At 37.1% G+C, this 72,089-nt stretch overlaps 3 protein-coding genes across 5 annotated transcripts in view; 1 reads left to right on the forward strand and 2 right to left on the reverse strand.

The window, feature by feature from the left end:
* The window catches only part of LOC108699284 (lecithin retinol acyltransferase), a 9,645-nt gene extending 6,541 nt beyond the window's left edge, over positions 1–3,104 (reverse strand). The window contains exon 1 of the mRNA XM_018231278.2: positions 2,487–3,104. Coding sequence (XP_018086767.1) covers positions 2,487–3,017 — 531 coding nt within the window. The 5' untranslated portion in view covers positions 3,018–3,104. The remainder of the gene's footprint in view (positions 1–2,486) is intronic.
* Positions 3,105–9,408: 6,304 nt separating this feature from the next.
* Positions 9,409–52,618, reverse strand: LOC108699289. 2 transcript variants are annotated; one of them, XM_041589404.1, is made up of 21 exons: positions 52,441–52,618; positions 46,525–46,822; positions 45,078–45,178; positions 41,915–41,984; positions 41,046–41,176; positions 39,080–39,168; positions 37,353–37,452; positions 34,578–34,621; positions 34,265–34,405; positions 32,246–32,442; positions 28,699–28,763; positions 26,668–26,774; positions 25,985–26,090; positions 23,968–24,067; positions 16,465–16,504; positions 16,080–16,131; positions 15,055–15,163; positions 13,849–13,932; positions 13,073–13,196; positions 11,463–11,553; positions 9,409–10,955 (listed from the first exon to the last, which is right to left on the reverse strand). In XM_041589404.1, exons 2-21 carry the CDS (start codon positions 46,730–46,732, stop codon positions 10,881–10,883), a joined length of 2,034 nt encoding a protein of 677 aa, XP_041445338.1. In that variant the 5' UTR covers positions 46,733–46,822; positions 52,441–52,618; the 3' UTR covers positions 9,409–10,880. The 2 variants fall into 2 exon arrangements, with proteins under 2 accessions (XP_041445338.1, XP_018086775.1); XM_018231286.2 differs by having other exon boundaries at positions 34,265–34,342; positions 52,441–52,617.
* Positions 52,619–69,313: 16,695 nt separating this feature from the next.
* Positions 69,314–72,089, forward strand: part of fgg.L (fibrinogen gamma chain L homeolog) — a 9,582-nt gene continuing 6,806 nt past the window's right edge. Inside the window, exons 1-5 of one of the 2 annotated variants that reach the window (XM_041563936.1) lie at positions 69,314–69,456; positions 70,544–70,591; positions 70,681–70,864; positions 71,098–71,188; positions 71,820–71,950. In XM_041563936.1, coding sequence (XP_041419870.1) covers positions 69,388–69,456; positions 70,544–70,591; positions 70,681–70,864; positions 71,098–71,188; positions 71,820–71,950 — 523 coding nt within the window. In that variant the 5' untranslated portion in view covers positions 69,314–69,387. 2 annotated transcript variants of the gene reach the window in all.

Below are 72,089 nucleotides of genomic sequence, written 5' to 3' on the forward strand. Positions count from 1 at the left end.
CAGAGTAGGCGCCCACCTAGGGTGCAGTCGTAGAGGGGCACACTTTTAAAGGGAAAGAATTTTTTTTTTAAATTTATTTTATAATTTATTTAATTTTGAAGGTTCTCCCATGCGCCCAGCAGAGTTCCGCTCCACTCCCCACCTCCCTCTTACCTGCCCTTTGCCCCCTGGATCTGATTGCACCTCTCTCCCTCCAGTTGAAAAAAGGAAAGCAGTCGAACGCGATGTCGAAGCCCTGGGGTCCGGATGCGCGTGGTGAAATCAAGTCCACAAGTCCGCATAGAGAGCAGAGCTGCGCTGGCCTGGCACTTTGGGTTGGTGTGCGCATTGAAGAGAACCAGCTCAGCCCAGGCAAGCGTTGACGGTGCGGCATACTAAGCAGCACAGAGTGGTGTGAGAAGTGACTGTGAGCAGCCAGAGAAGTACAGTGACACTTATCTGGGGCAATATATTTGGTGTTGCTGCTTAGACTTAGGGGGCAATGCATTGTTGGAACTTGGCACAACAGGTACAGATTTGGGGGGGCAATATGCTGGAGGCACAACAGGTACAGACTTGGGGGGAGCAATATGCTGGAGGCACAACAGGTACAGACTTGGGGGGAGCAATATGCTGGAGGCACAACAGGTACAGACTTGGGGGGAGCAATATTCTGGAGGCACAACAGGTACAGACTTGGGGGGAGCAATATGCTAGAGGCACAACAGGTACAGACTTGGGGGGGGGCAATATGCTGGAGGCACTACAGGTACAGACTTGGGGGGAGCAATATGCTAGAGGCACAACAGGTACAGACTTGGGGGCAATGTAGAGGTTTTCTTTATTAAAAAAACATAAGTGATTAGGTGGGAAATGGTCCTACAGAACGGGGGGGGGGGTTGGCACTAATAGAAGCACTTGCCTAGGGTGCCAAACTACCTTGGCCCGTCTCTGCTTGTACTGCCGAAGTAATGCTAGCAAAAAGTTGCCAGTGTTCGGAGACCAGGGCGCAACTTCACATATTAGTGAATTAGCGTCGTGGTAGCAAAAACCAAAAGATATGTAGTTAGCAAAATGCAAACAGAGCATGGTTGCTAAATTGTAATTGCATCAATACATGGGTAAAGAAGTCAGAATTTTTTTTAAAAAAAGTATCTTATTTTTGCAGTCGTATGTAAGGGGATGTGATTCACAGAAAAGAGTTCTGACTGCAGCTGTTGTGACTGGACAGAGACAACCAAAAAGGCTGGGGGGAGGCAGAATAAATGTTACCTGAACAGGTGAAATGGATGCCATCCAGTCCTACAAGAAGATTGGCACTTGCAGGTGGTGGGACCTTCACTAGTAGAAGAGTTGGACACATTGATAACCTTAAAGGAGTTTATAGAAGAGACTATAGGATGATACTTCTGGAGATAAATAACCTACAGACCTACTTACCACCAGAGGGCTTACTGTTGTCAGGAATATAGTGTTAAACTTCAACAGAAACTCACAGAGACAAACTACCATAGAGATACACTGTACTGCAGACAGATCATTATAGCGGCACTCAAAGAGCAAGCAACTTTGATATAATAGGTTATAGTATGGCTAAAAACTACACAGTGGAATAAAGGATTCCCAGAGCTACATATGATCTGTTGTTTGTGTATGTAAAGAGAGTGCCTTTTATTTACCCTAAAATTCTGCATATACAAGGGCCCTAATGTGCACAGAATGTATTAGTATTGATGAACATTTATACAGATATGAGATCCTTTATCTGGAAACCCATTATCCAGAAAGCTTCTAGTTATGGAAAGGAGGTCTCCCATAGACTCGACTTTAGCCAAATAATCCAAATGTTTAAAAATGATACTTGATCCAAACTAAGATATAATTAATCCTTATTGGAAGCAAAACCAGCCTGTTGGGTTTATTTAATGTTTACATGATTTTCTAGTATGAAGATCTAAATTATGGAAGAACATTCCCAAACATTCTGGAAAACAGGTCCCATACCTGTATACAGCCAAATGCTGATTTCACACTTTCCAGGGGACCAGAAAGAAAACCCCATGAATTCTGGGAAAATGTAAAATGGGGATATGTAAAATCAGGGATTTTCTGTATAAAAAGGGGGAAACTAACTAAAAACTAACTAATTAAAAATGTGGAAAAACTGACATTCACAGGGAAAATACAGTTTTTTAATGACGTCGATGCTATAACTTTTTATACGCAGTCTATCATTCATACTGTTTCCTGGTTGCTAGGACAAGTGTGACCATAGCAACCACATAGTTCAAATTTTAAGCTGTATAGCTTTATAACAAATGACTGTAAATGCTTAGAACATAGCATGTTTGACATTTACAGCTCGTCAGCTAAACAGTGTTAATAGTCACTGGGGTTTTGCATATAATCTCATTGAAATGTTAGCTGCCTATATCTGTATTTGCACTTTCGCTTCTATACAAAGGTATGGGATTCCTAGCAATGAAGACAAATGGAGACATATTCACCTTGTCGGTCTGAAAGCTGACAGGCATGCCATATCTGCAGTAAGTGACAAAGTGCTCACAGTTGTTCCACAGGAGGCTGTAAGGTGTAGCGCCAACCAGTTTCTCTGCCCTCTGAGCCACTTCTTCATTAGTCAGAGGTTTTGTGTTGAAGCTTCTGTCCATGTGGTTTACTAAGATATTTCCTCCATAGGCAAAATCCTGCACAGAGTCCACTCTAATGCTGGCTATCTTGGCCAGAACGCCCATGATAAGTCTTTTATTTGTTACTACTCTCCTTATTAAACATTGGTCGTCTGACAGAGCTGGAAGAATATCCGGCATCAAATGGGCCACTTTGTTATTCCCTAAATAGATTCCAAAATGAACAAACAGCGTCCTCGGGACCTCCAACAGGTCGCCTCTTTTAAAAAAGTGATCATCGTAATTTTTCGTCTGTCCCTGAACCTCCTCTATGCCAAATGGTTTAAAGTTAACAAACAAGGACAACTTATCCAAAAAAAAAAAAAGCAAGTCAAAGAGCGGGCTCTTCATTTCCCTCACCTTGATGGTGTCCTGTGCCTCAGTTAGGATTTCTGGAGAGTTGCTTTTTTTCTTTTTTTTTACTGGTAAATGGAAGAATATTTATAAGGATTGAGTCTTATAAAGTGACATCACAGCACAAAGGAGGTGATTGGCTGACAGGAATCTGCCTGTCCTCAGAATAAATAGTTTGTGTCATTGAAACAAACTCCCCCAGACATAAACACACGGCTCTGCTGTATCAATTCTTCAGTATCACTAAGCTGTCCCATAAAAGCACAAAGCAGGCACTCCCAGCCCACAACGAGTATTTTCCACAGACTATAACAGAGCGATTCATGAAGGCAGCTTTTGAAACATTCACTGGAAACAGACCTGGAAGGCTAGAATAACTGCATTTCACTTCCTTTTTATTAACGAGGATTTTATATTTCACATTCGTCATGCAGCAGCTACATGGGTTTGTTTTAGCATGAATAACCTTTAGCAGAACATTGCCATTTATATATATTTGTATTACAGTGAAACACCTAAAGCATATTGAACACATCGCCTGCATATTAATGCATCCTTTAGCTTTCTATAGAGAAAGTATTCCAGCCAGTACAGATTGCTCCTTTATATCCAGTTTCTCTGAGCAACTGATAGACATTGCCCCATGTATTACAATAGTAGCAACAGCAAAGTGAAAATAAAACAGTTAAAACACAAAAAAATAACGGTATACGTGAATTCAAAGCCTTCACCTTTTCTATCAAAAGCACTACTGTTTCTTGAAGATTCTGGCATTGAAACGAAATGCTATAAAAGGCTCCATTCATTTGGTGTTGTGTCATAGAAAACGGAGTGCCGAGATTGTTTGGGAAACCGGGATGATTGTTGTGAAATGGAAAGCACACCCAAACTAAACCAAGCCTAATGAGCTGCAGAAATATGTTCATGTGGCAACTGCAGTTTTTTTTAACTTAATGCTAAAAATATCAACTAAAAACGAAAACATCGGCATTAAAAAAAAAAAAAAGTTTTGAATGGGTCAGTTTTTGTTAAGTTGATTAGGCAAATGGAGCTTAATGCTTTCTTCATTTTATTTTCTACTTTTAATTAAAGGTGATGTAAACCCAAAAATAAAAATTTGTCTAATGAAAGAAAATGTGTTTCTAAGCAACTTTCCAATATACAATGAAGAAAATGTTTGTGCTTTTAAAGTTATTGGCAAAGGTAAGTGCAACTGAAAGCAGTATTTGTCTATACATTTCTGCACTGCTGGTTCCAACAGGGTGTCCTCTCTGAAATGTCAGATCCATCAGTAGTGAGAAGAGCAAGGGACATACACATATTGCTTTTAAAGGGGTTGTTCACCTTAAGATAACTTTTAGTATGTTATAGAATGGCCAATCCTAAGCAACTTTTCAATCTGTCTTAATTATTTACTTGTCATAGTTTTTTTTAATTGTGTTTATTTCTTCTGACTCTCACTGACCCCATCTGAAAAACAAAAGCTCTGCAAAGCTACACATTTATTGTTCATGTTACTTTTTGCTTATCTTTCTATTCAGGTCCTCACCTATTCATATTCCAGTCTCTTATTGAAATTAACGCATGGTTGCTAGGGTCAATTAAACCCTAGCAGCAAGACTAGCTGAAATTACAAACTTGAAAGCTGCTGAATAAAAAGCGAAATAACTCAAAAGCCACAAATAACTAAAAATGAAAATCAACTGCAAATCTCAGAATACATCAAATTAAAAGTCAACTCAAAGGTGAAGAACCCCTTTAATAGCAATTACATTTATATATAGTCTACATATTGCCTACCCTTCAAATCACTATACGTTAAATTGCTTAGGTAGGGCATATCAGACATTGCCCATAAATCCATTTTAAAGTTTTATTGAAAGTATGGTGGATCAAAATTATTCTTCAACTAGGACTTTCATTTTGGTTTTACAACCCCATTTGCAAAAAAGTTGGGACACGGTGTAAAATAAAACTACAAACAGAATGCAGTCATTTAAAATCCTACATTTAATTGCAAATAGTACAAAGACAAAATATAAAATGTTGAAAAAGTTAAAAAGTTTGTTTTCTGAAAAATACATGCTCACTTTGGGAGAGATTCACTAAAAGGCGAAGTGGCAGACGCTAGCAACTTTTCGCCAGAAATCGCACCCTCAGGGACATCGCCAATTTACTAACAGGTGTAGAGGACAATTCGCTAGCAAAGGAGACCATCGCTAACGTTCAGTGGCACCCTATCTCCAGGCGACTTTTCACTCTTGCGAACGGTTTTAACGCTGCAAATTCCCTAAGATGTAAATTTTACAGATCGTTACCTCTTTCGCCAGTTTCCTTAGCCACCTCAGACCAGGCGAACTGATAAAACGAAAATTCATTAAAGTTGTTAAAAACACTGGCGACTTTCACTTTTTTAAAGTGGGATTGTCTTCAAAAGTCCTAAATATTAAAGATTTTTTTTAAAAAAATTTGCAGACATTTGAGGGGCCATGCATGGCACATTTGTTTGAGGGTGGGCTCATGTGTAGGGCATTAGAGGATCTATTTTGTCTTTATTATACAACTTTGTATTTTAGTGAATTAGTGTAGTAGTAATGAATCTTTGTAACAGTAGGTCCACCATAAGCAAACAGATTATTTGGTAAATACATTTTTGAATTCTTCGAAATACGAATTTCGTGTCCCAGGTCACAAGACAGGATTTCATAGCATTTTCCATAAAAAAAAAATACCTACCATTGGGTTTATTTATGGCTATATCCCTCTTTTTTCCATAGTGGCTGGTGCACAGATCCTCTGAAAAGCAGAGAATCTTGCACTTAACAATGGAAACATATGAAGGAGGATTTGCATTACACTGTGAGCCTAAGGAGGGTGGGGAACTGGTCCCAGCAATCACAGAATATCAGGGTTTCCTTTCACTCTGTGGAATTAGGTATGTCTGTGGAAAAATAATACATTTATATGTATTTCTGGAAATTAATCTTGTATTTATGAACTTATCTTGTATTTATGTATTTTCTACATAACCACAAACGGAGTTCATGTCAAAAAAGGGAGGGGATTATATAGCAAGGGATTAAAAAATACAAAGATATCAGAGGGCACTTCAGATGTTCATCATTTGTATAAAACACTCAGCCGGATGCCTTGTACCGCTCTACAGTGCTGGCACTCCTTAGTAGCCCCATCATTTTTAAAATCCATTTTAGTGGGGTGCATTAAAACATCCCACAATTTGGAAGACATATGTAGGTCAAATATTTCAGTATATTGTGGGATAAAGCCAATAATAATGAATAAACAATAATAATTTTTGGTTCAAAAAAGGGGATTTAAAAAATAAATTAAAAAAAAAAGGGTGTGATGAGGTCCCTGACCCATGGACCAGCCCGCACATCACTAATGTATATATAAATGTATATAATAACTCTAGCAATTGACCCATTGCTGTTAACCATCAATATAAGTTATAGCCACACATTCAAATGTATGTTTACTCCCACTGCACAGCATAAGGATTCAGATTCAAGTTGAAACAGATGATATTTATAAAAGGCTACATTAAACCAAACATACTAATGGAAATAATTATATGCTTTATTAAAATGTTAATGCCTATATTATTTTGATTTCATTTCAATGCCAAAGTGCTGCATACTGTGAATTGAAATACAATATGTTTACCCTGTAACCAAATGTAAATATGATATGCATACATTCATAAAATGTACATTAACCATCAAGTGTTAGAACGTTTGACATGATTTAGGAGACATGAACATAGATACTTTTGCTTGAATGGATGTAAACCTACTACATTAGTGTTAAGCATTAGGATGCCAATAAAACGGATTCCCAAGACGATATTTGGGTATATGTACCTTATTCTGTAAACCCCTTCAAGTTAATTCTGTTAGCACAGATATTGATACCACCAGTCTATGCCTTTGAGGCGATAGGGTTACATTTTTCCTCACTGTCTGGAAAGTGTATTAACAAACTAGGATATTTGTAAAAGTTTCTTGGCCTTTGTCATTAGAATGGATTTGACTGCTTTCAGCTGTTGAACCCAATTCCCTTCTATAGGATATAAGAATTCAGTGAAAGAACAGAAATGTGAAAAGCAGAGTGATTTTATAACGCCCCTGAAAAACACAAGAGCATTGCATTCATTTTAACGCAGGTCTATGAGAAACATATGCTCCCATTACTCAATAAGATCCATTTAATTATTTATTTTTACAAGCACTAACCAATATTATGCTCAGAAAAGAAAAGTGCAGTAGTAAATCTATCCCTTAAGCACTGATTTCTTTTTTACAAGTCATGGTTGGCTGCAACTAGGAGTATGCAAAATCATGGTCAATTTATTTAAAACTGATTAAAAAAAAATGTCAAAGTACATTGAAAGTGAATCTTTATAAGTGTGGCAAGTGGAACAGGGGATGTGTGTGTGTAAATCACGAGATGTTGCCACAGAGATTATTTGTGACAAAAGACTTTTTCCGGCACAGCTGTGTGAGTTTTAATACGTGTTTTCGCCTTAAAACATTTAGTGAAGGGAAGACAGTGAAGTTTGATTTTTCAGCTTTGTTTTGAAGCCATAAAAGGAGTATATAACAAGGTAATATAGGCATATCTATATTTGTCATACATGAAAATGTATATTTGACATACATGAAAAGCCAAATTGCACTGAACCTGTGTAAAGCTTTTGTTTAACCTGCACAAAAAGGCCATTCTAAGCCATCAATATACATTAGAAAAACTTTATACATGTTTCTCCACAGAGTCAAAAAATTATAAAGATAACAAAAACATTATATCACTCTTATATTATTGTATACCAACCTGGTATGCCAACCTGTGAATAATTTGATAAATTGTTCATCCTTCAACAATTGAATACAATAAAGCTTGCAGCGGTATAGTAAAACAGTATCTCACAATCAATATATCAAAATATTAATGTGCAAGTGAATTGAAATACTTTCATTTAAAATCAGAATTAAACGATATTACTAAGCAAGATTAAATTGTTTTGGTGGTTGGGCACTGGAACACAAAATATGCTACTATCATTTTATAAAATGTTACAAAAGATATAAACTTGCGTGGTCTTAGTTTGAGGAGAACAGGGTGAAGCAGAAGGGTGAAACAAGGACAAAGAGAGGGTGGAAGAGGGGCAGGGACAATGGCAAAGTATTTTAACAGTTATTCTGCTATTTCATTTCACCAATAGAAACATGGTTTTTACTTATTAAAATTATTCCTCTATTTTGTAAAGCCTAGCTATAGTTATAAAGGAAGCCTAACTCGTTAAAAGTTTTTTTTCAGTTGCAGAAGTAGCAGTTAACAAAGCACACTTATCGACACTGTATTAAAGATCTTGTAAACTATCGGAGGAAATATGGGGGAACTCCACTAGTAATTGATGTTAATTAAAATGCCTTTGAATAATGTAGGCTTTCCAAAATGTTTCAACCAATTGTTATATACTCATACAGCACAGAACAAGAAAATGGAAACACAGCAAAATCAAAAGCGGCAGTAATCATGCTACTGTTGTTCACTATGATCAATGCAGGATGGAAATGGTGGACTACGTGGAGTGTGGAATTTGGCATTGCGGATATTGGAGCATGGTGTGCTGGTAATATGGTAACTGACCATAGTGAACCTATTATACTATTGTGTTTCCTATATTCTGGAAACTACCCTTGGGACAAGTAATAATATACACCTTTCATGTCAAAATTCTACATCAACAAACTTAGTCCAGTAGACATTGGATTAGCCAATCAAGCTCTGTCTTAATATGTATATATATATATATATTTGATGTAATAAATGCTTTATCTTTTTGAAGAAAATCCTGGTGTGCTTCAGCTTTTTCTGTGTGTATATATATATATATATATATATATATATATATATATATATATATATATATATATATATATATATATATATATATATATATATATATATATATATATATATATATATATATATATATATATATATATATATATATATTCAAGACAAATTCCCGTGTAAATATATTCTAAATAAAATACGTCCAATTGGTGCTTACCTTGTAACATTGTTGCAAATAGTATCCCTTTAACAATTTATAAAACCACCGGTCACCAAATGTGTCTATATTGGAAACATTGCACCGCATTCACATCTTATGTTGTAACCAAAGTGCCAGACTCTGGTCAGAGCCTTACAATTACCGCCATGCGTCATCTACATTTAATATAGTCAAATTGTGGGCCTCCACTACCTTCATTTGCCAAATAAAGGTAGTGGTGGGTCACAATTTTATTTAGAATTGTTTTACACAGGAATTTGCCTTGACACATACAGATCGAGTCTACGTCTAGGGTGGATATTATTATGTTTTGTAACTTTGAGAAAGGCTGGGGAAGAGCCAAAACGTTAGTGAGTGTTTATGATAAAAAATGTTCACGTTCATAAGACCTGTGAGTGCAGCTTTTTCAGGGGAGGATCGAGTGAGCAGTTGGTGACGTGAAGCATTTTATCATGAGTGCTGGTATTATATGGATTATTTATATATATATATATATATATATATATATATATATATATATATATATATATATATATTTACATTTGTATGAGTGTGTGTGTTCTATCAATGCTAAAATAGTTCTGCCCATGATAAGCAAAACAGGCTAACAATTAGTACCCCAACCCATTATACTAATGGAGCTACTCCTTCTTTATCTCCATATGCTAATTTTGTATGTGCCATTTTTCTGCCATGTTATTAAATATTCACAACATAGCATAAAAACACTTGAGCGAATTCGAACCAGGAATCGTTCACCATAGTTCACTGCAATCAGCCACAACATTTTTTGTTATGTTTTTTTTTGTTAGGTCAGAGATGATCGTGTGTGTAAGCTTTTCTGGCAGTAGTCTCTATAGACATAGCTATAGCTGCCTATTTTCCACCTCTGCCTGAAAATGCACATTTATTGTGGTTTTCACTTTTTTTACACTGCAGATTCTATGATATTTTCATTCTATTTTGGAGGTTTGTTGCTGCACAGTGCAGAAATGTGGCAGAAAAACACCATGGGGCACATTTACTTAGCTCGAGTGAAGGAATAGAAGAAAAAAATACTCAGAATTTTGAATGTTTTTTTGGGCTACTTCGACCTTTGAATCGAACGATTTAAACTAAAAATCGGTCGACTATTCGATAGTCGAAGTACTGTCTCTTTAAAAAAAAAAAACTTCTACCCCCTACTTCGCCACGTAAAACTTACTGAACCTCAATGTTCTAAGCTTTTTTTGATCGAAGGAATTTAGTTCGATCGATGGATTAAAATCCTTTGAATTGTTCGATTCGAAGGATTTAATCGTTCGATCGAAGGATTTAATCGTTCGATCGAACGATTATTCCTTCGATCATTCGATCAAACGAATAGCGCTAAATCCTTCGACTTCGATATTCGAAGTCAAAGGATTTAACTTCGACAGTCGAATATCGAGGGTTAATGAACCCTCGATATTCGACCCTAAGTAAATCTGCCCCCAAGTGTGACATTAGGATTAACAGATTCATTACTGGTTTAAACAATTTCTTTTAAAGATATGGTAATCAACAAAAAACATGGACATGTAGGGGCCAATTATAAAATCTGAATATCAGAAGAGCACACGTTTGAACACACAAATCCAACACAATTGGTTAGAGATTTGCACTAAGGCATTATGGATCAGAAAGGACGGCATCCTTCAGTTTCTTGACCACCACTGAAGACTTCTACAGCTTTATTGCGACTTCAGTAAACAATTCCGATTATTGTTCTTGGCTGCTTAATCAATTAAGGACTTTAAATCAGGAATGCCTTTAATTTCCAGATCTAGTAACATCTGCCCAAAGGCTTTTCCCTGCAGAAACAAAAATTACATATAAGCAAACAAGAAAAAACCCAGGATGTATTGTATGAAACATTTGTAACTTTTTGCTTGGCTGGATATTAACCTATGAGTAATGGAATAAAAGTGTCAATGTTTGCACCATGTCTAGCAGCCCATAGCAAGCAATCAGATGTTTGCTTTCAAAAGCGTGACCAATGTATTGTCACACGCAACGTGTAATGTCACACACTTCCATCCGTGTTTAGTAAGCACTGACAGGCAAACCAGCCATCTGGCAATGGGTGGTATTAGCTTTAATGTACATAGAGCCTTCTCGCTAAAACATATTTTCCAAATTCCGACAGCACAGTCTTCCTTCTCCTGTTCTTTAAGGATGATTAAAATGCATAGTGTGCTTCTACCAGTGAAAAGCAATACATCAGTCCTATGCTATCTTAGTAATTAACAGAAGCCAAGTTAGTTGGGGTACATTTTCCCTTTTACACAGAAGTACAGAATGCATTAAAAGACAAATACCTGTGGATCACTTCTCAATGAAGCAATTCCTCCTCCACCCAAAGAGTTCTTCAGCACAAAGTTCAATGCATATATTCCTGGCAACTCATATCTGTAAAGTATAAATATATTTACTTTTCATTTGAATCAATCATAATTTAATTTAATGTTCCTGTGTACTAGCTGCAGCAGTAAGTATTAAAATAAAGATATGCCAATGCATCATTTGTCTTTAGCTCACAAAAAAAGTATATTTAAATATCTTTCGTGCATAATTAACTGGATCCTAAAATAACACAAAACACTTCATAACTGGTACACCGATTACTTTGGTGTGGAGACAAAGGTATTTTAAATTATATTTTTTAAGCATGACTTTTTTTTTAATCTCTCTTCTACATGAACATCTTATACAAACCAATTATAAGTGCATGACCAAGCACCTGTAACTTTAATTTTCATTAAGAATCTCACTGGTTTACTGTGCAATTTTCACCATTTTTGTGCTTAGGGTAAATATATACTATATTTGTTTATCTGTTTTTCTTTCCTGAATTAAAAACCCTGCACAAGGTCCAGTTCAGATACTACACAACATAAACCAGTAATACAATAGGATCAAACAATATTTCCAATGTTTTTTTCATGGCCCATATTTACAAACCAAATTTATCAGCATGAAAGCTGTAACAACTTCCTGTTTTATTCCCCAGAAAACACAGCGGTATAAAAGCTGTGCTAACGACATATTCAATGCCCCACACCAACATCACTATACCCAATACTGCACTGTGCATCCTCATCTAACAAACATTCTGTTTATACCCTCTGTTTTCTGACAATTTTGCAGTTGTCAAGTAGAAAAATAGCACATAGATACAGATGAATGCGTATGGGGCCAATAAGTATATCAGAATACAGACATTTTGGTCATAAAAGTCAGCCACATGGGTCTATGTGTAGTCAGCTTAAACAATGCAATCAGTTAACAATTAGGGATTATGATCAAAGATCGAATTTTAGAGTTTTTAGACGAATAAACACAACGCGAATGGTTTCTAATTTAAGAAAAACTCTTATCAGCAAGTTCGGGGTTAACAACCCAAAAACTGTAATTGATTGTGTTTTTGGCAAAAAAAAAAAAAAAACCCTTTAAATCGCTCAAATTGATCAAGTTTTCAGACGAAACCCTCCGAAAAAAATTCAAACATCATGAAGGCTATTAACATCTTCAGATGGTTCAAGGGACCTCTGCCATTGACCTCAACATGTTTTAGATAGTGTATTTTTGGATTCAAGCCATTTCCAGGGTTGGGGTATAATAAATCGAAAAATTTGCTTTTTGAAAAAGACGCAAAAAAAAATAAAAATTTTAACATGAAAAATAGATTTTTGATTTTAAAACAACCTTGAAAACGACTTGATTTTTTTGTGGAAAACTCAATTCAAAATGTGATAAATCTGCCCCTTAATATATTAAATGAATGCTGCTAGTTATTTTTATTTTATTTACATACATTATAAAGAAAATGATGGAATCAAACCAACAGTCTAATAACTGCATTTACTCAATACGCTGGTGTATTGTTAAAAAAGAATGACAGGATTACATACCATTCACAATTACATACCTAGTTACCAAGGATTCACCAAGGTGCTCTTTTGGCAATAAGTGCTCAAAGTATTCCTGAATGACTTCTGGAGAAAGTGCCCTTTTTAAATAAGGGTAGTAAAGTGGATGGCGAGCAACAACGCCTACAAATAAAGCACATCATTGAAAAAAAATAACTGGTACATGAATTAAGCCTTCACGGTGTAACAGAAGTCATCTAATTGCAAATTGTCATTGTGTACAGTATACATTATTAAGCTTTAAATCAAAATTCCACCCCCTCCGGTCTGACAGATCTGTAATCTACATGCATTTCTATTTTCCATAGTGTGGAGCAGGGTCATTATAAGCTTTATTTGTATGGTATCTTAATCTGGAAATCCAAAAAGCTCTGAAATATGGAACATTATTCCCCATACTGTACTATTTAAATAAAAAAAAAACTTCATTGTTGATGGACAGATTTTTCTCTATTGGGAACTAAGGTAAGCCACCATAAATCCATGTTGATGGCAAATAATAGAGCCCTTACTGCTTTCTGACATTAAAGCTAAGGTCACATATTCTGTTTTCTCTGTGGGCCGGAAAAAAGCCACTCCACAATGCTGCATGTTCAGTAAGCACGGAAAGGACAACATTTTGCATCAGTGCTCACATGGCGTGGATTTCGACCTGTGCATGTGCATTTCTGAACCAAAAATTCACCCAACATGACCACTAAGCAGATTGGAGCATATTGGCATTTCTATGAAATATTTATGTACCAGAATTATATTCCATGTAGGAATATATTACCTATGTTAGCGTTATTTCCTTTGTCTCCACTTCTTGTAAAAGCCAGTTCAGCTAAGCGATAGGTATAAGGACCACTTGGAAGGTCTGGGGAAAAAAAAGAGCATAGTTCTTAAAAAATTGCAAATCAATTTATTTTGGGTAGAGGTCAGTAGTCACAGTTCTAATTCTGCTCTATAAGAAACATTTTGTATGACTTACCCCCAGCAATTTCCCAAGACGGACAAAGCATGTTGCAACCCTTTTCCATAGGGAAATGTTTATTCTGTGAACTTAGCCAGTCAGCTTCAGGACTGGTGCATAGCTTTCCAAAATATGTTTGGTAATATCATATATGTAAAAGGCAAATTCTGTAGCCAAATAACAGTTGATACCACGTACTGTACTTTGTAAATAAAGAATAAGAGCTAAATACAAAATAGTCTTACTAAAATCTTCTGTTTCAAGCATAAAAGTACAACTTTCTTTCTACAGTTTTACAACTCCTTGTGATAATTGGGGTGCCTTTCTCAGACATTAGATGAATTCATAACACTGCAAGCACAGGTAGAAGAAACCCACTCTAAAATCTCCAAAATATTGCATTGAAATTTCCATGGTGTCCTATTTAAACAAGCAACTGTTTATATTTTTTAGACATCACCCTGTACTTGATGATAAATAAAAGGGGATTTGAAGTGATTTTTTTAAATGCATATAAAGGTTCTTAGCACTAAACATCTTTTAAAAATGTTGTACCTGCATTAAGGTAATTTATGCAGCTTTCTCTTATCTGTCTTGTTTGAAATTCAGGCGCTACTGGCTTTTCCATTCCCTAGTGAATGATTGGCTGAAGCTTTGATGCTGAACTGAGCACCAGGAAGCTAGACAGCTGGCAGTTGCTAAATTCCCAAAGGGATCGCTACCAGGGGAGACTAGAGAAAGCTGCAAGTACAACATTTTTAGCAGACATACATTATAAAGTTGTTTAATTTAGTGCAAGGAACCTATAATTACATTTTTTAAAACTGTCTTTATATCCCCTGTTAACTAGAATAAATCCAAATTGATGGAAAAACAAGGTCATATTTTAATATTTAATATTAATATGTATTTAAAATGTAGCAGCTTTAAGGCATAGTGCTCAAAATTACAGAACAACCACCTTTTCTGAGACCCCAGGTACAAATATCAGATTAGCTTGGGATACCCTGGTTTATATTTCAGTACCTTTTGGAACTTCTGCAATAGCAGGTGTAGGATCAAAACTTTCATCTGTAGTATAAGAATAATCATCAAAGAACGTTTCTATGTGCTTTTCATTCATGAAGATATCAATCTGGAATACAGACATTTTTAAAATTACGGTTTTATCATAATAAAGCAGATTTAAAACTCTGAGGGCAGTAAAGGCAAATACTACACCAATAGCTGCAAATAAAAACTAAAGTAGATTAAAAGTAGTATAGATTGTAACTTCAGAAACCCAATGGGCATATATTAAAACTAATATGTACCAAGAATTAACATCTAACAGCACACATTTAAACTTCTGACCAATTGAGAAAGTGTATTATCTCATTTTGCCATACTTTGGTCTATTTCTTCTATGTGTGGTCTATTTCTACTTCTATTATGTGTGAAATTATGACCGGATTTCAAAAATCTTGCAATTAGAGCCTACAAATAGACTGTTGTTAGTTGTCTTATAATGGATGACTTACGGCTAAATACAGGTCCCATACATCCATTATCCAGAAAGCTCAGAATAACGGAAGGGCCGTCTACCACAGACTCCATTATAATAATTAAAGTACCCCCTGTTGTAAAATATAAGGATATTAGAAGTCACCTCAACCTCATGCTTTTATATGGTCATGGAACTCCTTGGTAACTCATAATATCCTTATATTTTACAACGGGGGGTACGTTATTCACTATATAGTACACACATACATATACACACAAAATATTTAATCTACAATTAAAATGAATAAAAAACTGCTTGGATGTGATTAAACCTAACCCATGCACAAATCCACGAAAAGACAAATTGACGAATGGCTACATGCAGGTGCCAAAATGAAACAAACTATATGAAAAATGGTGCATGTCATCTGTTTATAGTCTATTTAGGCCTTTCTTTCTTTCTTGCTTTTATTTTTGGTAATTTCTGTTGAGAGTGTTCTGTGCTTGCCCTTTAAAGATTACCAGTTGGGAATAGCTACTTTCAGACATTTTTTTAAATGTCCTACCTTAACATTTTTCTTGGGGTAAAGAAAAAAAAATGGCTTCAGAACTGGAGATCTACAAAACAAAAACACATTAAGAATACTAGTAAAGTTTGTATCGCATGCAGTACACAACTAAGACACTAAAATATTATGTTGAGTTTTGTAACAGTGGTCATTACGGTCATCAAAAATGACTGTAGCCAGTAGTTTTATAAGTAGCAAACACCATATAGTCAACAATTTGGTTTTAGACCTAATAACCGTGACTTTTTTTTTCACAGTACATACAGAACAACTTGTTTTAGCGGCTATCTCTAACAATCAATTCCTCATTCAAAGATGTCGGATGCTTCAAAAAGGTCTGTTCATCTATATTCCATCTTAATTTTCTAATTGCAACACTTACACTTTTGGTCGGCCACCAACGATGCCAGTGAGACCTGGTGCTTCAAAAAGATAAAGAAATTAAAACATTAATTTTCATTTCAAAGACACAGCAGAAAGTGTTATTCAGCATTCAAACATAAACACTGGTTACATTAAAAAGATACGGACACCAGAAACCTTTTTTTACATCTATCATAATATTGTCTTCACATGGTATTTATCATTTTGGCATAAAAGTATTTACCAATGCTTTTACATTACCCATCTGATCCCCCATGTTCTTCTATAAGGGGACTGCCATATTTGAGCTTCAGCAGTCTGCTAGCATTAGAAACTCTGACATATTGAGATGGGACAGTCAGGTTGGCAAAACAGTCAGGTTTAGGAACTTCAAGTAGCAATTACTTACAAAAGCAGAACTATCAGTGAAAAACATGAGCTATAGGTAACATTTGATGTACATTAATATTTTGAACAATACTTTTTTAGTCTGTGCAAAGACAAATCTAGTCTTTCATAAACCTCACTCTGCCTCATTACCTACTACCTGGGCACAAGTGTTGCACAATTTTGTACCATAGTGCTTAATCTGTGAACAAAAACTACAGTCGCAATTCTCACTGGTTTAAGGCTCCAGCACGAGGTGCAGACTGCTGTACCGGTGGACGCAAACTGTCCTTACCCCATGCTCCCAAAACCAGTGCTATCTAACATGTGCATCCCAAGGACATGCAAGTTAAGTTAATGAGAAATAAGTGGGAGAGGGGAAACCTACTTGCCTCCCCCCAACATACTTCTCATGAATATAGTACTGCTGAATACAGACAATGCTGTATACATAAGAAGAGCACTAATCTTTGCACTCCATTCTGGACCGCAAAACATGACCCCTTAGTGAACAGTGTAGAGCAAAAGTAAATATTTTGTGTTTTGCACCTATTTTCTGCACTTTGCACCCTGTACTACACTTCATAAAGAACCCATAATGTCTTTTATATGAAGGAACATAAAACATACAAGGTGCTAATTTATGAACACGTTTGCTAAAGTATAAAAGTGCAGTTTCCAGTGGCAACTCATTGTCTTTGGATTTTGAACAATATATAAAAAATGAAACCATAGACCAGATTAATTGCTATTGGCAAATACACCATTTTTCACACAACGGTGTAACATAAGCTTACATTTTAACTGCAGTTCAGATTTCCTAATATGGTTTGTGTCAGTGATTTCAATAAAAATGAGCCTAGAAAATACAGTTTTTAATGCATATAAAATGTGTATGCATTTCCCATAAATAATTATTGGAAAAAATGGTTTTTCATCTTCTATGCCATTACAATGATGAAACACACAGCCTTTTTCTGTGAATCTCTTTACAAAACTGTGGGGCAGATATATTAAAGAACATCTGAGGAAGTGGCAAAAGTATATATGATTTACAGGATATGCATGGCTTTTGTGTATTATACATTTTTAAACACTATTTATTTGTCCTGAGTATCTTGCCATGAGTAGCATTTATTAGATGTAAATCTAGAGCAACTGGGGTTGCTGAATAATCACTATTCATTCAAGCAGCTTCTTCAGTTCAGTTCAAGCTGCTTGGATGAGCAGTGAAAAGTCTTCAATAATTACTCAGCAAGTCCATTTGCTCTAGATTTGCTTTGAATAGATATACCATGAACTGGATGAATGAAAACCTTCATAGTCTCATGAGGAGGTTGTGCTCTTGGTTACATAGGGAAAACAATATTTTCTTGTATGTCTACAACTCTTGGGTGTGTAGCCAGTTTTTACAATTATTGCTATGACTAGAATGTGGACACCTGCAATTTGAGTGAATACACTGGTGTTTATGTAATCATGTGACTGGATGTGCATTTAATTATATGCCACTACCACTAACAAATGGAATTACTTTAGACAAGATTCTTAGCTTGCCATTGTTTGCTTTCTCCTTGTTTAAGGGTGTTAAATCCTGCAGATTTCGTATACATTTAAGATTTGTAGGAATTGTGTTAGAATCAAAAGTCGTATATTTCATTCTATAAAAACAGAAAATAGATCCTTTCTTCAAGAGACAGAATCCATCAAACCCCTACCTTTTTTCCCCATGAGTTTAAATAATTTCCACTGATCCCTGTTTATAGAATCAGGGGAGTGCAAGTTACTAAAAGTTATAGAGCGCACATGTTCATGCCTTTATATATCACATAATGCCAGTATTTTTCCCTCTTATTTCGCATCCACATATATCATTATGTTGGAATGGACTCACAAATAGTTATGGGAAAGGTCAGGAATAAAAGGAAGTTTACAAAAGTTGCTTTCTGCTTTGTTCAGTAATGGTTCTTTATGGAGCACATATCTGGGGGGCCAAAGGGTCAGAATGCTTCTTCATCTTGCTCTGGCACCAAAATAACATGGAAAGGCTTAGTCCAGTTATCTAATGCTGTCCTAAGAAAAGGATGAATGAATATAATGAAATGTAGGTCTTGTTTTGCAGTGTCTCTTAACTTGCTATGCACTTGTTATCAATCATAATATTTAGCATGTAACATAAATACAGAAGCTCTCTGAAATCTCAAGATACACTAGCCAGCTGTTAGGGCTGTGTCAAACGGAGGTCAGTTTAGTGTGAATCTCAGGTCAGCAGCTCAAGCCTCCGTGAGTTTGCAGAATCCAGTGCAATGGCATAGCATCCCTAGATCTGATCTAATACTGACATTTTCTAAAGCAAAAACACCCACCGACAAGAAAGGTAGTAAAATGTAAAAAAAATTATTTGAAACTCGGCTGAAATATTACTAGCAATGTATGTAATGAGATTCAATATTTCATTTAACTGCTTGTTGACAATAAAAATATTTAATTGATCCTTGACAACATTCAAGGCAAATTAAAGAAGAACTAAATCCTAAAACCAATATGGCTAGAAATAAGAGTATTTTAGATACTGAACTTACTGCCCTACCTCAAAACTCAGCATCTTTAAAACAGTAATGATCTTTGTTGTCAAAATTGTGCACAGAGGCTCCCCATTTTGGGTTTAGGAGTGTCAGTGACACTGCACATGCTCATTGGGGTGTGGACAGCTCTTACAAAGTAAAGCTTAGAGATCATCACAGATTATCAGGATGAGGATCGCCTGTCATAGAAGCTGATAAGGGTACTTGGTTATGAGCTGCCATGTAACAAGAGTCTGAATAAATTACTAACAACCTTGTGTCATGAGGTAAATGCTCCGTGAGTTGGTCCCTAAGATCAGATAAATGACAGCAGCACAAAGTGTGTGCAGTGAATCAGCAGAAGAGACAATGGGGAGCTACTAAGGGATTATTAGGAGCCACATATCTTCACTGCTAAAGAGCTGTTGTGGTTGGGCTGGTACAGAACCCTGTAATAATGTGCATAAATTCCAGCCTAGTCTTTGTTGAGCTTTAGGTCTCGTTTAATTAAACTTCAAAACAGCATGTTACTAAACTATTTCAGCGATGAACCTATACCCACTATGAAAAACTGAACATACAAAGGTATGTTCAGGTTATGTGCAACCCAAGTTGCTCCCCACCAAAAACCTGGTGAGGAGGCAAGAAACTAAAAAGAGTATAATTCCCTGGCAAACTGCATCTGTAGGCAACACTTGATAAAGGGCCTAGACCGAAACATGTAGTGTTTTTCACTTCCCCAAATAAAATATTTGCAGTCTAAGACTACTGCAGTGGATTTGTCCTGCACTTCAACAGAATCAATCAGAAGAAGAGTTGGAGGATTAACACAGAATACCCCCCAGCATAAGCAGCAAAAAGTATCAACAACAGTAGCAGTAATTTTATTTTCAACGGTTCTTCACTATGGGGCAAATTCACTAAGATGCAAAGCGCCGAACCCTAGTGTTAATTCGCTAGCGTTTGGCATTTTCGCTACTGCGCAAATTCACTAATGAACGCTGGCGTAGTTTCGCTAGTGTTACTTCGCAACCTTACGCCAGGCGAAGTTTCGCTAGCGACGAAACTACGCAAATTCACTAACTTGCGCAGTGTACTGAACACTACCTTTTACGCTAGACTTCCTTCGCCACCTCAGACCTGGCGAAGCGCAATAGAGTAGATAGGGATTGTTTAAAAAAAAGTCAATTTTTTTTCTAAGTCCCAAAAAAACGCTTGCGTGTTTTCTACATGATGGCTGATCGAAAAAATTTTGGGGCTCCCCTTCCTCCCCCCTACATTTCCTGACTCATGGCAACTTACCTAGACAGTGGGAACATGTGTAGGGCAAAATAAAATTTTTATTTGCAGATTTGAAGGTTTTCTAGGCATTTGTAGTGCAGATACGTGTTCCTCCATTGAAATTTGAATTTCGCGCCGTATGCAAATTAGCCTTCGCTAGCGTTACTTTGCTTTATATAGCGAATCAACGCTAGCGCAACTTCACAACCTTACGCTACCACTGTGCGCAACTTCGGATTTTAGTGAATTTGCGGAGCCCTGGCGAAACTACGCCTGGCGCAACTTCGCATCTTAGTGAATTTCCCCCTATGTGTCTTCTGAATATAAGCCCTGACGTCCTGAAGATATCAATGAAATAAGTAGTACTTTGCAGAGTACACTAATTAACATTAGATCAGTTGTAAAGAATGCCTTTAACTGATCTCCATAACTGCAGACCTGGTCACCATAGTCCAATTGCCAAAATAATTTTAATTTGGAGTGTATGACCACTTAGTGAACTTTCTTGTGTAAATATAATTTTAAGTATACAAATATATTTAAGTCTGTATCTGTGCAGACTAGCATAAACATATTTCAACGGCCAAGTTACTAATTAAGTATGAAGTTAAATAATGATTTTATATGAAATGATAAAGAAAAGATGAATCACCACAAGATTTGTGAAAAAAAAATCCTGCACTAAAAGAAAATGGGTGTTTTATCTCCTTGTAGTTGGATATGCATAGGACAAAATTAAAGTCAAGTAAGAGTTAAGACTCTGGGGTAGATTTATCAAATAGTGAAATTAGAGATCTCCACAGTCCGCAGAGTGAAATACAGCCTCTCTCCATTAATTTCTATGGGATTTTTAAAGGCGCATTTATCAAATGTTGAATTTTCACTATCACCCTTTGATAAATACGCCTTTAAAAATCATATAGAAATGAATGGAGAGAGGCTGTATTTCACTCTGTGGACTGTGGAGAACTTCACTCTTTGATAAATCTACCCTTTAATGAGCACAAAACTGTAATCAGATATTTTTTCACAGCGTTGTTTCATACATCATAGCAGAAAAGGACTGCGTATGGAGTTTTAATTATTAAATATCAATTTAGAATTAACCATTTGTTAATGTCATGTGACAAAGTAAGATTGACATTAACGTGTGTGTGTGTGTGTGTGTATATATATATATATATATATATATATATATATATATATATATATATATAAAAATAGAACACTTTGTGACTTTTCCATGCTCCGGATGCTTTACTGTGGCTTGAAAAAATACTTAGAACCTCTGAATATTCTCTCCTTTTCCAACAATTCTAAACTGATATTGCACGATATGATAGTGTGATAGTTTTATTTCAAAGTGCTCCTGTGAAAAGAAAAAACATTTTGTCTGCAGTAAGTATTACGTCTCTACACTTTAATATATTGTAGTCACCCATTTTAAGATGAACTTTCACTCTGTTTTGGAGTGACTGGGCCCATGCTTCCATGTACATTTGACCAATTTGTTAATATTAGTTGGATGACACTTGTACATATCAATTTTCAAACAAAGCCATAGACTCTCTGTTGGACTGGATTGGCTGTGCTGCTGTAGGGCATACCACTTTTTGTTCTTGAGCATCTCTAAAGCTACTTTGCATTATACTTAGAATCATTGACCTGCTGAAAGATGAACTTTCACCTTCAGTTTTATAGCAGACAAACAAGTTCTTTTAGAAATATTTCACAGTTTCTTCCATTCTTTCTTCAGTTTTAAATAAATGCTCAGTTCCCGTTTTATCTTACCAGCTCTCCATCAGCCTTTAATACCTTTTTTAATTAATTTAGTGCTCCAAAATAAAAATATCACAATATTACTTTACTTTACCAGTAAGTAAAGTATTCAAGAGTTTAAATACTTTTGCAATCCTATTTCTCTTATCTGTATAGGTTTGATTACTGAAATCAGGATGGAGCAAATAAGCAGGCTGTGGGCCCAAAAATTGTCTTAGAAGAGCCAAATCATTGCCAGCCATATTAGGTATCACTTAGTTCCATGCTTTTACCATTTAACATAACATGCAAAATCCATTCAAATATGGAACAGAACATTTTTATACACATGAATATTAATAACAGACGCACATACTTATGATTTTAATTAGCAAGATACAAGAGAGATGGACAGGCTGGTATTTTTTGTATAACAGGTGCCAATGGTAATGCCAAGTTTAAATGAAGGCTGCACATAACATGTACATTAAAGTAAAGTCCAAAATAGAATAAGGCTAGAAATACTGTATTTTCTAAACAGAAACTTGCACCTCAAGCCTAATCAAACAAATGATTTATGCTTTCAAAGTTGGCCACAGGGGGTCACCATATTGTAACTTAAACATCTTTGCAAGACCAAGACTGTGCACATGCTCAATGGGGAAATTATTATTATTATTTATGATTATTACATTATTTATGATTATCAAAACAGCACAAGCAAAAGTCAAATAATATCTGCCAGAAGCCAATACAGCAAAACTGATTAATAATCAGAATAGGCAGACTGCACTGGGTCCTGTGTTGTCATGTAATCTAATGTGGATTTTATAGTTTTTGTATTGTTTAATACAAACTTTCTCCAACTCTGCAGAACCAGTGGCTGCAGCAAAATAATCCTCAAATAGAATCCCAGTTTATCTGTTTAAATCTGGCTCCATGATCTTTGTCCCTGCAGCTGAAGTTGGAAACAGTAAAGGAGATGTAAAGGCAAAAAATAAAATCCAATACAAATCCCACCGTAGCCGACTGCTCCACAGGGAAAAAAACCAAAACTGCTTGAGTTCTGCACAGCTGGGAAGGTGGGGGCTCCCCCTGCAGTTCATAACTATGATTGTTTCCCTGAAGAGCAATTAGGGACCGTCAATTCCTATCCACAGCAGTAAATGAAGGGAGAATATCACTGCACACAGTCTGGTTTCTTATAAAAATGGTACACATTTTTTAATTAAAGTATATTGGAGATAGGTTTCTTTTTCATTAAAGAAAGTAAAAATGGGATTTTATTTTTTTGCCTTTACATGCCCTTTAAATTCAAAGTGGTTTGAAATGTATTACTAATATAAGTTATAAGTGTCTGTACTTTAACCCTATAAAAACAACAAACTGTAATGAAGATTCATTTTCTGGCTGTAACCTCAGTAAGTTAAACAACCTCTAAGAATTAATGAAACTGGTAGAGAATGCATGACAGTGAAATTAATATTGGATGAGAAACAAGAATGATTGAAACAGACAACATGTAATTTTACCCATTCCTGTGCCTGCAGGTGCAATCTCTCTTGCAAAGATTTCTAATGCTTTTTTCTGCTTGTGATGCACAGCAAGCCAAATGACAGCTTCACGAGCAAGCTGAAATGCGTAAAAGGTAATCACTTAAACTGTAAGTTAGAGAACAGGGACGGATATATCGGGTATTAGCTAAGAAACACCATGCATGCAAAAGAAGAAATCTGGAATCTCGCTTATTAAATTGCCAGGAAATGTTCACCTTAAAACAAGTGGCAAGAAATGAATTAAAATGGACATATTAAAGAAATGCATGGTTATGTTGCATCTTCCATCTTCTTTAATAAGATGTAATGCATTATGTTGTAGGTCAGATTTAGTCACTTACAACAACCTCATAGCTCCCAACATTTTGGAAGTAAAAAGAGGGCCAACATTTTTTTTCCCACATAGCGCAGCAAATTTTTTTTGCCCACGCCCCTTTATGTGGCCACACCCTAATTACCATGTCCATTTAACAAAATTTGGCAGGTTATGAAAGTTTGAAAATATTTCTGCTTATCTAAACTGTTTTTTTGTGTCTCAAAATTGTTACAAAGTATCTTATTTGCACCTGTTACATGTTCTGTGGTCTCTGCTAAAAGCCAATTAAGTTAGAAACTGTTTCTTTTTCTGGCTGTTCAGGGGGACTTTCCAGTACAAATGAGGCACTGCAGGTTGAGCTGTTACAGATTAAAAGAGAAACGTCTAATTGCTATGGGGTTGGCGACCTCAAAGGGGTAAGTTCACCTTCAAAGTGGTGGTTTACCTTTAAATTCACTTTTAGTGTGTTATAGAAATGCTAATTCTAAGCAACATTTAACTGGCCTTAATTCTTTCTATTTTATATATATTTTTTTAATTATTTGCCTCCTTCTTCGCTTTCCAGCATTCAAATGGGGGTCACTGACCCCATATAAAAAAAAATGCTCTCTAAGACTACGCATTTACTGCTATTGCTATTTTTTAATACTCCTCTTTCTTTTCAGGGCCACTCCTATAGATATTCCAGTCTCTCATTCATATCAATACATGGTTGCTAGTAACTTAAAGTGGTTGTTCACCTTTAAGTTAATTTTTAATATGATGTTGAGTATATTTTGAGACCATTTGCAATTGCCTTTTATTTTTTTTTTATTAGTGATTTTTGAGTTATTTTACTTTTTATTCAGCAGCTCTCCAGTGTGCATTTTAAACAATCCAGTTGGCCGCAAACTGCTGAAACTGCAAACTGGAGAGCTGCTGAATAAAAAGTAAAAAAAAGTAAAATAGCTCAAAATCACAAATAATAAAAAAATGAAAAGCAATTGCAAATGGTCTCAAAATTCTCTACATCATACTAAAAATGTATTTAAAGGTGAACAACCCCTTTCAAGAGGAAGGAAAGTCTTCTTGCACTTGGGGGTGCCAAAGCGATCCTCTTCCTCTTTCTTTGCAAAGCTGCACATGCGCAGTAGTTGAAAAGCCGCCGAGAAATTTGAAGAAAGAAGAATCCGGAAAAGGACTTTCCTTCTCCTTTAAGTTAATTTAGAGTGTGTAAAACAATGGTCAATTTTTAGCATGTTTTCAATTATTAGATTTTAATAGATTAAAATCTTTAGATTTTAAATTATTAGCCTTCCTCTTCTGACACTTTCAAGCTTTAAATAGACGCTCACTTACCCCAGCAGCCAAAAAACTCTGTGAGGCTACAGTTTTATTATTATTATTGTTACTCTTTATTGCATAGCTTTCTATTCAGGCCCTCCCCTGTTTATATTTGTGCCTTTCATTCTAAAGATGAGTGCATTTTATGTTCCAAAGTGTTATATCTTATGTACAACGAAACTTGTTTATAAATCTGCAGTTAGTAACGTTGCCAAGTTTCTCAGTTTAGAGTTCCGTTTTATACAATTGTGGAACTGCCAGGGGGTCCTTCTAAGGTTATTAATTTAAGTTGCAGCTTAACAACATTGCTTTCCATGTATATTTATCTATTGTAAGGAATAAGTATTGTCTTACATCTTTTGATTTAGCATATGAACCATATGAATCTTCAGCACCAAGTATCTGTAGATTAACGTCACTGTACTCAGCATAGCCAAGCTTTGAAAATATATCTCGGGTCCTGTTAAAATAAAATAAAAAAAAAAACAGATGTGTAGAAGTGAACTCAAATAACATTTTTTCAATAGGAGACTGGCCAACCGTGATCTGTCAAAACCAACCACAAGCAGAGGTGGTTTCACATTCAGAGATGCAGGTAAGAACAAAATTGCTTCATACATGGGAACAGAGTGATCTCCATTCTTCTTTTAATATTTACTAGGGTTCCTTCAAATACTGATTGAGACAAGTGGAGAATCTAGATGGCTGACCACCCCCCAGCCATCCAATGGTTGAGTTGAAGGCTCTACACTCGCATGTGCCAGATTTTACTTACTACATACAGTATGATGGGCTTGATCAAGCTAAGACCAAGCTACCTAGCCAGAACGTATATCTTCATATGCACAAATTAGAGTAAATGGTTTTCATAAGCATTCCATACACGATACATACTATTTACAAGAATATGATTACACAGAAGTTTGGAAATTTCTATTATATTGTATGATTTAACATTGTCTATAGAGGAAAAGAAAATTAAAGGTATATGCTTTTTACCGACTGTCAAACATTTAAAACACAAATATGCTGCATACCTCCTCAGAATACTCTCAGCTGTCCGTCTTCCTTTTTCTGCTGCATTTGGTCCTACCACAGGACATACTGCAGTGGCTCGGAATCCATCAAGATAAGTAGCACACACCTGTTACAAATTGTTTTACTTCAATGCATGGCTCTCAATGCAAACAAAGGACTTATTCCACTAGTTTTCAGCAATATTCGTTTTGGACACTGCTTTACTCAAACCTTAAAATATGAATTTGAGTTATGCTTTTTTTTCTGTACATGATAATTAGAGGAATCATAACTTTTAAAAAAAACTCTCTCAGTAATAGCCTCATTTAAAGGAGAACTAAACCCTAAAAATAAATAAAAATGCCATATTTTTTATACTGAACTTATTGCACCAGTGTAAAGTTTCAGCTTCTCAATAGCAGCAATGATCCATGACTTCATACTTGTCACCATCTTGGAAAGTGTCTGCAACACTCACATGCTCAGTGGGCTCTGAGCAGCTGTTGAGAAGCTAAGCTTAGGGGTTGTCGCAAATTATCAAGGTTGGCCTGTAATATCAGCTGATGCTACTTGGCTGATTATTAATTCCTGATGCAAATTGCAACGGTTTCTGAGCTGCGATGTAGTTATTCTCTTTATTTATTACTAATCAGCCTTAAATTTGGACATTTATATTTTATGTGTACTGTATATTGTGAGTTGGTCCCTAAAGCTCAGTAACTGACAGCAGCACAGAGCATGTGCAGTGAATCTGCAGAAAAGATGGAGAGCTACTGGGCCATCTTCAGAGGCACAGGTCTTCCCAGCTAAAGGGTTGTGGTTGCCTTGGGCTGGTACAATCCAAAACATGATGTACAACATTTCTAGCCTACTTCTTTAGCGAAGCTTTAGTTCTCCTTTAATAAGCCTCCCAAAAAACTCTATCATGCCCTCTTTTCTCATTAGCGAAGCTTTAGTTCTCCTTTAATAAGCCCCCCAAAAAACTCTATCATGCCCTCTTTTCTCATTAGGAGTTTTGGCTTCTTATAAAAATATTACACTTTATTCAAGCAATTCAGTCTTTGAGTCTAAAGATTTACTAATTCTAATACACAATTAAGTCTACTAAAGATTTACTAATTCACATGAAATCATCTTTGTTAAAAAGTCTAGGGCTTTTTACTACATACTGTATAGTTTTAGCTGGTGGAGCAGAGTGCAAATTGTGTCCTGTAGCCCTGTCATTTGCTTGCTAGGCCGATTTTGACCAGAAAACACAAGCCAATTGAACTCAAGTAAACAACATGCTGCACAGCCATGCTTGGCCTGAAAATGTTAGTGTACAATACATGTGTCTTGTGCACATTGTCAGATATAAGTGCCCACACCCAGAGATCATATTAATTCATTTTTACCAGGCCGGATTTGTAGCCAGGCCTAGGGCAGCAAGATTTTACGGGTGGCATGTGCACATCCACAATGTAAGGAGCACTGGGAACTTGTAATCCTCCAGTGCTCTGGAGCATGTGCGTGGGGGGGGGGAAAGGACCCAGCGGCCAGCTCGGGGCACCCAAGCCCAAAATCCAGGACTGATTTTTGCATGCATTCACACTCATTACACTACACTAGTCAATAAAACACAATCTGTGTGTGTTTGTTATAGTAGTGGCATCAGTAATGTGCTACATTTGCATAGAAAACTCAGATGAGCAAGATGTCCAAGAGCAATGACAAGTGGGGGTTCATTGTCTCCCAAGTGAAAACGTCTCTCACACAGCAACCAAAAATCCCTTTCGATCTGCAAGAATGCAAATAGCTACAGATAAAACATCTTTATATGTCACTGCACTAATTAGCCTGGTACTACACTGTATAACCCTGTGATGTCCTCAGTGTGTGATACAAACCTTCCTAATCTATGGATTCATACTCCCAATGGAACTGTGAGTTGTCATGGCAAAAGTATAAACCGTGTTTAATCATTTACCTGTTTTATACTGGAATGTGAGGCACTGAAATTCTAACCCATCTTAAATTTTAAATAAAAAAAAAATAATAAAGAAATACTACACCTTATAAGATGAAGAAGGTGGTAACCCCTTTGCACTATGAACACGTACTGCTCCTCCATCATGATCTATGATGGAAAGAAAATAAATACATATTAAAAAAAAAAAAAGCTGAACATATAGTTCAATAAATGAATTTAAAAAAGTGTTAACCTCAGAATATTTTAGAAAGCTCAGAATACAACCAAAAAAAGCATGTTAAAAGAGAAGGAAAGTTATAATGACTGTTGTGCCAAATTGTAAGGCACCCCTTTAATTATAATCAAATACCTGAGATCAGGCCAGTGCTCCTGTTCACAGAAAAATGCATCAGCTCAGGGTAGCACTTTGTGAATGCGCAGTAGAGTGAAAAGACAAATATTGAAGTGAAAAGTCATCTTTTTCCTCTACGGTGTATGCAGGGGCATACAGGAATCTAAAAAGATGAAGAAGATGGCAATATTGCGCTCCTTCAGTAGTACCCTGGCCTGTGCAGTTTTCAGTAAACAGAATCACCAGCCCAGGGTTTCAGGTAATTGATTCTAACCACTGTATTCAGATGCTTGCACATGAAAAGGTGACTAGCAAATGCTTTCTAGTGACTAGACCTGTAGGAGTAACCCCATAGGACTCTTGGGAAACATCCATAGTAACTGCATGTGTGCAATAACTGTCCTAATGGAAATCTGTGCAGCTACAAGATTTACAACTGGCACAAAAGGGTTAAGGGCATAGATTTTGGGATAAGAAGGTGGGTGACTGGGGCACCAGAGCACAAGGTCAATACACATATGACAGTATGTACATAAAGTGTGTGTAAGCTACTTTGTATAAAAGAAGCTCAGTTAACTAAATAAGGCAAATGGCATGGTAAACAAATGAAAAGATGTGCCTTTCCAGCTCCTGAGTACACATACATGTCAAAGCACTGAAGTCTACAGTTTTTATGGAATTTCAGCTATTCCATCTGCGGCACTTCCTGGCCAAATGACTATGAGAAAGTTCATGCAAAAGTTCATTTTAAGTTCAGCTAAACTACATCAGGCCATTTACAAGTTAAAAGTTCATTTGGAGGTTAATATATTTTTACAGGCAATGGGTTTCACTGCCACCATCTATTTGTCAACATTACCAAAGCCCTTTGTTTACATTGTCCATCTGCCCCAAATTGTCAGATTAGTACACTGTTTATCTTTTCATTTAAAATGCGATAAGGTAAATTGGCTTGCAATTTCAATATTAACTTTGAAGTGCTGATGACTTTACCACACAATTTCCATTACTTTGTAGCATACATTAAAGCTGGCCATACGTAAGCATATTTAAATTGCCGAATCAGCCCCATTAGACCAAGTTGGCAGCTTATCTGCTAGTGTATGGGTCCTCCCCGACTGCCTCCCTGATGGATATTGGACAGGTTTCAAAATCATGTTGGGCAGGAACCACATCCTCTCACAGCAGGGCCTACATAAGACTCCATTATGATCCAATACAATCTTGGTCCATACCATACGATAAAACCAGTTCAATTTGACTCAGAATGTAGGTGGCCAAATCAGGTAAATATAATTTCATTTGGTGACACCTCCCCTAAATAAGCAGATCATAATGTTTTATGCACACAGAAGGGTTTAATAGTTACCCATAGCAACAATTCTGCTTGTGTCAGTCTACTTAAGTTAGAAAACAAAAGCAACATACTCATTGGTTTCTACTGAAAACTGCACTGGAGCAAATTTTTTCTCAAGGAATTTTTTTGTGATATTTGATCTTTGAGGCTTTTTCCTGAAAGAAGTTACTAATTTTCCTAAATAAATAATCAAGGGCATTTACTTTTAAGCACAGTTCAATGCACAGGGATGATACATGGCTGCATGCGTGAATGAATTCCCAGTAAACAGAAAAAACTAGTGCATCATGAAAGACTCATCCATATCTGGATTAATCTAAATCAAAACATTAAAATACATGAATATATTTAATAAGCAACTAGAAGAAAGAAAAAAAACCAGCTGAAATTATCTGCAAGGGGAGATGACCTGCAGCTACATAAGGAACACATTCTGAGCTTCTATACAGTACAACGCTAATTATTATTTTTTTTTAAATTAGGAAAAAACACCATCTTAACCAATATAAGCTAATCAGAGATTGGCTTTAGCGAAATAGCTGACTCAGGCCTTGGCAACACCACACAGTTTGCTAATGGACTAGAAGCCAAGAAGCTTCCAGGGAAGCCATTATTTTGCATAAAAAGGATAAATAAGACATTAGCGCCTCAGTTCAGCCACTTCTTACTCTTCCTGCATTCAAATCAACTGGCATAACTGTGTACAATGAACTTTGCTAAACAGGGTTTAACAATTTACTTAAGTATAATAGTTTTTTTTTTATCAACAGAAGTCGTCTGAGCTTTATTATAGAGAATCTTCTCTCTTTCCTAAATTGCAAATTCCTTGTTTGTTCAAATTTAAAGTATAATATCTTGCCATTTTGGTATTAATCTGAATCTACTTTTAATGTACACATAAAAGACAGTAACTTCTGCTTGTCTCTCACTCAGAAAATCTCAGAACATTTTTCCCTGAGAGGATGAAGTCAAGTGTACGCAATTGCGAACGCTGTATAGCTTTTTAATGCAGATCTTTGCTGTTTTCCCTATGCTTTTCTTCCATTCAATTCACTTAAATAAATGCAGTTACTATTAACATTATCATGTAAAAAATGTCTGCATTAGAAAGATAACTTTATATATCAGCAGTTTTGTTAGATGTGTGGTATTTTTTAAGGTCCAAAGTGTGGCCTAAAACTACCACTAGCATATAAGTCTGCTTTTTCAGAAAACAAGCCAATAACTATCCTTAGCCTTTCTGAAGCTTTGGGAGAGGTCATCCTGCCCTTAATCCCTATAGATTTGTGCTTGCTGTCGATCACTTTTATTGTATGTAACACCTTCAAAACACCAGCAAGATGAAAGTTTCAACTCCCATGGTCATTACACCAGTGTACTGAAGGACCTTCAGAGTCAAAGTTCTAGTGGGATATAGATGTTTGTGGGTATTACAAATGTTCTTAATCTTTCCTCTTCCACATATAAAGAACAAGCCGGATTGATGTACACAAATGAATGCACTATTTTTGTATACAATGGCAAGTAGTGAAGTATGTCTTTGTTACTGTTCTTGTACTGTTCTGGGTATGTATATATAAAATGTTGTATTATGAAAGCAAATTTAATCCTGAACAACGTTTACATCCAAATATTTTAAAGTTATTTGTAAGACATATTAAATATTGAAATAAGTATATCTGTCCTTTGCTGGTTGTGACTGCAAGTACTTCTGAAAACATGTCGCAGTAGTCAATACTTGGGTTTTCAATCCTTTTATTATCTTTATATGATCTGTGGCCACGCAAATACTTAAAACATTTCTGTTAAAAACCACACAGATCATTAGCAGATTACTACAACAAACCAGAAGTCGTTTCATATTCGAATTGTTCAAGGAACAGGACATTTTAAAATAAAACTTACTAATACACTGGAGACTTTAAATGACTCATGACTGACCTTGAATTTCACTAATAGAAACCAGGGAAAAGTCACAAGACACATCAGGAAGTAGATAGTGTTCAGGATCTCCAATTTCATACACTAATTGTTCAGCAACTGTGCCAAAAGAGATAAGGCCGCCAGTTTCTTGTGGCTTCGATATTGTGAAATTCCCATCTGAAGTGCATTCCACTATCGGAAAGCCAATATTGTGCCTGTTCGTAAAATCATAAGTGAGAGTAATAATGAGATCTTCATTAACATCTTAACACATAATGAATACCCTCCCTGCCCATAAGTAGTGTAAAACATTTTGCAGCATGTTTCAGTTATATTCATTGAGCATTATGAAATGGCACTACTAGAACGGTGACTTTCTTTTCTAGGGGGTTCTTAACCTATTGGTTAAGAGGTAGTTTAGGGTTGGTCACACACTTAGAGGCTCAGGGTTGGGTACCTACCATCAAATTTACCCATACAACTCAATACTAATATACAAACAGCTTCAATTAAAGGATTTTAATTATTAATTAGAAACCAAATCAGCTAGCAGCCAGAGAGGTCTGTAAACTCTACAGGGGCAACGTATGGTATCAGTATCGGAAGAGGACTTCTTTACCTATTATACAAAACAGCATTTTGTACAACGCAAGTAAAATTAGATAGAGGTATGTTTCAGACACCATTTGCTATCTCTGTTGAAATCAGCCCTGTCTGAAGTCTTTTAAAATGTACATTCTTTCACATCCCCAAAGCTTTTGTGCTTCCATTGTATGAATGTCTACAAAGTACTATTCAGTAATAACATGAGGGAAAGGCAAGAAGAACAAAGAACAATCATTTCAGGGAGATAACTGAATTTGCTGAAAACTAATCAGGCAATTACTTGCAGTAAAGTAACTCTATGCTGCTTTGCTCTTTTTTGGTTAATGCAGTTTTCAAGATTGAATTTTGTTACGTCTTTATTCTTTCTCCTAATTAATCTTTATTTGTGCAGAGATGAAAGGTGCAAAGGAATGTCTTTCAAAAGGATGCCATTTTAAAGTCCCATCTTATATTACTTATTTGTCCTTCATTATTTGAGAACATAGTCTTTTAATAACCACATAATATTCACTACTTATTACAGAGTAAAAGTAAAATATTTTTTTTTAATTTGTTTAAAATGGAGTCTATGGGAGAAGGCCTTCCAGTAAATCAGAGCTTTCTGGATAACGAATTTTCAAATAATAGCTCCCATACCTGTAACTGTAACATAAACACATTTTGTTTTTGTTTTTTACTTTGCCAATTCTTCTTGTTGTACACACAATCAAAAATAATCTGCAATTAATTTGGTAAAAAAAAATGCTGACAGATTCTTGAAAGCTTGCCTGGACTTTATATTTAGAAAGCTGACCAAGGTACAAGCACCATGGCTGTTTTTATACTTAACCAGGATCCAGGTCAGACTTACATCTACATATTGTCAGCGCACATGCTCTCATATTTGTTAATCAGAGTTGTAGAGGCTCTGACCAAAAGTGGCAGTGGCAAAACATGGCAGCCCACTACCCTGCTAAGCAGTTGTGCAATGAGCACTGAGGTATGAGGGAACAAGGGCCCCCACAGGAGTTAGGGTGATGTGGGTGGGGAGGGTTGCTGTGAAGGGCTTTATTTTTCCTAAAGAAAAGACACCAAAAAGCATGATGATCATGAACAAAATGTATTCACCAAGTCAGTGAATATACTAAATATGGATGAAGGCCCTATTCCCGCCTTCGCCCCCAAAATGGTGTTAGCACACAAACAATATACAATATAAGTCAATTTGTTGTCTAGATCGGGAAAATATGCTAATATTTTCATAGTTAGCACTAATAGGTAACAGCCATCATGCTGCTAAACCTCAGCAAAGGAACACCTACAAATCAATAAAAATGACAACAATAATATTTAGAGCACAATTTGTGGGGTTATTTTCGTTGATTTTTCTTTTTTCACAAAATAAACATTCTGACTAAAGCCATTTCCAAAATCATATACAGAAGTACTTACCAGTCTGGTACCAGATGCCAGTCAGTAAATATTCCACCTGTACACTGAGCTCCACACTCTATCAGGTGACCGGCAAGACTGTTGCAAGAGAAAAATGTCTTAAAAATCACATGGGAAGATGTCTTTCCTATACCACTGCAACTATGCAACTGAAAACCATACAGTATATTTGAGGGCTTATGTGAATACTCTTTATGGAATATATGTATGTATGTATGTATGTATGTATGTATGTATGTATGTATGTATGTATGTATGTATGTATGTATGTATGTATGTATGTATGTATGTATACCAGTAAACCGATGTTTACCTGCCAGCTGCAAGTAAGTCAAATTCATTTCTCTTCCAGCCAAACTAAATGAGGAAAAAGAACAAGTTACTTTAATAATTTAGCTTTGACAAATTATTATTAACACAAAAGTGCCAATGTATTTGCCGATGCCTGTGCTCCATACGGTGTACCACTGCCCTTAAGTGTGGGGCTTAAGAATTGTGAGTTTTTGTGCTTTACAGGCCTCCCTAAATATGCACCAATATTACCTCTATGCAACATTAGTTAACTTATATGTTTAAAGCCAGCAATAATAATGATAAAGTCTTGTAATCTTTTAGCACCACCATGTGGTATGTGTTGTAAGTTCACAGGCCAGTGTTACAGCAAGTTACAAATGCATGATATATTGCTACCTCAGTTCATCTATAGTCCAAAGACACTACATTATGTTAAGGGTTACAAAATTGTAGAGATAAATCTGAATCAAACAGCTACTGTGAAATATATGTTCAAAGCATATTTTGGGTAAGGGTACATGTATACGAGTAACCACATTGTACAGTTGTGCCATCAACCATAATATGTTTAATGGAAATACCTGTATGCAGACTAAAAAAAAAAAAAAAAAAAAAATGGGTAAATATGGGTAAAATAGCTATACTGGCACCCTATGTGCTCTAATATAGCTCTATTTTACCCATAAAGAGGTAGCATTACTTGCCATATGTAGTTCTGTGTCCAAGAAGAAAGATTTGTGTGTGTGTGTATCCATAGCCCAAAACACTCTTCATGTAAAAGAGAAGAGTAGAAGGCTACATGCAGTGTTATGAGCATGTTTTTGTACTAAAATAGTTCTTGCATAAGAAAGAAATGCAGTTAATTGCACAAAAACACATTCCATTCACTGCAGCCTGCATGTATAGATGTTCTGTACTTGTATTCTGTCTAATTCTTTCAAAAGCAGAAATAAAATTCTGTTATATAGAGGTGCTTTACTGCACACAACCTTTTTTTGTTATCATCTATATCTATAGTTAAAATTGCCTATATCTTGAACAACTTTTTACTCTTGTGGTTGCACTGAGGTTAACATGATACCCTCTCTGTGTATCTAGTTTGTTTCTTCCAAATCAGAAAAGGCAACATTCAGAATTGTACTGTGAGAAAAGTCGTATCGTCTTATTGTCACTGGATGCTCATTCACTTTTGAATAAAATATCTTTCAACTGTACTGTCACTCACTATCGGGGGGGGGGGGAGTAAGTGCAGCAGAGCGCATGGGCGCCATCTTCTGGCTCTTTGATATTCTTCCTTAAGTGAGCGATGCACAGTTGGAGCAGTATTCCAGTTTGTAGCAACTGCACATGCGCCAAAAGTTCCAGAAATTGCTGAAGGGAAGGATGAGGACCCAAAGAATACAGAAGAGCCGGAAGATGGAGCCCATGAGTACTGTGTTAGGGGCACTTTCAGGGGTATTCAACTATGTGGGGGGGAGCAGGGAGGGGGCTATCTTGGGTAGTAGGTAGGCGCTTTTCTTATTGGGGGGATTAGTACTCCTTCAAGAGGGGCTTGAAAGTATTCTTGGACAAGCATAATATTATAAGCTATTGTATTACTAAAATCTACGATTAGTATAGATATTGGTATGGTAATGTATGGGGGTTGGTGTGGGTGTGTATGGACACTGGGTTTTATTTGTAGGGGTTGAACTTGAACCCAACTTAACTATGTAATTTAACGATGTAACTTCATAAAATTGACCTTAAGTGGTTTCCAATATCTTGCTAAGGGTTCTAATTTCTTATATTATTAATGGATGAAAACTACTGAACTAGTGAAAAGTATCAGACGATGATAGATGAAAAAAATAACTAGAATGTCACCCATGACAGATCTGCTTGTCTGTGAGAAGGAAGAAATATAAAACACTTGACTACACATCACTGTGCCAGCACAAAGTAACTATTCAAAATACTTTCCGACTGCTTACTATAGCATAGTATAAACTTTAATGTTCCTCTCTGGTGTCTGGCAGCACAGCGATCCTGGTTCAGACTCTTAACTGTTACTATCTGCTACATTAGTCAAAACATTTCTCAGCAGGATCAATGAAAACAGTACCCTGTAATGAAGATTAGAAATGTGACTGTGAACTAGTGTAATTAGAACAGTTTACAGAGCCAGTGACCTCCTAGAGCTGCTCCAGGTTAGAGTCCTGCACAGGTCCATTTTTTGGGACCCGACCCGTACCCACAATCCGGACCCGGATTCTTAACTGTTTGGACCCACAACCCAACCCTACCCACAAGTACCTTATCCGCAACCTGGACCCGCGACACGCTGACCATTAAGAATCAGGAAGTGCTGTCATTGTAAACCGGAAGTGACATCATCGGAAGTAGACGTGATCAGGGGGGAAAAGGAGTAAAACAGGAAGTGCTGTCATTGTAAACTGGAAGTGACGTCATCGGAAGTCGACGTAACCAGAAGAAAGGAGTGAATATCGATATTGAGAAGACCCGCGGCCCGACCCGCAAACCTGCAGAACCGCGGTTATACCTGCACCTGGAACTTCTAAACGCAACCCACAGGGTACCGCAGGTTTTTGCGGGTAAGCCGTGGGTACCCGACCCGCTGCAGGACTCTACTCCAGGTACTGTAGATGCGAGAAGGTGAGCAAGGAAACATGAAAAATGTGAACAACCCCTTTAACTGTGGTTGCTCAATGTGGCTTTTTTTGAATAACATGACTGAATGTTTAGTCACAGCCATAATTAAGGAATATGCATTTTTTTAAAAAAAAATACTTACGGAATGTATAAGAGGCCCCAGTACAACGCTGCTGTCTACACATCTACCAGTCACAACAATGTCTGCTCCGAGATCAAGGGCTCTGCTTATTGGCCTTGCTCTGTAAATTAAAAAAAATATATATACCATCTAAAGTTTACGGTTACCAAAGGACTACCTAATACAAAATACTACAGCCTAGTACACACCAAAATTCTGTGGAGTGTTTTTTTCTGCCACTCCAATGATACAATTATCGGGGTATTAATCGCTCTGCACCAGGTGAATATCGCCCAACACTGCAGTATTTTGTATAAACTGGCATATATTGACGTGGTTATATGTCTGGAATTTGCGATACCAAAAGAAGATACCCACTGTACAGAAGTGCTCCTGAAAGCTAATCTGTATCAAATGACCACCATCCACTATGGAGTATTTTACATAGGTTTCCATCTATGCTTAGTATTGAAGTATTGCAATCTATTATTGCAATCTATTATTACGTTTTCTATACTATTCAATATATTAGTTTTAGTGCTGCAGATGTTTAGATCCTTTGAGCTCAATCCCCCTCTTTTATGTCAAACAAACTAAAATGTAATAAAGCTATAACTTTGTGGCATGATGTCATTCAAAAATCATCTAAGACTGAAAATAAACATGCACTCCAAATATTAAATACATTTTCCTTCAGATGCCCCCATACTCTGTGTTTGTACCCCATGGTTTAGGACCCTGGTGTGTTCATTCTCACTATCTAGGGAAGTGATATCTGAATGAATGTTACCATAAAAAATTTGCGTTTTTCCTTGTTCCTGAAAACAATGTGTAATGTATAGATGTACGTACATGTTTAGAGAATCTCATGTTCTTGTACAGGGAAAGCACTTCCTACTATTCATGGCTCAGTCTCCTTCCTGTTGCTCCGAAAACTTTGCTTCTAACATGCTTATTGCCTTACATTTTAGCTATTTCATAACAAAGCTTTCTGTCTTATGAGTCACAAATCCAATTTGAAACCCATGACTTGAACTGAAGCACTGTGACATTTTTATTACCGCATATATTTCTTCTACCGATCCATTACTTTGCCTTGCCCCATACAATGGGCCAATTTAAATGTCAGGCTTCATTTAAAAGGATACCACCTGTCATTGGGAATCATTTTAATGTAAACTTCCTCTTAAATTACAAGTATAGTCACTTTACCTGTCTATACCTGTATCTAGTCATGTGCCTAAAACCAAAATAGCACATCATATTACATTTCATATTTATATTAAATGTTATCAGTTCAGTCAAATAGTGTGAAATATGTAAAGAAAGAAAGAAGGAAACGCATAATCAATAGGGTGTGCCAATTTGTTGGCCACCCCCCCCCCCCAGTGATTATAATTGCTCACTTCAGACCCCTGGCCCTCTTCTTTGCTGAAAAATGCACCAGCCCCTAGTGAGTATACCATCCAAACTTCTTTTATCCTTGGTTACTGCCATAGGTGGGTGCACATGCATAAATATTCTGCTAAATTCTCCTTTTATGCTACGGTTCACACACAACATCCACAAAGGTTTCCAGGAGAGTCAAGATGGTTGTGTGGTGTTCACTAGCATAGCCCCCCAGGCTGTCACCAGTTTTATCAAAGTCTGGGGTCTCAGGTTAGTATTTATAACAAATTGTCAGCCCAAGAGATTATGACTTTCCTTTAAAAAATAAAAACACCAGCAAGATCAATAAATTAACTCACCCAAGGTAAGCATTCATACTATGAATAGTATCTGGGAATGGTGTGCCACTATCCATATCTGTGATGCCTGCTTCCTTAAATGAATCTTTCTGGAAACAAACAGTGAACTTTATTAGGTATGTTTGTGAGAAGGCCATGACAAATGTATTCATAATATCAGATATTAAATAAAAATGGTTGTTCGCTTTTGAGTTAACTTTTTGTATTATGTAGAGTGATATTCTGAGACAATTTGCAATTGGTTTTCATTTTTTATTAGTGTTTTTTTTTTTAATGTTTTTATTCAGTGGCTCTCCAGTTTCAGCACTCTAGTTGCTAGGGTTCAAATTACCCTTACAACCATGCATCGATGGACTAAGAGACTGGAATATGAAAAGGAGAGGGCCTGAATAGAAAGATGACCAATAAAAAGTGGAAAAAACAATACATTTGTAGCCTTACAGAGCATTTGCTTTTTAGATGAGGTCAGTGACCCCCATTTGAAAGCTTGAAAGAGTCAGAAGAAGAAAGCAAATAATTCAAAATCTATGAAAAAAAAAAAAAATGAAGACCAATTGAAAAGTTGCTTAGAATAGGCCATTGTATGACATACTAGAAGTTAACTTAAAAATGAAACAACCAATAGCATAGAATCACAACAGTTAATTTTACTATTATAATGTATCTCTCTATACTCTCTATTACAAGCTTGAAGGTTACATGGGCTGAAGGAATTCCAGTACAATTTCCGTAAGGAACGTTCCTGTTCAGCTGCTTTACAGGAAACAATACCTTCTGTATCACCAATTATGTTCCAACATGTAGTATAACACCTTCCCAATAGAGCAGATGCTGTTAATTGAAGCCTTTCCTGCTTTAACACCCTTGGTTTTGGACAGCCAGGTCTCCCATTAACCCACCATAAATTTTCAAAGTTGGCAGATTTATTAAAGGTTGAATTGAAAATTTAAATTTTCTAAATTATTTTATGGTCAAAACGGTCAAATTCAACTAAGGAATTATCCAAATCCTTTTAAAAAAAAAAATTAAAATATTTGAATTTCAAGTAAAATCAAATTCATGTTAGTTGAAACAAAAAAAACTCACGTGAATTCGAAATTGACCCTTGATAAATAAGTGCTAACTTATGATAGAGTACATTGCTTGAAGGGGAACAGGGTGAGCCTGGGCCAGTGGGTCACTGGGAAAAACCCAGAGGGCCCCGCCCTCCCAGACCCAAACCGGGTGCGGGGAGTGGCTGGGCCCCTTGGGAAATGCAGGGGCCCCTGGTGCGACAACCCTGGTGGGCCCTGCACCCACCAATTCAAACCCTGAAGGGGAATGAGATCAAGACAGCTGGAGACTGAATTAAGAACACAACAATTACATCTACAGATTCAGAGCTATAATAAAAAAAATATATATCTTTTTTTAAATTATTTCCTTTTTCTCTGTAATAATGAACAGTACTTTGAGTTTATTTGATGTTTAAATGTTTTTTGTTTTTTTTAAGTAGACTTAAGGTATGGACATCTAAATTACAGAAAAACCCCTTAACTGGAAAATAGTGATGTGCGGGCTGACCCGATACCAGCAGGACCCTCGGATCACGTGGAATCAGGCTGAATTATGGGCATCCATGGTGGGTATGGGTCACATTGGGTGCTACAATACTGTAGTGTCTGTGTATAGAGATATGGCTTTTTGTGACTCGCACCACTAATCCACAGGTGTGGGTTGGGTGCAGGTCCTGCAATGGAAACAGTTTGTGGGTTAGGGTCGGTGTAGGTTATGGTTTCGTGGTTAGGGTTGGGTGTGGGTTCAACTTTTCCAAACCCGCACATCACTAGTGGAAAACCCCAGTTCCCAGAGCAATATGCATAAAAAGGTCCCATACCTGTAATATGCTGAAGTTGGTTTTTACCATATAAAAAGAAAAGGAAATATAAAACATGCAACAAATCAGAGTTTTAAGTGAGGATCATACCTTTTTCATCAAATCATCACCAGTGACAACTGCTATCTTCATATCAAGATTGGCTTTCTTTACTACTTCTTGCAGGGCAGCGGCACATGCCATTGGGTTATTTCCCCCAGCATTACTGACTACACGAATACCTACAATAAAATAGGTCAGCAACATTATTCACCAGCTGTCTTATAGGTTTAAATGTGTAAATGTAAACTATCCACCTTTTTGCACAAACACAGAGCTGTAAAACACAATTAAAAAGCAGTATAAAGAGGAAGGAAGGCCCACATTGTTCTACATACACTAAAGCTCTAAACACACAAGCACACATTTTTACTACACATCAGCCTTAGCAGTTTTCTGTACAATCAATTTAACTGTGATCACATCAGTGACTGTTAAGGAAAATATACTGTTTTAATAGGGGCCAAACAAAAAATAAATCCACAGTTTTTTTACACAACACTGAATTTTTCAAATCCTCTGCCACAGCTTGGCAGAGACTGCACCATGTTGATATATGTGGTACTACACAGTTTCTGTTTTGAGAGGAGTAACAAGTTCTTACCATTTCCCGCCGTGTCTAGCACTGACAGAATTCAGCTTCCCGACAAGCGAGCAGGGAACAAGAAAATGACATCTGTTTATTTGTTTTAGATATAATAACTATGTCATCTGACCACCTTCTGCATACTGAATGTTTTATGTTGTATTATTTACACCCCCCCTCCATAATTTAAAGCTTACAGGGCTGCAGACGGTGACAGAATACACAAAATGTAAAATCAGCAATTCAGAAAACTTGACATATGTAGAAGAAGAAAAAAGTTTTCACAAAGTGGCACACTGACCGACAGATTATTATGTAACAGTTATGGCTTTACCTGCTTTATGAATGTCTGTTATATATGGAGCCATTGCAGTGTGGATAAAGTCTGGAGTGTATCCCAAACTCTGAAAACAAACAAACAAAATGAAAACACAAATTGTGTCTATTACTAAAAAAATAAATAAAAAAAAAATAAAAAAAAGACTGGATTTGACAATGGGAGAAAAGATGGAGCTAAACACAATCAGAGGAAAAGGTATATAAAAAATCTATACTTAGGTGAAGATTCAAAACCTCCTCCTCACAAAACCTGTGAACTTTTTTTGGGAGATGGTCATCTGCTAATGATTTGCTCTCATGTGACACATAACGCTGACATGCAATAGTATACAGTAGCTTAGCACACACTTTGGAAGCTGAATTACAACCACAGGTGATAAAGGCATGACTTTTACTCCACATTTTTGTTATTTTTTTTTACCACATCTAATACAGTAGGCAGTGATGTTGATCAGAATGCATAAATCAGAGTTACTACTTGGCCAGGCAAGGTCTTATTTGTCTGAGCTGGAGCATATAAAAGAGAGACACGCATAGTCTAGTTCAGGGGTGTCCAAACTTTTTGCAACGAGGGACAGATTTGTTGAGGTGAAAAATGTGTTGGGGCCGACCATTTAGCCCGACATTCATTGAACCATTAACACCATTTAACTCATTTAAATAAGGAATCGCGTAGCCTTAGCGGTAATATTTGGGCACATTAGTGAAACGAACTGCCACTTGGTCTATACTGCTGCCTGTGTGCTGAAGGTGTTAGTAATAGACACGTACTGGAACATAGTGACACGCCGCTCTCACATATTTCTTTAGCACTGAAGGTGCAATAGAAGTACTGACGTGCCAGTACAGTAAACTAAAGACGTATGTGAGAGCGGCGCGTCACTACGTGCCAGTACGTGTCTATTGCCAACACCTTCAGCACACAGGCAGCATTATAGACCAAGTGGCAGATCATTTCACAAATGTGCTCAAATATTACCGCTACATCTACATGATTCCTGATCGAACTATGCTGGCGGGCCGCATTATTATTAATTTCATGATGGAGGCTGAGGGCCAGTGTAAATTTGATAAAGGGCCACAATTGGCCCACGGGCCGCACTTTGGACATGCCTGGTCTAGTTTATAGTGATTACATATTTATTACATTGATAGAATTGAAAGGAAAGCCAGATGTAATTATGTATACAGGGTATTAGGATAAAAAACCAGATCTCTGGTATATTTATGCCACACCATGCACAGTAAACTTCCCACAGATCCAGATATGACAGACCCATTTTAATAACTGGATACTTTCAGGTGCTGTAGCCGATTGTGATTCCCCAAAAGGGAGATCAGAAACTAAACAATTGTATTAACCAAGATTGGCCAATGAATGAACGGCTAAATAGCACAGAATTCATACATCAGCAGTAGTGTCGGCCCAAGCAGTCCAGGTCTGCCAAAGACCCAAACCAAACCCTAATACTGGTCATCAGTTGGCACAGCTCTCCATTTTGACACGTCAATTGCAGCTGCCACACTAAGTTTTCATCAGCCAAATGTGTAGACGGAGACTCAGACAGGTAATAAGCATCATACAGTTCACAGAGTGCATCACCAGCTTAAATACTGTGGTAACAAGTATAAGAACAGCAACTAGAATCTCACATATTAGTAATCAACAACAAACAATTGCAGAAATATAACTCAGCAATACTGCCACAATACTATCCTTAAAGTGGTGTTCACCTTTAAGTTAACTTACTAACCTTTAAGTTAATTTACTAAAGGGAGAAGTGGCTAACGCTGGTGAAAATTCACCAGTGTGACGTCATTTCGGGACATCGCCGATTTACTAAAGGGCGCTGGCGTAATTAAGCTAGCGAAGGAGTTAGACTATCGCAACTCTAACGCCAGGTGTATTTTTGCTCTGGTGAAAGAGCGTTACTACGCAAATTCACTAAGTTTTTGTTTTTACTGAACTTTACCTCTATTGCCAGATTTGCCTTCGCCACCTCAGACAAGCCAAAGTGCAATAGAGTAGATAGGACTTGGTCCGAAAAAAGTTTTTCTAAGTCCCAAAAAACGCTGACGTCTTTTTCTTTTTACAGGGTGATTGTATGATCTTTTACAGCCTTTTTTTTTGGGTACCCTCCTTCCCCCCTACATTTCCTAACATATGGCACATAAAGTATACTGTGGACTCATGTGTAGGGCAATATAACAACTCTATTTTCTTTTATTAAGCTTCCCTGGGCTTGTGTAGTGTAATGTATTTGCTACAACATATACGTCCATTGAAATTTAACTTCCCGCCGTATGCAAATTATCTAACGCTTCGCTATGCCTGCCGTAGTAACACTAGCGCAACATCGCAAGAGTTCGGCGCCGGTGACTAAACTTCGCAACTTAGTGAATTAGCGTTGTCTGTGTGAAGTTGCGTGTGGCGAAGGCCGTGAAGACGTCGCTGGCGAATTTTCGCCTGTAAGTGAATTTCCCCTTAGTATGTTATAAAATGGCTAATTCGAAGCAACTTTTCAATTGGTTTTAATTTTTTTTCTTTTTTATAGTTTTTGAATGATTTGCCTTCTTCGGACTCTTTCCAACTTTAAAATGGGGATCACGGACTACACCTAAAAAACGAATGCTCTGTAAGGCTACAAATCTATTGTTATTGCTACTTTTTATTTCTCATCTTTCCTCTACTATTCATATTCCAATCTCTTATTAAAAGGGACCCGACACCCAAAAATAATATTCAAAATCCTATATTATCACATTAGTCAAGCAAAATGAACTTTTATTACACAATATAAATTATTTGAATCTTGTTTCCTTCAGTCTGGGAACTCATAATTATAGCAAGCAGGCAGGAGCCAGTTTGTGGACACTGTTATTAAGACAAGCCTTGCATCATCTCAAAATCTTGTTTGTGCACCAGAATGGATTCTTCTGACTACTGAAGCAATGTAGCAGACACCTGCCTTCCTCCACCAATTACCACAATGCCATGTATGCTTCTTCACAGTTCTGTTAACCAGCTGGCTTCTGCTACATTGTTTCAGTAGTCAGAAGTACAGAGGTTAGCAAGGGAAAGACGGATACTGATTTCAATAGCAATTACAGATGCTTTAAAAAAAATAAATTTACAACACACAAAACATGTCACTTACGGATGACTTGGCCTTTGCTGCCGTCAGCAGAGACATTGTGATTTCAGAGAGATAATCAAACACCAAAAAATCCAGTTTTCCACCATACAAAAGCTGTGGAACTGAAAATGAAATGAAAATGAAAATTTTTTTGTAATGTATTCCGACAGAGATATTTTAGTCAAGTCTCTATTATTTTTAATAAGTGATTTTTTTACCCATATTTAACTGGCTAAAATTATATGAGTGCAACTGTGATCAAGGGAGAAAAACTTTTATACCATTGAGTGTTATGGTTGCAAGACACCATTGTTTTGGGGTATGCAGATGCTTTCTGAACTAGTACACAAAAGTTGGTATGAGAACCTACAGTTCTCAGCTGCGCCCTGGGAAACAACTACAGGAGTACGGATATGGATGTATGTACCATATAGGCTAAAGAGGCACATCTTGGGGCTGCAGTAAATAGTGTACAGTTAACAAAATTACACTTCATACTTCCAAAACACTTTGCTTTTATTACCTCTACGCATTATTCAGGGTAAGAAAAGAATGGGAGGCACGTGTGGGATTAAATGGGGAGGGGGGAAATATTTGGATGGCACATTTCCCACGTGGCAGGTGAGATATTTTCCATATTCGCATATAGCAAACAAGCTATAAACAGTTCGCTCACTGCCAGTCATTACCAACATGTCTAAATGGATCTTCCCATACTTGCCTTGCTACATAATGCCCAAGGTGCAATCACTCTGGGTAAATTTCCACCCGCAAACTAGGAGCAAGCAATTTCTACCAAATAATCAAATTATGCATAGAATAATTGTGTAAATTGTCCAATTCTTCATATATCAGCTAAGGCATATAAAGACAATACATTGCTTATATTAAGGGAGGCACGTAGTTGTGATCTACTGGGGTTTTGCAGCAGGTAGACAACCACCTTTTGGACAACACTGGCTGAAACTATAAAATAAGAAGTTATCACTATGGGAGCATTATACGTTAGTTCACTAAACAGATGTAATATTTGCTACTTTGGATGGTTTCTGCTGCTGACTTGCAATATTTTCCATACCTTACAGCAAGTAGAGAGTTTTTTTTAAAGTTACAGAAACAGTAAAAGGGTAAATAATTTACAAATTATTATTAAAATATGTAAAAAAGTACATATATTCTGGAGAATATATGCCATCGACCCTATAAAGACTGGTCTTCATCTGACAGTCAATATTAGTATGAAAGATCTGATTATTCTGCCGTTTTATATTTAGTATATGTATAAGAACCTTACTCCCAGAAATCAGGCAGCATCGTGAGAATGAGAATACATATTGAGAAAAATATGCTTCCGATCTACTGCAGCATAAGCAAAAGGTACATCATTTATCTGCCTCAGAATAATCTTAAAGCATGTATAATTTACTTGGAAAAACACAGATTCACTGTGCATTTAGATCGGCTTTACCTGAAGCTGCGGTGTCTCCCCAGAATCCAGAGGCACAACCAATTCTAACTGGAGGACGTTTTGCTGTAGATGGTGGACAGTCTTGTGCCCCTGAATTAATGGAAAGCTGCCGGGAGTAAGACAGGCATAGTCTACTTTGTAGCAGCTGACCACCAGGTCTCCAAAAAGGGGCACATGATCCCTTAAGAAGAAACACAGTCCACCCCATTTCTGCACCAGATACTGCTACAGCCCAAATGTGCCTTGGCAGTATTGAGCTTGATTGATTGAAGTAGATTCTGCAGAGAGGATTTCTTTACTAAATGAAGAGATATAATAATATTGGTTACTCATGTTTATCATTCATAGTAACATACAAAAAGGAACAACATTTGTACCAGCACAGCAACCCATAGAAACCAAACCATCCTACCATCTTCCACAAATAGGATGTTCAATAGTGGGAAGAGTTCTAGATGTCGCTGAATCTTTCAGAATGCAAAGGCAGGGCCTCTTTAGCTCTTGTTTTGGTTATTGATGGTTACTGTGTTTTCTCCTGTATGTTTAATGTATACACACCATTTACTGTACAGTGCTACTGAATAGGTTTGTGTTTTATAAATAAATGTTCATAAAAATATAATAATAATAATAATAATAACAGTTGGAATTATTTCTACTGGAGGATGATCGTTGTTGTAGTTCAAAATCAGATGTAAACCTGGATTAGGAGGATATCTGGATTACATTTTATACATGTATCTGGGAACAAGATTGAATGGGGTACACTTTAAACAATAGCACAATGGTGGTCTCCCGCGGGCACCTAAATCATAGACAAACAAGGCAGGATTAAGAAGGTATCCCTTTAGATGGGTTCAACGTATTGTGTTTTTTCCTCATTACCCTTCTTATAGCTGCATTCCATTCTAGCAAAACAAGGATTCATGAATGCAGATGTGGCAGGCTAGAATGCAGTGCAGTCATTTTTTATGTTTATCTAAAATACACAGTCATAAATATAATCTCCTTATAATCTCCTTATAAATTGAGCTTAGTGGGCAGTACAAAAGAGTGTTTAGTGATGTTGCTTAACTCATGAAATTAATGCACCCCTACTTAAAACATGAGGTTTTTCAGCCAGTGACCCACAAGCCAAAGACAGCACTTCCTAAAAATCTATCTAAATCTATACCATTTATTGTAACTTTTATGCAAACATCAAGCTTCATTCAAATGTAAAGGAGCAGGTTTCCAAGGTTGGGTTATATATAGAATGAACACGTGAGTGCTTTCTGAAAGAACTGCACGCTTTGAGATATAAACTAAAATAAAAACCTTGACAAATAATGTCTGCTTGGCTGCAGCTGTTCCGCTACACTTATCATTGTGAACTTGATAGCAAAGTTTGGCATAGACAATGACTTCAAGATTAAATTAAAAACATTGGTAGTGCACTTTACAATACGGTGACCCTTTCACAAAGAGTTAGCAATTTTTTCTAGAATACCCCAGAGAAACTTTATTAACTCACTGGGATCCTTACAGTCAGAAACACACAACTGCGCCTAAATAAAAACATATCCTGCCTCACTGACACACATTTATAGAGTCAAATACTTTAAAATAATATTAGCAGTGTATATGGAGAAACATTTTATTATTATTATTATTGTATTGTCTTAAAGCAAAGGGCGGCAAGGGCACTAACTAAGGGCCTATCGCAAGTGTGCCGCTTAGTGTTCATGTAGGAAGCACACGTGTCTGCTGCTCTCAGGAGGGTATGGGGAAGGTAGGGGTGCCTACGTGCCTCCCCCAACCCGACCCTTGCTGACACAGCACTGATGAACACAGTAAGTGCTGTATTAGTGAAGAGAGATGCAGGCCTCTGCAATCTAAAATGAAAAACAGAAGCCTGCGGTAATTTGCACAGTGCCACAAAATGCAATCGGAAAAGTGCAACAATGGCAGAGTGTGGCTTTTCTGCATGGAGCATTATAACGGCCCCCCAAGGCCCACTGAATTGACACTCTGCCAATAGGCCTGCCTTGAACTGCACCATGGTTCAGTTGTTGGTAGTTGTTGTTAGTTGATCTAGAATGTAAGGGATTCAAATCAGATAACGGTCTCCTCATTTGGTGGTTCAGCTTTAGTTTATGAATGGTGCAGGGAAAGTACATAAAAAAAGTCAGTTCTTACATTTTCTACTCTTATGATGGCCATACACCACATGTACACACATACTCCACTTGTTTCCATACAGACAAAGATCCACTCACATGGTAAGGATTAGCAATTGAATCATGTCAGAGACCTATGCAGACAAGTCAGGAAAAGTATTTACAAACACTGCCCAATAAATATAAGGGTGACCAGTAAGACTTGTGTTGGTCCCATACAGAATAATCAGTTTTATGGGGCCGATTTACCCTATCAACAAATAATTGTCCACCAAGTTTACTCCTGAAAGCAATTCTGATAATAACCATGATACAAAAAAAGTCCCCCTGGATGCTTCATGCACACATTGAAGTGATACAAACATGTTCAGATAAAAATCAGAGGAACGTGTCCATATCTAGGAGGTGCTGCACGCCAAATAGTTTCCACTAATAGCCCCCCAAAGCCGCCCGCGAACCTTTGCAAAGCCGACCCTCTGACACTGCTAACGGATCATCGGCATAGTTTCAGTGGCAATGGGCTGGGGGCGGGGCAATCCTTCCATAGGCTGCATCCAGTTTTCATTTGTAATTAGTTTATGGAAGGGTTGTTCTGCCCCCAGCCCAACATCAATGAAACAACACAAAAGATCATTTAGCAGTGTCGGAGGGTCGGCTTAACGAAGGTTCGTGGGGCTGGGGGGGTTTGGGGGGCTTTTAGAGGATACTATTCGGCAAGCAGCACCTTATAGATATGGACACGTTCTTATGATTTTTATAGGACAGGATTCAGCCTTTTTAGGCAGGATTCTGGTTTGGTGGAATACAAGTGCCTGGCCGAACCGAATCCTTGTTCCTCACATGAACAGATGATTTTTTTAAAGCCATGCACTCAGAACGGGTTTCCTTTTAATGCTCTTTGGCATCATTTGCATATGCAAATTAGGTTTTTAAAAACTAAATAAGAACAACAAAAAAATCTATTAACAAGTATCTAACAGAAGCAGGACCACTCTCGGCTTTCGTCAGTCCCTCTTGGAATGCAGTCATGTACTAAACCATATACAGTGGGACAAAGGACTGCTCTCCGAGAAGAAAAGACTGCTTCTTTAAAGACAGAGGGAAGTTGCATTTCAGTCACTTTTGATAAAGGGTCAGTAATAGTTAGATCTAATGACGGAGGTCATTTAAAGTGCTTAATTTTGGCGTTTATGAAACCCCTCTTGAATATGTTTAGTTCCTTGCACCAGGATACGCATCTAAAGGTGGTGATACAAAGAGATCTGCTCGTTTGGCAATGTCGTCAAACGAGAGGTTCTCTTCCCAATATGCCCACCTTGAGGTGGGCGATATAGGGCTGATCCGATCGTGGGCACTAGGGCCCAATGATCGAATCATAATGACAGCTATACTGCTGGTCAACAACAGATGTGGTGCGTGATCCAACGGGTTTTTAAGTCCTGCCCAATCTGCACGATCAATCGGGAAAGCCCGTCGGTGGGACCCATACACGGGCCAATAAGCTGCCGACTTGGTCTGTCAGCAGCTTTTATCAGCACCTTTATGTGCAGAAAACGTTGATGCAAGTGGTTTGGGAACAGCATCTCTCTTAAAAACTGAGGCGGTGTCAGGCCCATGGCAGTTTTATTTTTAACTACGGCAGGGTTGCCTCTTAGAAACGGTTAGTTAGAGCACAGTGCTCTGGAAACTCTGAATAAAGTGCTAACCAAAGATCTCCTATTTAGCTGACACAAACCACAAACTGATGACTCAACAGCATAGCTGTATTTTTTCAACTGTGATTTAGTTCATTCATTTCCCCAAACATAAATATTTTAAATGACTGTTCCCACGAGCCCTGCAAAATAACCCACAGGTATTTAAATGAAAGGGGATATGTAGTGTACAATATTTTTTTTTCTTGGTCACTGCACATAGGGGGGAAAAAAGAACCAGAATTTTAATTGCTGTGTACAAAACAATTGCAAAGACAAATGCATCTGACAGCTAGAAACATGCCACCTTGCAGCCTCCTAGGGTATTGGTAAATTTAGCCTTTTCTTCTGGCTAATCACGAGATCTACTCTATATCCTTGCTGCCTCAGCAGAGAGGTAAGTCAGGAACATGGCAGTTACTCTAGGACACCGACACCTCCATTATTAGACTTTATTTGTATAGCAGTTACATGTTAAACTTTAATGAAGTTTTAACTTCTAATATCCTTATATTTTATAATCAAGGTTACAACACTATCTATATCTAGCAACTGCAATGTGTATCAACAGTTGGCTATGCAGTTTTGATCTATTTGCTGATGGAAATGTCCCCCCATAACTAAGTTTGACACTAAGGCACCCAAAGATACATTAAATGAGCACTAGAAAACTAGTGCAGCCCCCAGCATTGCATTCTATTAAAGAGAGTAGATGAATGTCATCTGAACACAGTACTCACTCCCAAAGGCAGTAAGAAGTATGTGCCACTTTAGCTTAGTTAGTTTGCTTAAGGGGTTGTTCACCTTCCAAACACAGTTCAATTGTTTTCAGATTGTTCCCCAAAAATAAAGACTTTTTTCAATTACTTTCTATTTTTTACAAAATGTAAGTTTAAAGTTCGTGTCTCTGGTGTTTGAGTCTGGCAGCTCAGTTATTCAGGTGCAGATTCTAAACTGTTTCAATTTTGCAACATTTAGTTGATACATTTCTCAGCAGCATCTCTGAAGTATTAGCAACTATTGTAGCAATGCTAACAGCTGTCTTTAATAAAAGCCAGAGATTCTGTTCAGCAGGGACAAAGAAATTTATCAATTTAGACCAGTTTACAGGGTCGGCGACCCCCCTCCAAGAGCTGCTTTAGAAGGTGAAACATGACTCTTTACACTTAAAGGAGAAGTCAACCCCTTTGGCACTAAAATTCCTCCCCCATGTTGCCCCCCTCCCTCCTCCCCCATGGCCTACCTCCCCCCCTCTCTCGGGCAAATGCCCCTATGTTGCTACGTACCCCTCGGTGCAGGTCCTGTCCACGGAGTTCACTGGCGCCATCTTCTCCCGTGCGGCATTTGGTGGCGTATGCGCAATAGGAGTATTTGACGGTTCACCTCTACTGCACATGCGCCGAAAGTCACAATGTTTTCCGGTTTCTTTTTTCGGAAACTTTGTGACTTTTGGCGCATGCCCAGTAGAGCTGATGCTCTAACGACGGGCAATCCAGGAAGAAGACCCCACGGGAGAAGATGGCGCCTGTGAACTCCGTGGACAGGACCTGCGCCGAGGGGTAAGTAGCAACTTAGGGTCATTTACCGGGGGGGAGGTAGGCCAGGGGGGAGGAGGGATTTTAGTGCCGAATGGGTTTAGTTCTCCTTTAAATATTAGAAAAACAGTCACACATAGAAAATAGTAAGTAATTGGAAAAAATTGTTATTTCTGGTGATTTATCTGAAAACTAGGTGTTTGAAGGTGAACAACCCCTTTAGTAACATACATTGCAGTTTACATATACAGTATCTTCATTATAACATGGGGAGAATCACAATGCAATTAGAGTGACAACACATTCTACATTGGGGACAAGTGAAAACATTTGCTATTCAACTACCATCTTGTCCTGCTATTTCTTGTGCCCTGGCACCAGCCTAGAATGAGGCTCATTTACTAACACCCAGCTGCCTCGAATTCACACAGCATAATAATTGACAGCAAAGGGAGGAGCAAGGGCCAGGCAGCTGTAAGAGAAAACAACTGGCTCATCACTTGGCAACTGAAGTTTTACACAACCCACCGTGCACAACATGAGCACTGACAGCCGCACAACAGTCCCAAATTTTCTCAACACAGTCCCGCACTTCCGGATCGCTCTTTTACAGTTCCGCAGCCCTGTTAAGAGTCTCTCTCCTTGTCTCCCTCCGGACAGCTAATCCAGACGTCCCAAGTCTCATCCCTGTGACGTCAGACTACGCGTATATAAGCGCACTGAAGCTTTACGTAACCGCGTCGGGAGGAGTGACGCGGATGTTATTGTTACATAAGTGTAAGCAACTCATAATACGCGGGAGTTAGGGCTGAAGACGGCAAAGTTGCGGATGTCCCGCTCACACTTATTTGTCTCTGTTTTCAGCACTACAGTGTTAAATAAAAGCGTGTTATTTATTGGTTTTGTGTCCGCTGCTGTCAGAGCCTGAGCTCCCAGTGTTTGACCCATTGTTTTTATTCGCTCGCTGAATCTCCTACTTATGCCGCTTGGAGGCAGTCGCCCAATAGAGCCCAATAGCTGCCTCTGGAGTCTGCTGCCTGTAATCATCATAAGAAGGGCTTTTTTGTTTCTGTTCGTAGATTCCACATATATCAGGGAAGAGAGGGGGAAACACTGCACCTATTACTTCACCACAAGTACAAATCTTGTACTAGGATAAAAAAACAAAACATCTTTTCCTAGTTGCCATGGATTCGTGCCTCAATGAGAGCCATTTTCTCCCAATTTGACCAAAAACTAATGTTTTTGTTCAAACGAGGGGCAGAATTTTTGCAATTAGAAATTGACTAAAAGTAATCATTTACCCTTCAGTAAATTTGCGCCTAACTACCAGGGTGCAGGTTCCCGGTCAGTTCTGCACAGGACTTCACTGGAATTCAAAATAGGCCCTGGCATTCCTGGTACTGAGAAGCCCAAATAGCCCCTCAGCCCACGTAATAGTCACTTTCTTTGGCATCTTTCAGCAGCACCTCCAGTGTAGGACTGGCCCGGCGGGAAACCGGGAAAAAACCCGGTGGTACTCGACCCTTAATGGGCCCCCGCCGGGCCAGACCCCTCTCCCGACCAGTTTGTTAAAAAAAAAAAAAAGATTTCTTTAGGCGCCGCCCTGTTCCATCTGTGCATGCACGCAGCAACATGGCGCCTTTCAAGCAGGAGCAGCGAGCAGTCACGCAGTGCGCATCACGGTAGGGGGTCGGAGGGGGCCCTGGACAGTAGTCCCGGTGGACCCCGGGCCCCCCCAGTCCGACCCTGAGCACCTCTAACATTTGCCAGAACCCACAGATTACCAGTCCAGGCCTGGTTCTGCGCTGGGAAATATCTGGGCCCAAAAATAGCGTCCACTGCTGATTTACACTGTTTCAATGAGGAAGTTGGACAAAACTGGCACTGTTACACATAAGAAGGCACTCTTATTTTTACTTCTGTCCAGTGTAGGAGAGGGCCTGAATAGAAAGATGAGTAATACATAGTAGTAATACCAATACATGTGTAGCCTTACAGAGACCCCAATTTGAAAGCTGGAAAGTCAGAAGAAGAAAGCTAGAGTCTATAAAAACAGAAAAAAATTCACACCAGTTGAAAAGTTGCTTAGAATTAGCTATTCTATAACATACTAACAGTTAACTGAAAGGTGAACTACCCCTTTAATATAAACAGATTCCTCATATGTATACAAGTATGGGACCTGTTATCCAGAATGCTCGGGACCTGGGGTTTTCCGGATAACAGATCGTTCCATAATTAGGATCTTCATACCTTAAGGGCAAGGCCAGATTGCGTTTTTACGTTGCGTTTTTAAAAAAGAACAGGCAGGCGTAAATACGCCACTGAAACCACATGCAACCGTCAACATGCGTTTTTCATGCATTTTTCAGCACTTAGGATTCTTTTCCCAACATGCACTTCTCATTGTTTTCATCTCATTGAGAATTTGGACGCCATATTTAAAATACGCTGCGTATTTACGCAAAGTGTGGTTTCAAACGTGCAGATCCCATAGAGTCTATTGATTTGGTAGTTTCTTGACATATTGGCGTTTCTGCTAAAAAATGCCAATACTGGCGTCCTGTGGCGGAGTTCAGCTTGCAAGTGCCCTGCGTGAATTGCCATAGTGCATTTTCCATTCGTTTCAGTGGTAGTGCAGTTTATGCGTATTTACACCTGGCTGTTCTTTTTTAAAAACGCCACAAAAACGCCACATCTGGCCTTGCCCTAAGTCTACTAGAAAATCATGTAAACAATAAATAAACCCAGTAGGCTGGTTTTGCTTCCAATAAGGATTAATTGTATCTTAGATGGGATCAAGTACAAGCTACTTTTTTATTATTACAGAAAAAAAGGGAATCGTTTTTAAAAATTTGGATTATTTGAATAAAATGGAGTCTATGGGAGATGGCCTTTCCGTAATTCCGAGATTTTCTGGATAACAGATCCCATACCTGTATATGATTATAATACAAAAAAGCCATGAATATCCTGTAAATGATATCCTTATAAACGGTGACTAGTGATGTCATCCGTTATAAACAATTAGTAGTGATGTCATTTTAGTCATATGACTCACTAAAACTTGTGTATTATAATAAATAAAGTACCCTTTGTTGGAAAATATGAGGGTATTAGAAGTAACCTCGGGGTTCCATGACCAGTATAAAAGCACTCAGCCTTCGGCCTCGTGCTTTTATATGGTCATGGAACTCCTCTGTGACTTATAATATTCTTATATTTTACAATAGGGGGTACTTTATTCACTAAATAATTTACCCTGTACCTCACTATATAATACTAGAATGTTAAATACACTCTTACATTCATTACAAATCCAAAATAGCTATACTTGTGCAGGATTCAATCAGTTGGCACTAAAAACACGTAATTTAAACATGGGTATGCAAACTTGCTTATTATATACAGGTATGAGATCCATTATCCAGAAACCTGTTATCCAGAAAGCTCCCTTAGACTCCATTTTATCTAAATCCAAATTTTTAAAAATGATTTCCTTTTTCTCTATAATACTAAAACAGTAGCTTGTGCTTGGTCCAAACTAAGATATAATTAATTTGTATTGGAAGCAAATCCAGCCTATTGGGGTTATTTAATGTTTACATGATCTTCTTGTAGACAAGGTATGAAGATTCAATTTATGGAAAAATCCGTTATCTGGAAAACCCCAGGTCCCAAGAATTCTGGATAACAGGTCCCATACCTATACATAAGTCTGTGCATTATTACTTGCAGTTTTGTAGAATAAATCCAAAATGAGCCTTCAATATAATGTGGCTTAAAACCGTTGTGTTATTTCAAGTCCACTTTTAAAAAGTAGGGTGGAGACATAGGACTGATTGATAAACCCTTCTGTAAGAAGTCAAAATCTTCTTTCAATAAACTAATAGAAGTGATGTTAACCACCATTGAGGTCCCGTTATTTTTTGTCTTCATTTTGTTTGCATTACAGAAGAGGGAAAAGAAGCACACTGTCATACTTCTGCTCTTGCCTTTTAAAACATTAATTACAGCAGAATTTTGGCACAAGCTTTCAGGGAACAACCCCTTCCTCTGGTGTAAAAATCTTCTTTTTGGTTTGCCCTATTGTGTTTCATCCTCCATGTCATGCAGAAGTTTTGATTCATGTAAAAAAAATAAGCTGTGGTTGATTAGGAATCTATATATATATATATATATATATATATATATATATATATATATATATATATAGATGATTCATTCCCCCCTTTTTTACTATTTACAATTAATATCTCTCCTTACATGTTCTTTTTCTCACATAATGATCCCCACAGGGCCACCAGTACACTGTATTGTAATCGTAGTCAGCACCATTGTGCTAACGCTTCATAAGCTTCTTCATTTCATACGTCCCAGATGGGAAGTAATGATAACTTCCATTCTCTAATCCTTCTGTGCTTCCTGCGTTTTGTTCAGTTAGTTCCAGTGTAGGTTTGCGATATGGACAGAGTAGTTATATTCTCCATCATGGCCAGTTCTAGGCGCATCAAGCATTTATTTAAAACCATTATTGCCCTGGAACACGTGTAGGTCGGAATCCTTTTAAGTTTATAATATACGGCCAAAGTCTTTAGGTGTACTTCGAATGTGTGGCAGTTAATTTTGTACCACTATACAGTTTTCAGATGTTGGGAGGTATGTGGTGCAACTGGTACTTTGTCCCATTTGTAAATGACTCCCAGCTGTTTCTCTTTTAATTGTACCACCAGTTTCCATTGCAACTGCCAGGGCCAGCTGAGACAAGTATAACTCATTTATGTTGCTACCTCTCTGCCTCATGACATCAGTAGCATGAAATTACTTGTCTTATAGAAAGTATGTGCCCTTTGTGTTAGAGCAAACAGAACTCAGCTGCCCCTGAACATGGTCCCCAACTACAGGTATGGGATCTGTTATCCAGAATTCTAGGGAGCTAGGGTTTTCCAGATAATGGATCGTTCTGTAATTTGTATCTTTATACCTTCAGTTTAATAAAAAATCATTTAAACTTTAAATAAACCCAATATGCTAGTTTTGCTTCCAATAAGGATTAATTATATCTTCGTTTGGATCAAGTACAAGATTTTGTTTTATTATTACAGAGCAAAAAGGACATAATTTTTTAACATATTGATTGGTTTGATAAAATCATGGAGTCTATAGGAGATGGTCTTCCTGTAATTCTGAGCTTTCTGGATAATGATCCTGGTATGAAAGGTCCTTTATACCAGCCCTGTGCAACTTGACTTGACTACTTTCAGTCAGCCCTAAAGACAAGGGTCTCCACTACAATGTCCCCACAATTCGCTGCACAACCCACCCCAGATGTTATGGAATGTTGGAACTTTTTTACTAATTCAGCAAAGGTTACAACTGGCGCATACGAACATCACAGAAATATTTTCAATGAAAAACACAGTTTTGTTAAGTCGTAAGGTCCTGGCTGTCTGAGTAATATTATATAACTGCATATACAATAATTTATTGACATTTTCTACCAAAAGAAACCACATAAGCAAACATATATACAAGGTTATTGACAATCAAATCCCCCTTCTGCAAGTTGGAACACTCAGCACAGATAAAAATGGGCAAATGTGTTATTTCCTGATTGTCCAAAAGGTGGAAGCAGAGCCCAGTTGTTCTGTAAGGGCCTCTCACAGTAAACTTTTGTTTTAAGAAGCAATAACTTGATTTTTGTGCAAAAGTTTAATAAAACACAGTCTCATAGGTTATAATGGTCAAAGAGATGTAATATTCTTTATAGCTGCAAAAGCGCTGCTAATAGATTGATATTGGTTTTGTGTGTATGTGTGCAAGAGCAATATCTTTGTGCTGTAATGCAACACTCTGTGGAATTGATGAGTGAAATAAATACGGAGTTCAGTAATAAGAGATATTTCTTTTTATAACTCAAATATAAAATAAATATAAAAAATATCTTTATTTTTTATCAAAGGAAATCTATTTTAGCAGTCCTCTTTTAGCCCATGTATAAACACCAAAGGATCCTCATTTCATCAGCTTGTAAGTACGCTACCAACTCTTTGAAAGGGCTTCAGTAAATGACACCAACATATATCATGGTTAGTATTAGAGTTATTGGCTAATATGACTTTATTGAGTTTTCCAAACATTCAGCATGGTTTAATGGTGATTTGTATATCTGCTTAGTATTACAACACTGAATGTGTGTTCTACCTTTTATTTTGTCGTAATAGATCTCATTATGTTGTTATAATGCACAAGAACCATCAGTATTTTGTAAATTATATATTTGTAGACTGTACTATATACTATCATTTGTCACAAGACGCACTAAAACTTGTGTATTATAGTAAACAATGTACCCCCTGTTGAAATATATAAGGATATTAGAGGTCACCTCAGTGTTTCAAGACATATAAAAACCACAGTGACTTATATTTTACAATCTGAGTCAGGTTTATCAAGGTAAGGTAAAACAAAAGAACAGTAATACCAAAAAATTAAAGTGTTTTAAAGTAAATATAATGTATTGTTGTCCTGCACTGGTAAAACTGGTGTGCTTGCTTCAGAAACACTACTAGTTTATAGCTATTTAGTCTGAAAAAGGAGAAAGGACACAGGTTACACTTAGTGGGTTTAGATTCCTGTGTAAGAACTAAACCCATTCTCTAATGTATATATATAGTGAATAAAGTACCCCCTCTTTTAAAATATAAGGATATTATAAGTTACCAAGGAATTTCATGACCATATAAAAACACGAGGCCGAAGGGTTTAGTTCTTACACAGGAATCTAAACCCACTAAGTGTAACCTGTGTCCTTTCTCCTTTTTCAGACTAAATAGCTATAAACTAGTAGTGTTTCTGAAGCAAGCACACCAGTTTTACTCATATTTTGCAACTGGGGGTACTTTATTTATTATAATACACACGTTTTAGTGAGTTATGTGACAGAAATGACATCTGAACTCACCGTTTATAACTGATGACATCAGAACTCACCAGTTATAAGGATAATAATAATATATTCATGGCTTTTGTGTATTATATATAGATATATTTATATATTTATATTTACAGCCTCAGATTTTAAAATATGGAATCCATATCTGTGTTTTCTTACTATGTGGCTTTGAATTTTCTATAAATATTGTAAGAGTCTTTAGAGCAGTGTAACATTTAGGGCCTAATTTGTCAACATTGATTTTGGATTTTTACCATGATTTGAGATTTTGAGCTAAAAACCTAAATTTTAACTTAGATTCAAGTATTTATTAAGTCTTTAGAGCAGTGTAACATTTAGGGCCTAATTTGTCAACATTGATTTTGGATTTTTACCATGATTTGAGATTTTGAGCTAAAAACCTAAATTTTAACTTAGATTCAAGTATTTATTAAGTCTTTAGAGCAGTGTAACATTTAGGGCCTAATTTGTCAAACTCTGATTTTGGGTTTTTACCTTGATTTGAGATTTTGATTAAACTTAAAAAAAACAAAATGGGTAAACTCAATTTTTTCGATGTATTCTAATTTTTACAATGATTTTATTCATTGGAGTTTTTACTGTTTGGGTTTTTCATAAATAAGCTAACATTTTACATTTTAACATTTGTATTTTTTTAAATGTGAGTTCAAAGTCAAAGTAGAAATAATTACACAAATCTGAATTTTGATAAATAAGACCCTTGAGTATGTACTTTTTGTGTCAAACTCTGCTCCATGTGTGCACTGCCAGTCTGAAGCCATATCTGCTGGCATAGTCAAGATGGGGGCAGGCAGGAGTGGATCTGCTTTTCTCTCCTGGGGTATCTGTGGCAGCAGAAATGGTGCTGAGTGAGACAGTGCCCTTAGACTAGACCTCTGGACTCCATTTTGGAACGCATCGCCCCTGCACCTTGATTGGAAAGCTACATATGTTTAAACCAGCCTCATGATTTACAGTTGATGAGGCGTGGGTTCCAGAGGAACAGAACAACTTGTCTTCTTTGATGCTGAGAGTCGAGATTATTGATTATTAGTCCAGTGTACCGGATGCATTTCACAACATTTCCAAAAAACTTCAATAATGACATTTTCCAGTACCTAGGTGCTTTTTTTCTCTTTTCCTATTAGATAAACACCATTTGGTGTATAACTTGTTGTTTGCATGTGAAATCCTAATACATGCATTTGTTTCCTTGGTTTATTTTGTCTCGGATTTGTCTGATTTCATAATAACCAGTAAATATTTGACTGGTACTTATCTTATTTGGTAATCCATAGTGCATCCAACTTTGTTTAACTAGTGGAGTTCAGTAATCCAACATTCAAGGTAACAGCTGGATTCATTTATTTTGCAAAAATATGCACATTTACTGATGGGTTCTTGGAATGTTATCATAGAAATATATTATTGTATAAAAAAATGTAATGTTACACATGTTATAAAAGTAATAAAATGCTTATGTGAGCTAAGCAACAATGCAGGTAATGTAAGCAACAATGCATGTGATGTACGCAACAATGCAGATCATTCACTGTGGCAAAGTGCTGGAATACTAAATTGTGCACCCATCAGATCCCATAAACAAAGGACATATGTGCTCCTATGCACAGCATCTGCATCTGACTGATAATCTGATGCAATGTGCAGACTATTGCACTTGCAGGGGCAAAGGAATCTTACTCTTGCCTTGAGAACAGTTTCTAGTTGCATCTTTTGTTTGCATGGTCCTACTTGTATACCATGAAAGATGGAGGGGACACCCTTGAGTTGTCCACATGCACTCCCCAGGTGTAAGATTTGCATAACAGCAAGCACTTTGTAATCAATCTCATGTGCTTGTTCTCAATCCGAAAGTGGCAAATTGCACTTCGCAACTAGGGACAGCACTTTGGAGCAAATTCACTAAGCGTCGAACGCTAGCGTCAATTCGATAGCGTCGGGCATTTTCGTTACTTCGCAAATTCACTAATGGATGCTGGCGTTATTTCGCTAGTGTAACTTCGCACCCTTACGCCTGGCGAATTTGCGCAACGAACGAAACTACACAAATTCACTAATGCGCGCATTGTTCTGAAGGCCACCTTTTACGCTAGACTTCCTTCGCCACCTCAGACCAGGCAAAGCGCAATAGAGTAGATAGGGATTGCTTCAAAAAAAGTGAACATTTTTTCTAAGTCAAAAAAACGCTGGCGTGTTTTCTATATTATGGGTGATAGGCTGAATAAGATCGAAAAAATTTTTAGGGCTCCCCTCCTTCCCCCCTACATTTCCTAACTCATGGCAACTTAACTATACAGTGGGCACATGTGTAGGGCAAACTAAAATTTTTATTTGATGTTTTGAAGGTTTTCTAGGCATTTGTAGTGCTGATACGTATTCCTCCATTGAAATTTGAATTTGGCGCCGTATGCAAATTAACCATCGCTAGCGAAACTTCGCTTGGCGAATTAACGCTAGTGCAACTTCGCAAACTTACGCTACCCCTGTGCGCAACTTCGGATTTTAGTGAATTTGCGGAGTGCTGGCGAAACTACGCCTGGCGAAGTGTGGCGAAGTGTGGCGAATTTGCGCCTGGCGCAACTACGATTCTTAGTGAATTTGCCCCATAGTGGGGCAAGGCAGATTGTGGTTAAAACACATGGTAACTTCCTGTTTGTTGCACTTTGCTGCATGCCATTTTTATTAATGAGCTATTTGGTCCTTTTAAGTTTCTGTTACTAGGATATACAGAAGATTATCACAATAAAATAATAATTTGCTGTGATTTATTCTGTATATTTAATGGGCAGTATACCACCTTTTTCAGTGTTAGTTCAGTGTATATGGCTTCTAATGCACATATATTTTGTCTATTGTTGTATTCAGGCAATATATATATATATATATATATATATTTTTTTTTTTTTTTTTCTTGCACTAAACTGGGCAAAATCTCAAATTAAAAGTAAAATCACAGTTTACTTCCAGGTTCAAAACAAATCAGCAGCCCACTGAAAAACCTTACAAAAGGTGCAGCTGGGGAAGGGTGGGGTCTGTTTCTCTTTGGACAGCTGATATTTTTTGTTTGTACTTATATGAACTGAAAGTAGAATGTAGCTTTACCTTCAGTTGGCCAACTACCTATTAGCAACAGCCTGGCCCTCTCTCAAGTCTACAATCCCAAAATTAAATAGTATTGGTAGCCTTTTCAAGTACTAAAATGTATTTAATATTTTATGGAAGGTGCCAAAACCAATGGTGACTCTGCTGCAGTAGACTCATGTAGGCAAAGGCACCATGGGAGATATAATGTGCACTTTTATGTTTTCACCAGTAGTAAGAGAGCACAACAGAGCCAGAAGTAAAATAGAGGCAAGGCAGCCTGACCTGTCAAAAATTCATGCAAATATGTAAATAAGTCCCTCACAAATGATTTACTCAGCTGTTGATTCACTGTACTCAAGAAGGCATGTTCTGACAGAAGCTGCATGTATAGGGCTAGATGGCTAGATTAAGTAGCGGTCGCACAACATTTGCTGTAGCACCTAGCTTCCTACAGTGACTTTTATCAATAGACATAGCATACTGCTGCCTTAAAGGGGAACTATCATGAAAATTTTATAAGAAACTTTCTATATATAAGAATTTTCTTTTTTACTATGAATCAATCAATTTACTCGTCACTTTCCTTCTCTCATCAATCTGCCTCTCTTCATGCAGGAGTTGCAGTCAGATTTTCATTGACAGCTAGATCCCCCTTGAGGGAGGGTTGCACCCTTTGCCTAGAAGATGTATTAGAGCTACCTCTTTCAAGATAACTGTCTCTGACGGAAATCCCTTGTCTCTAAATATAGGATTTGGGCCTGGGCCTGGGCCAGGGCCAGTTATTTTGTTAGATTTTGTTACAATATTATATTATTCTTCCACACATCTCCACCATGCATAAAACAAGATGTAAAAAGGTGATGTTACAGTCAAACCAAAATGAAATGTGTGAATTAAATATTACTTGGTATTTGAGGTGACTGAACCAATCACACTGGTGATGCCAATGTTAACTTACGATATGCACTCCAGCATTTAAGTAAAATTGGGAACCTTTGCAGCAAAGTGGAAAAAATGTTTTTTTTGTGGAGAATAAGTTTGTTTGATACAGTTTTGTCATTATTAGCTCTCTATCCCCACCGCCCAAACAATGCACACTCAATTCCCAGCAACTAGGCTCATTATCTGCACAAGCCCAACAGCTCACTTAAAGGAGAACCAAACCCTTATTAATAAAAACCCCTACCCTACATAGACCCCCTGCTCCCCCCCAGCCTAGTTGTAATCCTCAGTAATTGCCCCTAAGTCTTTATTTACCTCTCTTTGCAGATTCAGCACAGTGGAGCTCACGGACGCCATATTCTTCTCTTCAGTCTTCTTCGTGAAGTAAGTGTCGTATCGGCGCATGCACAGTTGGAGCAGTCTTCAGGGTTTATGACAACAGAGCATGCGCAGAGAGTGACGGAAACTGCCAACGCGCCCGAAGAAGTGAAGATTAACAAAGAGCCAGAAGATGGCGCCCTTGAGCTCCGCTGCGCTGAATCTGCAAAGAGAGGTAAGCAAAGGCTTAGGGCCAATTACTGAATATTACACCTAGGCTGGGGGGAACAGGGGGGTCTATCTAGGGTAGGGGCTAGGGGTTTTTGTTAATAATGGTTTGGTTCTTCTTTAAAGGAGGCATAGGATACACAAAACCCCCTTAATTCTGTAGGCAGTAATATATATACTATATATGGTTCTGGTTTTAGTTTTGGCTGTACATTAATACTGTTTTCAAAATTAGCCCTTTTATTTGAGCTCCCCATAGATGTTATCTGGTTATCTTTTGAAGTGCACTGGTATCAAATATATCATACTTGTGGAGGGGGTCCCCAATCCTGGTAGGGAAGTACTTTTTACATGTAATTTTGTGGGGTATATTTATAGTGGGGGGGATATATATATATATATATATATATATACAGTATATATATATATAAAAAATGAAGAGTAACTTTTTTCAGAAACAGTACAGAATTTGTAATTGATTGTTATTATTATATTTAGAAAGTTTCATATGTCCATGAAATAAAGTGTATATCACCTTTTAATTTTCACTATATGTCATGATGACATCCAGACACTGAAGATTTTCAGGGAAATTGGATTTGATTCATGGTTAAACATGCATTTTAACATATCAGCCCTGTGGGGCAATCTGCCGCATTGTGACTGAAAAACATGAAAATTTGTGCCTGAAATTGCACTTTCTACACTTCTCTTGCCCTCATAAATATGATTTAGAGAGTGATATTCTGGGACAATTTGCAATTGTTTTTCTTTTTTTATTAGTTAAGGTTTTTGATATTTTTATTCAGTAACTCTTCAATTTGCATTTTAAGCATTCTGGGAGCTAGGGTCCAAATTTCCCTAGCAGCCATGCATTGATTTGTATAAGAGACTGGAATATGAATAGAAGAGGCCTGAATATAAAGATGAGTAATAAAAATTAGCAATAACAATATATTGGTAGCCTTAAAGAGCATTTGGTTTTTAGAAAGGGTTAGCTACACCCATTTGAAAGCTGCAAAGAGTCAGAAGAAAAAGGCAAATAACGATAAAACTATAAAAAAATAAATAATGAAAACCCAATTGAAAAGTTGCTTAGAATTAGCTATTCTATAACATACTAAAAGTTAACTGAAAGGTAAACCACCCCTTTAATATTCGTCTAGTTCAATTAATATTCACATTAAGTACATTAATGGTCACTACTGGTGCACTATAAGATAGCCAATGCTGTAACAAACATCCCCAAAGTATACAGGGGTGACTACTGGCTGCACCCTCCTGAGGCAAAAGTACACAACATACACACACCACATACACACACCACTAACTATCATATGTAAAGTTCCATTTTTATCTTCATAGCCCTATTAAAACATACCACAGTTATTTTTTCAGACACACAAAATAGATGTCCCTCCATAATAATGCTACAGTGTGTTGTGAAATGTTCTCTGCAGTGCATATGTCCCATTGTTTTGATGAAGCAGTTAGTTTTGAAAACAATGAACACAGTAGAATAAAGGCAGCGCACTCCTGGGTTAGAAAAATCAGTCGCTTGTCTCCAAGTTAGTTAAAAAAATGTTATACTTTACTTAAACATAGTATCAATCTAATAAACATAGCATCTGAGGTCTAAAACAAACACTCAAAACAATGAAACCATGTACAGGCGCAAATAAACACAAGGTACATTAAGGGGCATATTTACCAGGGGTCGAAGTGAATTCGAGTGAATTTTCGAAGTAAAAAAATTCGAAATTCAAAGTAATTTTTTGGATACTTCGACCATCGAATAGGATACTACGACTAATCGAATTTGATTAGAAGCAAAATAGTTCGAATATTCAACCATTCGATAATCGAAGTACTGTCTCTTTAAAAAAACTTCGACTTCAATACTTCGCCAAATTAAACCTGCCAAAGTGCTATGTTAGCCTATGGGGACCTTTTACAGCATTTTTCTAAGTTTTTTGAAGTCGAAGTAAAATTGTACGATCGTACAATAAAATCGTTTGAATCGTTCGATCCGCAGAATACCCAAATTCTATGAAAAATTCTATTTCAATTCGATGGTTGAATTTCGAAGTATTTTTTACTTCGAAATTCGACCCTTGATAAATCTGCCCCTAAACATTCTACTCGTGTGCTGGAGTTCTTTAATTCGCCATAGCCCAAGACTCATTATGTGCTTTTTTGTGGTACAGCAAAATGATGTGTTGCAAAGCTTAAAGCCAAATATGATGCAATTATTACTGGAAGAAGTGCAAGGTGAAGGCGTAGGCACTGTGTGTGTCAAGTGTGTTTAGAAGCATCCCACAACAAGAAAAGGGCAGTGGACATGCAGACCCACGGCTTAAACCAATAGAGATAAAGAAATGTTTGCAGTACCTGTATCAGCTAGTATTGTGCAGCTTCCTGAACACAAATGTTTGTCATGCACTAAGAACAATGTCAACTAATTTAGACATCAATGTTGAATTTACAGTTAAATATATATATATTTTAAGGGGGCACAGGTCAGTGTTCCATGACCTGTATATTTACAGTGTATATATATAATATATGTTGTAAATGTATTAAAGGGTGGGGCACCTTTAAGTTAACTTTGAGTATGTTATAAAATGGACAATTCTAAGTAATTTTCAAATGGTCTTCATTATTTTTTATATAGCTTTTTAATAATTTGCCTTCTTCTTCTGACTTTCCACCTTTCAAATGGGGTTTGCTGACCTCAGCTAGAAAACAAATGCTCTGTAACGCTACAAATTTATTGTTATTGATATTTATTTTTCTGTTCAGGTCCTCTCCTATTAATATGCAAGTCTCTTATTCATAGTTACATAGTTAAATCGGGTTGAAAAAAAACAAAGTCCATCAAGTTCAACCCCTCCAAATGAAAACCCAGCATCCATACACACACCCCTCCCTACTTTTAATTAAATTCTATCTACCCATACCTATACTAACTATAGAGTTTAGTATCACAATAGCCTTTGATATTATGTCTGTCCAAGAATTCATCCAAGCCATTCTTAAAGGCATTAACTGAATCAGCATCACAGCATCACCCGGCAGTGCATTCCACAACCTCACTGTCCTGACTGTGAACCACCTACGTTGCTTCAAATGAAAGTTCTTTTCTTCTAATCTGAAGGGGTGGCCTCTGGTACGGTGATCCACTTTATGGGTAAAAAGGTCCCCTGCTATTTTTCTATAATGTCTTTTAATGTACTTGTAAAGTGTAATCATGTCCCCTCGCAAGCGCCTTTTTTTCCAGAGAAAACAACCCCAACCTTGACAGTCTACCGTCATAATTTAAGTCTTCCATCCATCCATCAACACACTGCCTTTTAGTGTATAACCTGCATTTATATTATTTTTGCCAAAGTGCATAACCTTGCATTTATCAACATTGAACCTCATTTTCCCGTTTTCTGCCCAGTTTCCCAACTTAGACAAATCACTCTCCACTCATGTAGGAGTCAATGGCAGAGGTCCCTTTAACCATTTGAAGTTGTTAATACACTTCATAATGTTCAAGTTTTGTTAGGAAGGATTTGCCTGAAAACTCGAATAATTTGCGCAGAGTACTCGATTAATTGAGTTTTTCGAGTTTCGCAGCTCAAACTCCCAGAATCAAGTTTTTTCTTGAATAAGAAACCATTCAAGTTGTTAGTTCATTCACAGTATAAAAAACTCTAACATTCGACCTTTGATAAATAACCCAAAAGTTGGACAACTGTCCCTCATAGATGGATAACCCTTTTAAGGGTCTTTCCTTAATGAATTAGTGCAAGTCAAATGTTTGTCTGTTACACCAAACACCTTGAGAAAGACTTTTCCAGTTGGAAATTTGGAGTTTGCCATTTCCCAGAGCTGTCCTCAACCCTTGCTTTATTTAAATTTATTGCATTTCAAATATAAGGTGGTAGATTTTCAGTTCAAATCATTGACTTTTAAACTGAACTGTTGCCATCAATGAAAACAAACTTCTGTCAAAATAGGTAAAAGATAGTACTACAAGTGGTAAAGCCACCCATAGTATCCTTCAGTTGCAAAAACATTTCTCTCCTTTGAATTAGTGCGGATCTTTTTGGAAAAAATATTATTTTAGGAGTATTTGCTTATCACTTTGCAAACAGCTGGACTTTGTGTGAGATGGCCTTCCAGTAAATTGTGTTTTCCTGTAGCTGTGTAATTGTAAACCATTGTATTATTTAATGAATGATGCGTACAATTAATTGTTTTCATTAAAGACACCCCCTTTAAATGCTTTTTATAGGGGCGGTGTAATAAAAATACAATGTTTGCACCAGCTCCAGTAGACCATAACAGAGAATTAGCAAATAACATATAATGGTCACCTGTTGACCTGGTTAATCACTATACCTAACCTGGTACAAACACTGAGACATAATACCGTTTATAGAGTTTTGTTTATGGTTTTTTGTTTATTAATTTGCTGTAGTGTCCATGACTGGCAATCACAGGAACAATCACAAATTAGAAACATATAACTATGAAGGACCTGATTCTTTTAAAAAATACATAAATTGGACATTATCTGCCCAGGCTTTGCCCCCATTGGTTATTGATTTTTACGATGACCATTCTTGGGGTCAGAATATTTCATTTGCCATATTCTGGTTATTAGCCTTTTAACCTCATGCTATTAGCTCATTGCCTGCCCATATTGCCCTAGGACTGGGTGCTGACAATTATGAAGGCCCTGATTTAAAAAAAAAAAAAAAAAGCTTCTCTAATTGGACATAATCTGCCCAGGCCATTCCCCAATTGGTTCCTGGTTTTTACAATGACCATTCCTGGGGTCAGAATATTTATTTCGCCATATTTCGGTTATTAGCCCTTGATAAAAAAAAATCCCTTGTGATCTGTAAACATATAGGCAGCTTTGGATCTCAGTGGCCCCTCGCCCCATTGTGCGCTCCTAACGTGGCATACCCCGAGCTGCAAATAAATCCTTATGTGTACCTTTTGCTTCTCTATGCACTTGGGTGAGAGGTCAGGGCGGAGTACCCTCAGTTTCCGTGAGCGGGTGTGGGTCGGCGAGGCTCACTGAGTGAAAACAACAATAGACACTGCTAATTGTTGAAATTTGGGGATTAAATTAATAATCACAATTCTATTCATAATATGCAGAACCATAACAGTAGGGTTTCCAAAAAGTGTTTATTTTGGAAGCAGGCGGGTATTTCCCTTAAAACACCACCTCAAGAGGGAGCGCTTGAGCCAAAAAAATTCCATCAACATAAAATATTTTTTTTTATTTAAAAAAAATAGTGTATTTTAAAAAGTTTCTATAGTACATTCTTGGATTTCAAATTTTGTATCATATTTATGAGGATGAAACTGTCTAATTTACCAAAGCATTTATAACAATATAGATTAATGAGAAAGTGCTTCAACATTTCCTAAAAATGTTTTTCTTCTCTAAAATCATAAAAAGTGACAAACTATGGTAAATCAGATTTGGAGCAACTGGAATTCTGCAAGCTCTAAACAGTTGCACGTATTTTTAAATTGAACTGCTTCCTTTTTCTTATCTATATTAAGGTGCATGTATTTGCTTAGTTCTGGCTACTGACAAATAACAGTCTGGATGTATCGAATACATAGAGGCCAGAAGATAACAGGCTAGGCACACAGTTAGGTCCACTTTTAACTCCAGACAGAAAAGAGTTAATGTTCCCTCTTATGTTCACTATGTAATATGTTCTTTGCTGTTGAGGGTCACCACTTCAGTAGCACCTCCCACGTTGCCCTTTCTGTTTACCTTTGAGCAACTCCTGACTGCTACTTCTTGTGCCACCTGGGAGCACATATAACTGCAGGAACCTGCATGCTTCGCTTCATTTCAAAAATTCCAACCAAGAGGGTGCAGGGACATAGGACCTGCCATAATGACCAGACTTCCCAAGCAAGGATTACTGCTTCTCCAGTCCTTAGCCCTCCTCTCTAGTGCCTTTGGTGTGAGTATAAGAATCTCAATATATCCTTACAAACTGGTTTTAGATTCTACCTCTTAAAAGTAAAATCACAAAACACAAGGACAGATAGATAGATAGATAGATAGATAGATAGATAGATAGATAGATAGATACTTTGCCTGAAGCAAACATGTTTTATCCTTGTGCAAATCAGATATACAAAAAACATACAGGCAGGTTTATTGACTTTGGATTAAATTGCCCATAGTGTGTGTGTGAATGAGACTTTAGACTGTAAGCTCTGTGTATTTTGTGTTATATAAAGGACAGATAACAATAACATTTAATGATAGATTTGTATCTGATTTTATTGTGAAATGTTTTTAAACCAAAAGTAATTATTTTAGCACAAGGGTAAAATAACACTGAATATATCATTATTTTAATTGTTAGGGTTCAGTACTTTTTTTTTCCGTTTAGGTAAGTTTATTTAACCAGTGTTTACACATATACCCAACATTTGTACAGTACATTGCATCAATGACATACACATCTGGTAAAGATGAACAATGAATGTATTTAGATAGTATGTTAGTTTACATGCATTTATACATTTACCAACAACTTTCAGATTGTGAGATATTGTTTGAGAGTACCATTATTTCTGGCTATTAGATGCTCAACCTCTTGCATTTCTTTGACTGCCTTTTCCCAAGAGGGGTATGTGGGGGGGGGGTAGGTAGTTATTAGTGTTGCGCTATGAGCATTGGGCCTGGAAGAGTATTTTGTGTATTCGTTTTTGTGCCAGGTTAGTCAGGGATCAGTATTTTATTTGCTATAATATAATCATCATCATTTATTTATATAGTGCCAACGAATTGTGCATCACTTTACATACTCATTACATTAATACTCAGCATAGGCATGTTAGATATTTTATACACAAGTTAAATACAGATGGAGCACAGCTATATTGTAATTTCTGGCACAAACTGTTTCACTTTTTTGCTGCTGAGTTGAGAAAATAAATTGCCCTCCATCTGTACGTTATACAGGTAACATGACTGGAGTTATGCAGCAACTCTGTCGCCTATTCATTATTTAACAGTCAATTCCTTTTTTCCTACAGAATATTATACCAAACACAGACAACTGCTGCATCTTAGATGGACGTTTTGTAAGTTAATAATATCACATCATTATTAAAGGAGTCAATGGACTGATCTATGCTGGATTAATAAATACTTGCTTTTACTTGTGTTCCAGGGGGAGTACTGCCCTACAACATGCGGCATTTCCGATTTCCTGAACAGATACCAAGAAAATGTTGACACAGACTTGCAGTACCTGGAAAACCTTTTAACTCAAATCAGCAACTCCACAAGTGGAACTACCATAATAGTAGAACATTTAATAGACTCTGGGAAAAAACCTGCGACATCTCCACAAAGTAAGGAAGATCTATCAGGGTATATGTTATATGCCTCTGTAACATTACCATGGGGATTTTATGCTTGTAGGTCCCCGGGTGTTATAAATCGCAGTTCCCAGCATCCTTAGTTCATATTTGTAGTTATTTGCAGCCAGAGATCATGTGTTTAGCACCTCTGCTCTAGAAAAAAATTATTTTAAATATTTGTTTGCCCTTTGTACCTATTTATATTGGTCATTTATTTTTAGCAGCCATAGACCCTATGACTCAGAAATCCAAAAACATGTTGGATGAAATTAACAGATATGAAAAAACTATTATCCAGTATGAAGAAAATATACAGTAGGTATTTCACATTTACTTTGTGCTGTTATTGTTGGTTGCTTACAAGCACAATTAGTTTATAGTGTATCCGATTGCAGTACAGCAACAGCCTGTTGAAGGGTGAGTTGTGGTGAGATAGCTTAGTGCAGTTTGCAGTTGATATTCCGTTTTAGCATACATACCTTTTTATATTATTGTGATGATTTTGCAATGGAATGAGATAAATTTATTGTCATTCATCACTATATAGCAACACGTCCAATAGTCCCACCCTGCCTAATAATTATAACATAATTAACTACAACTGCACCAAATGCACTTATATTTATCGAACATAGAAAACAGTTAAATTTCAGAGCTCTCAGTTTACTTATGCAGCATTATATGGGGCATATATATATAAAAGGTTGAAAGTGATAGTTCGCCTTATAATAAATACTTCCACAAAAACCTACTCAAGTAAATAAAGAACATTGGAATTTCCCTCAGGTAAACTGTTGCCAGAGAGCTCTGTTTTTGCCCTTTAATAAATATGTGACAATAGTATTAGCACTGAATGCTCTGCACATAAATCAAGAGTCTGTCAATAGCATTTAGTTAGATTTTGAAGGATTGTAAATTGGTAGATAAACTGTAACTGTGTCCACAGATACCTGCAAGAAGTATATTCTTCAAATCAAAATAAGATTTTCCTGCTTAAACAGAAAATAGCAAATCTGGAATTACAATGCCAGCAGCCTTGCCGAGATACAGTTCAGATACAGGAGTTCACAGGAAAAGGTAAACTTCAATTCCAGTTCTGCCTATCATTCTCACTGTATGATAGCACAGCACATTTTGTTAGGCAACTCATATTTCATTATTAAGTATTGAAAAAGCAACAAAGTAACATACAGTGACAATGACGTTATGAATAATA

The sequence above is a fragment of the Xenopus laevis genome, chromosome 1L (genome assembly GCF_017654675.1).
Source record: "Xenopus laevis strain J_2021 chromosome 1L, Xenopus_laevis_v10.1, whole genome shotgun sequence".
In the NCBI taxonomy this organism is placed as follows: Eukaryota; Metazoa; Chordata; class Amphibia; order Anura; family Pipidae; genus Xenopus; species Xenopus laevis.

Coding starts and splice junctions, on each gene's coding strand:
- LOC108699289 (XM_041589404.1), bottom strand. CDS start 46,732: ATGGGGTGGACTGTGTTTCTTCTTAAGGGATCATGTGCCCCTTTTTGG. Junction 45,179..46,524: donor GGGAGACACCGCAGCTTCAG/GTAAAGCCGATC, acceptor TTTCATTTTCAG/TTCCACAGCTTTTGTATGGT. Junction 32,443..34,264: donor TGGCATCTGGTACCAGACTG/GTAAGTACTTCT, acceptor TTTTACGAACAG/GCACAATATTGGCTTTCCGA.